Genomic DNA, 72089 nt, shown 5'->3' on the forward strand with positions numbered 1-72089 from the left:
TTTCACAAAATTACTCTACGGAATTAACTCATTTTACGAAAAGCGTTTCACGGCCAAGCCTTTCACGGGGCCAAGAGTTTCATGGCCAAGCATTTCACGGGGCCAAGAGTTTTATGGCCAAGCATTTCACAGCCAAGCCTTTCACGGATTAAGGGTCACACGACCTCATGCCATTTTTATAAAAAAAAAACAAAGCCCTGTTTGGAGGCTCGTATCTCTTAAACTGTATATCCGATAAAGGCACTCTAGGACTCATCGGAAAGTTGACTTTGAGCTCTTTAACTTTGGTTTGGTCGTCCGAAGTCAAAATCGATCGTTTTGGCTTCCAAACAGTACGAAAACGACATCAAACCATAATCAAGTTACTTTTTGAGGGTCTAAACGACAAAATCACGAATGACTCAAGGAAACAAAGTTGTAGTACTCTAAAAATACTGCAACTCTCTCATACATAGTTTTTTAAAATTCCTTTTGGAACACCCTTAAAAACGTATTGATACAGAGAAAATTCCCAAGAAAATTTTTCATCTTGAGACAGTTATGGAAAATAGGTTTTGGGACTTCCTCTTCCATCTGGAAAGTTACTAGCATACACTTTTTCTGAAAAAATATCTCTAAGAGGTCATTCACGTGCATATAGTGCCTAAGCTAATTAGGGCGAACAGACACCCGTTTGACCCAATGAACAAAACGCTAGGCCTCTTGAGGCTGTAACGAGCTGTGAGAAAATATAAAATCAAAAAACAAAACACACATGTGCTTGCTCATTAAGGAGCAATTACGTAATTAGACATGGCAACGATAGAGGGATTTTTAGGGATCACACAAGGACTGAAACCAATGGCTAACATCTTCGAGCCATTGAGATCTATTACGCAGATGCACCTCCAATACCATTGGCCATGCCTATAACAAGAGTGTCATCGGGTTTTACACCCCTTGTCACTTCAATCCCATCGAGCTTTGGTCCCTTACCTAGCATTCCCACCACTAATCTTATAAGTACCAACCCTTTTCAACCCCTAGATACCCACACCTTAGATATACTTACTAATCTAGGAAGGGGGGTTGCCCAAGGACGTAGTGAGTCTCTCCCAACAAGAGCACTCACATATGGCCTCAGTGACTCATATAGAAATACGACCGTACAGATTTCCAAAATTATGGGCAAATACGATGGAACAACAGACCATGTTCAATTCATTCAAATGTTTGAACAGAGATGTGAAGCCTTTGGAAATCCCAACTGTCCCACCAAGGTGCATGTGTTGAACCTATGCTTAGAGGGAAAGGCTAGTTGATGGTTCATCACATTGATGCCGGCAACAATCAAGACCAACTTCAGAACCTTGAAAACCGCCTTTATCCATGGTTTTTCCAAACAAGGTGATCAGTGGAGTGCAGCAAAAGAACTATATTCAATTGAGCGTAAACCAAATGAATCCATTAGAGACTTTATCCTACTACGGATAAAACTCTTGGACTCACGATGTAAGTCATGGGAAAATTTAAACGATTTTCAATTGAAAAGATGTTTCATGAAGGGCTTAAAGAATAACAACTTACACAACTTGATCATTGTATCCAATCCGGAAACATTCGATCAATGTTGGAACGAAGAAATATGTTTAGATGACAACATGCTGGAAGATGATCATGCTACGAGGTGTTCCTCATCTAAACCAAGTGAAGCAATGGCAAAAAAAAGATTGATCTCGGATTTGTCATTTCTTGAATTCTATGCAGCCTTGATTAAAAGCTTTAAATCGATCTCTCTAAGAGAGGATGAGATTCTTCAAAACCAAACATCCTTAATGCCTCTACAAGAGAGGAGCAAAATGCCTTTGTTTTAAGTGCAATCACTACTATGACCATCCCAATCCCCATTGTGCATACAAGGCACATGTTTTTCTATACTGCATATATTGTAAATCCTTTGATCGTGATATTAAAAAGTGTCCCAATTCATCAACAATTGACTCAAAAACTCCATCTCCCATGCACCAAACACAAACAGTCCAAAGAGTAGAAACTGCTCATGAAGCATTTAATCAAACACGTCAGTGTTTCTATTATCGTGGACCTCACAAAGTGGTAGACTACACAGTTTGGAATACTTCCATGCCCATAGTCATTGACACTTTGCAACCCATGTGTGAACGATGTGGCATTGATCACATGTTCCAAGATTGCCCAAGATGAGTTGCTTCAATGCAACTTGTCTCACAAAATACAACTCTTAACATCTTAAGTGTACAAAACGGGCAATTGTCCATGGTACCCTTGAATGCGCTTACACACTTACAAGCCAAGGCACGAGAAATGGTCAAAAAGAATGCAAAAGATAATACCTCAACATGGATAGAAGAACATGCTTTAAAGCAGAACCCAAAAGAGAAAACAAAACCTTCTAAACCCAACAAAAACAAGGGACAACAATAGTATCAAAACCAAGGTTGAATTGAAGGACAATGAAAAGGAGCTTGTGGAGGACATAAACCCAAAAGAGCAAAAAGCTACACATAATACAGAAGCATCCACATCAAAAGCCACCACACAAACCACAAAACCCATATGTGCGACACAAGATACAAAAGCCCAAAAGAGAATTCGATCTCGTCACATGGGCAAACATAAAGAAAACCTGACGATCCAAAGAAAGTTAGAAGATGAAACAAGTTCTAGTACGTCACTTAGTGAGGATGAAACAAGTTCTGATTCGTCACTTAGTGCACCTAATAGACCAATCAAGAAACTAGAACCCACCCAACCACCCCAAATTGAAGATCATGATCACATAACAAGTTCTTATTCGTCACTTAGTGAGGATGAAACAAGTTCTGATTCGTCACTTAGTGCACCTAATAGACCAATCAAGAAACTAGAACCCACCCAACCACCCCAAATTGAAAATCATGATCACATAACATACGCGGAATGCAAAAAGCAAGCTTAGGAGAGCATGCTTAGCTTGGTTAACTGTCTTACAAGATCATCAGTTGTGATTGAACCTAATAATACCAAACCTAAAAAAACAACCAAAATACAAAACCCAGAGGATTACCGTTTCCCCTTTCAAGAGGAAGACATACTCTCTATACAGAAGAGTCATTAGAGACAGATTGCACGAATTACGCAATTGAGAAAGCACATGAGGAATTTTATAATTTTCTTACAAAATTAAAGCAGTATCACAAAACCTCATATGGAGGAATGCTCCTCTCATGGTGAAGCCATCATAACATCAGCACTTGCACCTTTAAGGGCTCAACATGAATTATACCAAAACATAAAGAGCTCCATAGAATAGGAATGTTAGGATTCACAAGTTTCCAAACATACCTCATTTCGAATTGTTAGAGGGCCAAGTGTGCCAGTGTACACATTGGGAACTCTTGAAAAAGCTGAGAGCCAAAAAGAGGATGAAAGTGAGTGGGAATATGAAACATAAATGGGATCTAAAGCTGAAACAAAAATTAAAACATCCATGGTTCCTCTAGAAGATTCTATCATGGTATGGTTAGATTTTCCTACAGGCAATGATATTAAGCATAAATGCGCATTGATTAGCCCTCGAGCTAGTCGTAACAACCTAAACTTATTCCTACAGACAATGGTCTTGCAAGAGGAGCTACTGAACAAAACATTGGAGTTCCAAGAAATTTTAGCTATGCTACGATGGAGATGTGGAATTTACATTCCATGTTACCCTAGATTCCCTTGAGTATGATGTCATCCTTGGTGGAACTTGGATACGTGACTTGTATTCAATTGATGAATCCATGCAAACAGACACCTTGAACACTCTTGCAGGCCATGTACAATTGCTATTACGGGAGGAAGAGACCTTGGAGGAGCTGGAACTTCCAACATATCTTACTGAAAAGATCCCTAGGATTATGGGTGGATTGGAAATTTCAAATAAAATCACCATAGCTCAAGCATAGCTTTATCCAACACGAGAACACAATCTCATGACCCTCGAGCTATGGGATTTGTTAGGTCAACCAACACTCACAGCTCATCCTGAAAAAATTCCCTTTACACAAGACTTGAACATTCCATGTTTGGGGTACTTTGAACATACAATATGTACATTGGAACTAACTCCCTTACAAGTTTTTTTTGGCTACTCTCAAGAATCTTCCAACTCTAAGGACCATTAGCTCTCTCCCACAAAGAAGAAAAGAAGTTCAAAGGTAAAACTGCAGATCAAGATTTATATTCTAAAACAAGGGTTCTTTTTCCAAGGCAAAGAAAAAGATTGTTACTTCAAGAAAAAGTCATCATTAGTAAACTTTAAAAAATGATGAAGATCCAAATTTGGCCTTAAAAAATTTAGGCCAACTTTGTCGAATATGATTGAGCCCTTTAAGGCTTGTGTGGTCCTACCCACCCTCATCACTTCTCCTTATCGTGTTTACTCCTTGTTTGTTAAATGTCTGGAGTATTCCTTGCATGGTCAAGTTGGTGAAACCAAAGTGAAAAATGTGCTTGGTAAATCCAAATAAGTCATTGTATTGGTGATAATTATTTGATGGTAAGTGTGTAAAAATGTCAAATAAGTATCCAAGTTGTGGGGTGTGCCAGGGATCACCTTTTTTGGTCAAGATTTTTATCTCACATGGGAGATTTTGGTTGTAACCTTTTGGTGCCTATATAAAGACAAGTTTTTTAATTGAAATAATGAAAAAGTAATTTTCTCATATTCTCTCTTGTGTCTATCTCAAACTAAGGAGATTATCTATCTCAAACTACACCTAGTATACAACTCCAAGGTCAGGTAAGAATTGAACATCATATTTCCAACCTTTTCTAAGCTTAGAGACAAACGGATTCAGATGCTGTCTGTGCCATCGTCATAGGAGTGTGAAAGATATTATGTTGACCATGGTTCAACATGTCTCTATAATTGCAGAAGCATGGACATTGTTGCCAGAGACAGTATGAGATCACGTATCCATTAAGGATTCATAATCTCAAAAATCAGCTTCAGTGAGAAGATGAATAAAGGTGAAATGGTGGAGGTGTTTCTCACTAAAATCAAAGATCTCTGCGACTAGATGATAATTAGCTCTCCCCGAATCTCACTTGTGAGTCTAAGGGCATTGCCCCCTAAGTATGATAGTTTTGTTATATCTTTGAATGTTGGTGTCAAGCCTACTTCTCTCACATTCGAGGAGTTTAGCTCATTTCTTCAGGATGAGGAGATGAGGATGCAGAGTTCAATGGTGGGGACTAAGCTTTCTACGCTAATACAAAGAAGAAGAGGGTAAGGATTCTAATTCTTCAAATCAAAAGAAAAAGGTCAAATGCTTTTACTATAACAAGAAAGGGCACAATCAAAGAATGTAGGAAAAAGCACGTAGATTCCAAGAATGAAACTCTAAAGACCAAGGAAGAACCTAGTTATGTTCCAAAAATAGAGCTATTTGTTGTTGCCATTGAAGAAGTGTGAAGAAATATGTAGTGAGATAGCTAATGTTGTAGCACATGATAATGATTCTTGGATCATTGCAACAATGGGGTTCCTAGGCACATGACCAATCGAAAGGATTGGTATTCTTCCCTAAAGCCTATGGGAGATCACATCATGGTGGTAGTGGGTAATCATGCAAAGTGCCCAATAAAAGGTTTAGGTACTATTTCACTTATGTCTAAATAAGGTTATATAAAAAGTCTTTTAAATATTCTTTAGGTTCAAGATATTTAGCCTATGGGAGATCACATCATGGTGGTAAAGCCTATGGGAGATCACATCATGGTGGTAGTGGGTAATGATGCAAAGTGCCCAATAAAAGGTTTAGGTACTATTTCACTTATGTCTAAATAAGGTTATATAAAAAGTCTTTTAAATATTCTGTAGGTTCAAGATATTTAGAGAAACCTCCTTTCTATCTCAGCCTTCATGGACTATGACTTGCAGGTTCACTTTGACAAGAATGGTGCAATCATTCTTGATGAAGATGATAAGATCATTGTAAAGGGTAGTTAGAGAAACGACTTATACGAGTCTTCAACGTTTGCAATCTAGACCGACTTGAGCGACAACAAACTTTGGCATGAGAGATATGGGTATCTTAGTATGCAAACTCGTTCAGAGTTATAGAAAGGTAAGCTAGTTAAGCATTTACCACCAATTTCTAATAGTCCAAATGTATGTGAAGCTTGCATGATGAGTAAGCTGCACACTAGAAACCATTTCTCACAAGAGGCCAACTTTAGGCCCAAGGCTCCTCTTTAGCTCATACACGTACTACAATTGCACTTAGTTCTTCCTATTTTTTCAGATTGATAGAGGATTATAGTAGGAAGATTTGGGTGTATTTTCTTAAGAAAAAGTCGTAGGCTTTTGGAATGTTTAAGGAATGGCTTGCATTGGTTGAAATTGAGAAAGGAACAAAATTGAAGCAGTGTAGAACAGACCAAGGAGGAGAATTAATGTCTGATAAATTCTTGGGTTTTTGCAAAGAAAGAGACATAAAGCAATAACTCACTATTGCTAACACTTTGTAATGGTGTTGAAGAGTGCAAGAATCATGCTATTGTTGAGATGGCAAGGAGTATGCTTAATGGAAGAAATCTAGATAATCCTTTCAGACTGAGGTAATTTTAATACGACTGTGCTAAGGTAGTTTTTATACGGCTGTGTATATACTTAACAAGAGTGCAACAACAGCAGTCTAAGGGATGACTCCATTACAGGCCTACTCAGGTAAGAAACCTTCAACTACACACTTGAAAGTTTTTGGGTGTGAATGCCATGTACATGTTCCAGTTGCTCAAGAAACCAAACTAGATGCCAAAAGTTAGAAACACATCTTCTTGGGTTATAGCATGGAGTTAAAGGGATATCTTCATTTAGATAAAAATGGATTAGTAGGTGTGCATAAATATTTTATGCTAAAAGAGGGATTTCCATGATATTTTATTTTGGAAAAATAGAGAAAAGAATGTGAAAATATTCATAGGGGTGCATCGAGAAAACGTAGATAAATTTTTAATCAGAAAGAGGAATTATGGGTATAATTGATTTTGTAAATCCCATGAGATCGTATGCATAAATCTTTTATTTAAAAAAAGAAAAATATTGAGTATATTTTATTTTGGGAGAATTGAGAAAATAATGTGAAAATATTCATAAGAATGCATCAAGAAAACATGGATAAATTTTTAATCAGAAAGAGGAATCACGAACATAATTGACTTTTAGAATGCGTCTAGATTCTTGAAAAGTAGAATCTTGGGTACATTCTGAAAAGAGAGAATTTCCCAGAAAAAGAACAAAAACATGCTTAGTTGGATGACTGTAAATACTTGTGATGATTGACTGACTTATTCAAAGATTCTTGGGGAAAGGAATGTGGAATTCTTGAAAGGATTGAGGATCCAAAAGTGAACGAAAATTTAGACTTAATTGAATTGAGTTGAGAAAAAGTTACCTTTAACTGAGCCAAGTAATTGGCCGAGACTTGGAAAGTTATATCAGTATAAAAAGTAGAGTAATTGTACTTTTAACCTGGTTGATTGTGGAACAAAAATTCTGATAACTAGATCAAGGAAAGTTGATAATCAAACCTGATTTGCTTAAAGCGAAAAGAGACCATCTTGTTTGTGAAAATTGGATTGATGTGTGGAATGATGTGGGTGATGTGTGGAGTAATGTGGAATGTGTGGATTAATATGGTTGATGTGGATTGATGTGGTCGATGTGGATTGATATGGTTGATGTGGATTGATATGGTCGATGTGGATTGATGTGCGGGATGTGTGGAATGATGTGGAGTGATGAGAAGTGATGTGTGGGATGTGTGGAATGATGTGGAGTGATGAGAAGTGATGTGTGGGATGTGTGGATTGATGTGGATTGATGAGATTGATGTGGATTGATGTGTGGAGTGATGTAGATTGATGAGATTGATGTGGTTGATGTGGTTGATGTGAATAAATGTGGAAATGATGTGGGATGATGTGAATGAATGTGGAAATGATGTAGGATGATGTGAATGAATGTGGAAATGATGTAGGATGATGTGATAAATGTGGAATGATGTGGGATGATGTGAATTGATGTGGAATAATGAGAAATGATGTGGAATGGTGAGGAATGATGTGAAATGATGAGAAGTAATGTGGAAAGATGGGAATTTTGTTTGGAAATTGTATTTGTATGTGAAAACAGTTTTTTAAAGATTATTTAACGTCAAGAATGCTGGGGAAGTATTTTTACTATCTTATGGAATGAGGTCGGGGACCTAAGTGAAAAATGTTGCAACAGCTGACAGAGAGTCAAAGAAGGACATCTCATGTGGCAAGATCCTTGACCAGCCTCGGTTAAAATGGTGAGCTTTCGGTGTACAATGGATGAGGGGCCAAGGAAGCCGCCTGTGAGTGAAGCACTAGGTCACCTACAAAGGATCCTAGAGGGTGCTAACCATACAGTGCTCAGGCTCTGGGTTGCCTAGGATACCCACGCGTGCCTCGAGGAAAAAAATGAGTTGGAGTTGTTTTTTGAACACGGGCATGGATTTGGTTGATTGGCCTTGCTCGTCTTCAACGGATGAGTTCATGGCTCTTTAAATGGATCTTATTGGTTGATCTAGCTGATCTTCAACGGAGAGTCCATATGAATTTTATGTGATTATACTCCTATTAAGTACTATGGGCAAGGAACTATTGAAAAGGCCCCTGAGTGAGTAGGTGGTGAGCGTTCTGGTGCCAATGATGCCATAGGTACGCTGAGGAAGGAATGAATGGAATATGGATTTTATGGGAAAAAAATATATTATATTCTTGGGTACTATGGGCTAGGAACTATTGAAAAGGCCCCTGAGTGAAGTACTATAGGTGAGCCTAAAGGGACTGACCAGGTGGTGAGCGTTCTGGTTGCCGCCGCCGCTGATGATGCCAAATTGAATGAATCACCATTAAGGAGTGGAAGAAGGCAAAGAAAGAAGCCAGGGAGGATACTCAACACCCTTAACAAAAAGTGGTGCATGGAATTGGAACCACCACCATAAGTCTCCAAACTGCGCGACCTCAGGTTACCACCAAGCTAGCGTATCCTCCCTAGCGACGAGCGGGTTAGAAAGAGCGAGTCAACTGCTAAATTATGGTACGATAAAGTATGAATCCAGAGGAAAGGCAGGTTGGCCCGCATGATTTGTTAGTTTTAGATGTTTGTCATTTTTCACTAAGTTTAGTTCATTTATCATCATGAATTTCATATTTCATGTATATTATAATTTGTTGCAATAAAGGATAGTATGTTGCCCCCCAATGGCTCGAGAGAATAGGTGCCACAAGCATCACAACAAAACTGAGACTTGGGAGTGGCGCAAATGCGAGGGAGTGGTCAACCGATGTGGATATCCAATGAGCTTAGCAGGGTAACTTAGTGAGTTGTTTAACTTGAGTTTTAATTATCACCCAACTTGTTTTGTTTGTGGCTAACTTTTCTATATTGTATCAATATTTAACGCAAGAAGATGATGTTGAAAGTGGCGATGATGATGAAGGTGGTGCATGTTGTGAAGATGCGGGCGAGGAGAATCTTGATGAAGATGATGCATTAATTTAATTAGTTTTTGATGTCTTCATCTTTATTCATTTTTGGACATAAATTATACCTTATGTAATTTGTAACTATGTAATTTGCAATATAATCCGACATTGTATTACAATTATTTTTTATGTTTTAAGTGATTAAGTGTTTTTTTTTTAAATTGAATTAAGTAGTGTTTAAATAATGTGATTAAAAACAAATTAGGGATAGAATGGGGAAGAGAAGTTGGGACACATGTCCCCCACTTCTCTTCCCCATTCTCTCCGTGTTTTTTTTTGCAAACAGTCTATGGCTATACATGCTAGTGCAAGCACGACTATATACGTGGTTATATGCATGGCTATCGTCTCGCGTCGTGTATAGCCACACTTTTAGCAGCGTAAAGCTTTTTTTCCATAAATAGATTCTTTTAAATTTGTGTGGCTCTAAACACGACTGTGCTCTTTGTTTATTGTAGTGTTTTATTTTAAGACTCTTACTTGTAAAATCTTATTACATTTCTATACGTTGACAATGAGTCGAAATGTGTTTGATTTCTAGGCACACGTGATGAAGATAGAATATGTGCATTGCATGTTCTCTAGAGCAGGTCATAATGAAAATAAATACAACAGAAATCAATTAAATGATAAGGTATCTACCATCTCTTATCTTATAGCCTTATAGCCTTTATTACATTTCTATAAGTTAATAATGAGCTGAAGTGTGTTTTTAATTTGTAAGCACATGTGATGAAACCGAACATGTGCATTCCATGTTCTCTAGAGGTGCCTCTCACGATGAAACAAGATACAACATAACTCAAATAAATGGTAAGTTACATGACATCATCCCTTATCATTTGGCCCTACATGATATATGCAGAGAGGGGTTGTTTACGGAGGTAGACATTTCAAAGAGAAGGCTTATATGAGATATGCACAGGGGTTGTTTATGGAGGTAGACATTCGAGAGAGAAGGCTTACATGAGATGTGCAAAAGATGGGTTTTTTATGGAGGTAAACATTCCAAAGAGGAGGCTTAGTACATCGCTAGAGTCAACCTTTAATAGTGGCCTTCACAAATTATCATTGGCAAGTACTTTCAAAACTAGTATTTCTACACCACCACCTTAATTTGTACTACTGGTTCAAAAGTTTTGTAGCATTATACACTTGGAAGAGAGTAAGATAATGTTTTACACTACATTTAGAAATGTCTATGTACAATTCTACCAAGATTTCAATTAGCAATCTCATCTGCACATGATTCTCTACCATATGCAAAGAATTTAGAAACTCAGAGTGGAAAGCAACATTATATGGTTTTCTGTTGTCCCACAAACAAACTGCTGGATATATTACATGGTACATTGTGTTGATGCAGAAAATTGCACATCATGAAGAAAATTTGTTGGTGATAGATATATAGGATCATTCATGGGGGAAACACATAAGTTAGTGTGTTTGAAAAAACCAAAATGCTTTCCAAGTGCTCTTTTTGCAAGTCCTACAACAATGCATGAACATAATACTCAAAGTATGCACAACAAAATTCATTTGATGGAACATGTGCTTTTATCAAGTACACGCACCCTTTGACAAGAAACATGAGCATTGACATTTATGCCTTGTTTTTAGAAGAGATCAAGAAATACAAAGGTCTAGTAGACTAGTGGCTCTATTGAAAGGCATAATCATTATAACACAATCGTATGGATGCCCTATGTAAGACCTATGCTGATGTTGGACCAAGGGCATAGGATTGATCCATCTATGTTTCCTCGCATGTGACATGGTCAAGCAGTTTTTCAATTACAAATGAAGACATGGTCTCATCCTTTGCATCTTGTTCCTCAATCCGAGATGTCTGGCGATAATCCCTTGCCCGGTCGTCTACAACCTCTCATACAAACATATGATCGTAGATGCTATGGAAGGTGACTAGGAGCGTCACTTCTGACAAATGTGGAGAGGTTTTTAGCTTTTGGGGTGCTCGTTATTTGATTGCACCATCTATGATTCCTGATGGTGGGTGTTTACACGTGCCATCTCATTCAACGGTCACTCTTATAACATTTTGTGGGCTATCTATTCATGGGGTTCATGGCATCAGCTTGCTCGCTACATCAGGAGTATGATGACATATGGGCAATGTGCTAATGCGGCCTCTCTCATGGAAAGAGGCGTTACACATAATGAGGGAGAGTGACTTTATATTGATGGGGCAGACCCTACACTCAAGGAAATGTATCAGGGGTAATCAACATTAGTAGAGGGAGACATGAAAGAACTAATTATACTTTTTGTGGAGTGTGAGAATGGTCATGAGCCACGGCATATGAATAGAGATGTTCCTAGATACATTGTAGTGAATGCTATTAGACCATTACATGCTGGTGAGGAACTAATAGTTAGTGAATTATGGCTGGCGTAGACGTCTGCCAGCTCCTCATGAGGATGAGATGGATTTTCAGCTGCCGTCGATGGTTTGTCTAGAATTTTGTAAAAGGCCATTGGTCATTGTCATTGTCTAGAATTTTGTCATTGCCATTGGTCATTGTCATTTATATTTTTGGTCACTATGTCTCGTCGCGTTTAAAAATCAAATATATTTGAGTTTATTTGAAATAAGTATTACATATGATGTCATGATTTGATTAGCTTTTATGGCATGCATATTAGATGGTGGAAGCAAAATTTTAATACAAGTTATGCTTTGCATAAGGCTATGGCATGCTTTGTTGTCACTTCTCTTATTACTTTGGTGCTGCTTGTCTTATTCATTTGTATTGTGTGTTTATACTTGTATGATTCCACATGGATCACAGGTTTTAGATTATGTTATTATGGAGGATGTACCCATATATCGTAGGGTCACTCTAGATTGTCAACAATAGAGTGTATGAGGATTCTACAAACTCAAAATCCTAGTACTTTTCAAAGGTTGAGAGAGAAATATGCCTCTTAAATATAGCAACTTGACAATCAGCAACATAATGATGATGGCATGAATGAATTTCTTAACAAGTTATTTAAACATTGTATCCAAGAGGGTGATTCCTTTTTGCATTGTAAACTTTAATCCTCTGCATCTGAAACTACCCTCATTCTTGGCTTCCTTGAAGCTTTGTATGTACTCACTCTAGCTTCTCCACTTTTACACACATGAACTACAATGATCTTGTATATTGAAGATAAGGTCACACTTGACCCATAAAATAACAACACTCTAAGAGAATTTGTGAAGGGATTTTTCATGCACATATACAAAAGGAACTATTGTGCAATAATAGGTATTGATGGTGAAGTTTACACCATAATTAGGTATATAACTTTAGAATTACCATTTAATGCAAGGTCCACCACTTGGGTTGACTGAAACTTGTTGTAGAGGCTAAATCCTTTTAGATCACCTTCAAGGTATCTTCCATGAGTTCTGCACCAATCTTTGTGTTCTCCTTGTAGCTTTCTCAACTGCTCTTCTACTTGGCGAATTATTTACATCAACTTCAATCAATTTGTTTTCTAGCTCCTCTTCTTTTACTTGTTAGCATGCTTAGTAGTATTTGACATCCTATGCTTTGTTTTCCAATGGTGTCCTTCTCCTAGCCTATCTGCTTCTACAATCCATTCTCAAATCTTGTTCTCTACTTCATTCTACCCCTTAAGCTCTTACCTAACTTATGCACCCTGGCACACCATGCTTATCAACGTATACTCACACTTCTCAATATCACTGCTATTTCTCTCCTCCTCGCCCACCATAACTCACTCCTTCTATTACTAGCCAAAAAATCCCCTTATAATGAAGTGAAGCATGTCTTTATAGGCTCTCCCCTCTAACTCATGTCACGGCGGCTACCTCTCTTGACAGTTGGCAAGAAGGGAGCCTGGTTTAATGTTTTTTTTTGTTGGGAGAATTTATTACATGAGGGTCCCACACACCTTTTTACAAACACACGCACACCTATAGGTTTAAGAGTTACAAGAAGGTAGCACCATGCAATGTAGGCAACCATCGATCGAACCCATTACCTCAGGTTACAAGCCATTCACATTAACCAACTGACCTACCAATTGCTATTGGTAGGGAGCCAGGTTTAGCTAAGGGACCTTACAACCTAACCCCCTCTAAACCTTAGACTTTTTCAACCTTTCACCTTCTAAGGGTTACACTCGACTTCATAAAAGAAGTAAAAAGAAACTAGCTATGAGCACATTTTTCCACATGTCCCCTTGAATCCCCACATGTACAACCTTTCACCTTCTAAGGGTTATAGTCGACTTTATAAAAGAAGGAAACTAGCTATGAGCACATTTGTACACATGTCCCCTTGAATCCACACACGTAAATCCAAACCCAACATATCTATAACCATAATTCCACATGTACACCAACTCCTTGCCTTGAACAAGACTACTCCAATAGAAATCCCTCCTGACTTCCTTATCATAAACATGTGAATCCTCGTATACTTTCCACCAAAAATCCTAAACTTGAAAAGAGGATAGAGTTCATAAACCCACTCACATATGAGAAATACTCCAAGCATTACAACCATGTAGCATGACTAGAATTCATTCAAAAGAGTAGCTCCTCTGCATCCAAACCTACACATAAGCAATCTGAACCTAACAAAACCCGAATTCCCTTTGTCAGATCAACCTCAAACAGTGAAATCACACCCCGCTCCCTCCCTCCCCCTCTCTTCTGTGCAAAGAAATTTATAAGCAAGAAAAGATTAATTCCAAAGCCACCATGATACTGCATTCTAGAATCCAAACACTTTGTCCATTACCCTGAGGACACTTCCATCTTGGTTCCTGCTTGAAGAGGCTTACAGTCATTATGATGTGTGCCATTCTTTGCAACACCCCATAAACTTTATGTATCAATCATATTCGACAAAGTTGGCCTAAAATTTTTAAGGCCAAATCTGGATCTTCATCATTTTCAAAGTTTACTAATGATGACTTTTTAAGGCCAAATCTGGATCTTCATCATTTTCAAAGTTTACTAATGATGACTTTTTCTTCAGGTAACAATCTTTTTCTTTGCCTTTTAAAGAACCCTTGTTAGAATAGAAATCTTGATCTTCTGCAGTTTTACCTTTGAACTTCTTTTCTTCTTCTTGGAGAGAGATAATGGTCCTTAGAGTTGGAAGATTCTTGAGAAGAGTAGTGACAAGATTGTCATACTCCTAGGTTTAGTGTAAGTATTGGATTCATTTAAAGTTATGTAAGACTGTTTTTGCATTGTAAACTTTAATCCTCTTTGCATCTGAAACTACCCTCATTGTTGGCTTCCTTGAAGCTTTTGTATGTACTCACTCTCACTTCTCCGCTTTTACACACAAGAAGTACAATGATCTTGTATATTGAAGATAAGGTCACACTTGACCCATAAAATAGCAACACTCTAGGAGAATTTGTGAAGGGATTTTTCATGCACATATACAAAAGGGACAATTGTGCAATAATAGGTATTGATGGTGGCGAAGTTTACACCATAATTAGATATATAGCTTTAGAGTTACCATTTGATGCAACGTCCACCACCACCTGGGTTGACTGCTATTGTTGTAGAGGCTAAATCCTTTTAGATCACCTTCAAGGTATCTTCCATGAGTTCTGCACCAATCTTTGTGTTCTCCTTGTAGCTTTCTCAACTGCTCTTCTACTTGGCGAATTATTTACATCAACTTCAATCAATTTGTTTTCTAGCTCCTCTTCTTTTACTTGTTAGCATGCTTAGTAGTATTTGACATCCTATGCTTTGTTTTCCAATGGTGTCCTTCTCCTAGCCTATCTGCTTCTACAATCCATTCTCAAATCTTGTTTTCTACGTCATTCTACCCCTTAAGCTCTTACCTAACTTATGCACCCTGTGGGCAGACCATGCTTATCAACCTATACTCACACTTCTCAATATCACTGCTATTTCTCTCCTCCTCGCCCACCATAACTCACTCCTTCTATTACTAGCCAAAAAATCCCCTTATAATGAAGTGAAGCATGTCTTTATAGGCTCTCCCCTCTAACTCATGTCATGGCTACCTCTTGTGACAGGTGGCAAGAAGGGAGCCTGGTTTGATGTTTTTTTTTTTTTGTTGGGAGAATTTATTACATGAGGGTCCCACACACCTTTTTACAAACACACGCACACCTATAGGTTCAAGAGTTAACCAATTGACCTACCTATTGCTGGTAGGGAGCCGGGTTTAACTAAGGGACCTTATAACCTAACCCCCTCTAGACCTCACACTTTTCCAAACTTTCGTTTTCTAAGGGTTATACTCAACTTCATAAAAGAAGTAAAAAGAAACTAGCTATGAGCACATTTTTCCACGTCCCCTTGAATCCCCACATGTACAACCTTTCACCTTCTAAGGGTTATAGTCGACTTTATAAAAGAAGGAAACTAGCTATGAGCACATTTGTACACGTCCCCTTGAATCCACACACGTAAACCCAAACCCAACATATCTATAACCATAATGCCACATGTACACCAAGTCCTTGCCTTCAACAAGACTACTCCAATAGAAATCCCTCCTGACTTCCTTATCATAAACATGTGAATCCTCGTATACTTTCCACCAAAAATCCTAAACTTGAAAAGAGGACAAAGTTCATGAACCCACTCACATATGAGAAATACTCCAAGCAATACAACCATGTAGCATGACTAGAATTCATTCACAAAAGAGTAGCTCCTCTACATACAAAACTACACATAAGCAACCTGAACCTAACAAAACCCGAATTCATTTTGTGAGATCAACCTTAAGCAGTGAAATCACACCTCGCTCCCTCCCTCCCCCTCTTTTCTACAAAGAAGTGTATAAGCAAGAAAAGATTAATGCCAAAGCCACCATGATACTACATTCTGGAATACACTCACTTTGTCCATTACCCTGAGAACACTTCCATCTTGGTTCGTGCTTAAAGAGGCTTACTGTCATTTTGATGTGTGCCCTTCCTTGCAACACCCCATAAACTTTATATATCAACAAACCTAGGAAATCAAAATTATTAACATCTACAAAATCACTACAAGCATTTAATACAAATCCCTCGATGGCAACTAGCAAATCCTTTTACCAACTATGAGTTCTGCCTACTAAGCACACAGAGAAAACTCGCTGTGCTTTTTGACCACGATCTAGATTGGTTTTGTAGCTCTATTTCAACTTATAAAGTGGTAGCCAGTTGAGTCAAGTTTGCTTTTTGTACACGAGTATCACTCCAAAAATCAGCTTCACACACCATCTTACACATTATCCAACACTTCCTCTTACTACCTCATTTTTCTCTCCCATGCATGTCTTCCTTTCATAACCCTAGCTTTGCTCACTTCCCATGTATAAGCACCACTCCACTCTGGCATGTAGCTTTAGCCCAAGAAATGCTCACCCACTCAAGGTAAGAATATGGAAGCTTTCAACTCACATAAAACTCTACCTTTAGCTAGGAATTAATTTCTACTTGCAAAAACAAAACGCAAAACCTTTAATAACATACATAACACTCATAAGCACCATGAAACAAGAGAATCTAGAGAGGTTAACACATATCGAGAAGGACTTGAATCACCCACAATAACAAAATTATAATAGAATTTATAGAGTTAAAACATATCATGTAAATGTGTAAATAAAGAAATCAACTTATATACATGTTCATAAGTTATATATATCATGTAAAGGTGTATTGGGTGTAGAGAAATCAACTTATATACATGGCCATAAATTAATTCATAACCATTGCACACGTTTGTCAATATCCATAACCCACTTATAACTTAGTATACACTAACACTCCATTTTCAACCCACTTATAACTTAGTCTACACCATTTCTAATTCCTATACACACGGCAAATTTGTGCACATACAATGAGCAGATGCATCTAATATTGCATATACCCATTACATTTGAGACTCCAAATCAACATTAGCTTTCCTATGATAACATTGGATTCTTGTCTTTGGACATCTTTCTGTAATAACACTGGATTCTATCTTTCGACATCGTGAAACCATTTTTGCTCGATGTTGCAACCCACCTAGAATTGTTATCATTAACCTTATCATTCATACCTCTTGTAATGTGTACCCATATTCATTATAAGGCCCTAATGTGCTTAATCTTTTTGCGAAAGCCTTGCACCTTACACAAATCGATCTCGCAACAACTGCTCCTTGCACCTATGACACCATCGACATCCATTTCTCCTATTGACCTTTGACTTTGTCGAAGTAATGTGTTTTCATAGCCAAGTTATGTATCTATAGGCATGTAGAAAAACACACATTGTCTATGCATGAAAAAATTGGTTGGTTAGGATTTGATAGAGAACGTATTGCTACACGTGTAGGTCCCTCTTTGTGTGTGTGCATGTGTGCACATACACGTGTGATGTGGAGAGAGAAAGAAAGATATATTAAGCGTCTACTAAAGACCCAATGGACCTATGAGACGAAAGTGATACAATAATGTCCATGGCATATCTCATCATGGAATGGAAAATAAAACAGAAAGAAAACATAAATATAGCTATCTCATTGGGGTGATACAAAACTGTCCATGGAAACTCGTCATGGAATACTAAGAACATAAAAACATGGGAGCAACATCAGCTCCGAGTAGATGATATACCACTCTCCAAATGTCAAGCATGGGACTGACCAGTATGGCCAAGAGGTCTCCCTCAGCTATGTCGCGTGGAAAGGTAGCCCGATAGCGGTGGAGCATGTCCTGAGAGAGAGAGAGAGGGAGAGAGAGAGAGAGAGAGAGAGAGAGAGACTATAAAGGCAACAAAACAAATGTCACCTACATAAAATCTCACTTAACAAAATTATACATGATTTTAAAATCTTAAAACTTTTATCATAATGCACAGACTGAGCCAACAAATTCTAGAGAGAGAGGAGTTGCATTAATATAGAACTTGTAGAAACTCTAAGGTTACACTCTCCTGAAACTCTACCCCAAGAAATATATGAGAAAAAAAAAACCTTTTCCGCTGGATTTCAAGATTTCAACATCCTTCATAAATTGAGGCAAACCAAAGTAAAGAATTTTATTTTTAACCGTTTGTTCAACTCTTTGTACTTCCTTACATAATTTTGTGTGGCCCCTGTGGGGAGCAACTAGCATAGGTATGAGATGAGGAATTCAATCTCTCATACTATTTTGGATACTTAAGATCACAATCCTGAATCCGTCTAATAATCTATCATAAGAAATGTAACATCCACACCAAGAGCCTAAAAAGGTGATGCAAGGCCATCACACAAATATCCAAAGCCTGAAATTGTTGATGGTGATGAGATGTGGAGACTGTCAAGCTTGTCCTTGGTGAAGTTAACCCACAAACTTCACTTGAAGAGATTCATACTTCGTCATCTCCGTAAAAACAAAAGATCAAATTCGTAGAACATGCATGGAGCACTGTAGTGGGCATAAACACAGCCTCCAACTAATGCACCAAATGAAAGAATTGGTTCCTCGTAAATACCATGAAATACCCTTGATCACATAGTAGTACATGTGGCTGTAACCTTACTAACCCTGTCTAATCCGTGAGCATGCAGGCGCGCGCGCGCGAGTGTGTGTGTGTGTGTGTGTGTGTGTGAGAGAGAAAGAGAGAGATTATATTAACATCTACAAAAGACCTTAAGGGTCTGTGGGACCAAAAGATGACATATGATCCATGAGTAAACTGTATGATAACAACATTAGTAGAGAGAGAGATAATGCACTGCATAGCTAGTAAGGAAAAGATGGTGCATGTACAGAAGACTAAACATTTGACCCTCTCACTGTCGGGTAAAATCATCTTCTCTGGTTTCTGCGAAGCTTCTCTTCTGTTCCATGTCAAAAGCTCTCAATTATTGTTGAGACCACCGAGTCTTCTCCCAGAACGATTCATATCCTGCTGCACAAAGTGCCACTCCCTAGGCCATGTTAGTTTTATTTTGGTCTTTGCTGCCTGTCCAGCCAGCATGCATTACATTAGTCTTTGGCATGATTCCACATGTCCTGTCAAGACCCTCTTAACTTGGCATTACCCCTGTCTATTCAAATTACATTTCCAGAAAAAAACATGGATCTACACCACATACTTCAGTTTGCTGGATCAACTCTATTGCAACAAAATCCTTAAAAGAATGATTAAATGCCACACATTTCCATCATTTTAATTAAAAAAGTTGTTGGCAGAATTGAACCTCACCTATATTTTGCTGACGTACTTTGTTTCCAAAGATTCACGGTGCCAAACGCTCCATAGACCATGTCTGCTTATCAGTCCCATTACGAGTGAATCGCAGCCTGAAAAAGACAATGTCCAAGTTCTCTTATAAATTAATCAAATCCAAAAGAAACAGCCAAATTCTTATGTTTTTTACTTGCCCCATAATTTTCCAAACCTGTCATGAAGACGGGACTCCCTCCCCTGCCAGAACTCTATAGCCACAGGCTGCAATCTAAACCCGCCCCAAGAGTCAGGCCTTGGAATGTAGCCTCTGCAGATGCCATAATCAAGTTAGTATAGCCCAAAAAAGAGCCTCATATGTAAATCAACAACAAAGCCTCTTGAAATTGATGAAAGAAAAATACAATAATAATGCAGCAGTGAACTTACCCATCCGCATACTTCTCACATATTTCTTTGTACCTATCATCAAGGGCCTGCCTTCCAGGCAGTACCTCACTCTGTTGCGCAGCAGGCATGCCAAAATTGTCAAAGCCGATCTAAACCACAACTTCACTGAAACAAAAGAAAAGGTCCTCAGACTGATTGAGACTTTACCTGAGGACTTACTAAAGCTCCAATCTGACTACCACGTGGCCGACTGTGAAAATATTCATCCGATTCCTCGTCTGAAACCTTCTCCACACGTCCTTCAACCCGGACCTAAACAGCCCAGAAAGTCCTCAAGTCTACCCAGAATCTCAAACAGCCAAAGAAAATCCTTCAAACTGACCCACATGTACCCCTTTGCAACATAAGGTAGGGGATACATAGTGAAAAATCTCCTCAACTATGCAGCATTTGAAAGGATCGATATTAATTACACAGCCCAGGTGACATTCCCTGCATGCCGGTCATGTGGGCATGAACACCGGCATGTACCAGTGGGGTGGATGCCCAAGATGAGACACTCCCTTCACACACAGCTGCCAGACTCATGGACTACAGCCACACAGCATAGGAAATTGATTAAGAACACAAACAGGTGCCACCCAAAGTTCCACCTTAACACCCTGGCTCCCGAGAACAACAAATTCACAGCACTGTGACTGGCTGTTGATAAGGGTGCCCGTCCATGTCTGCCTGGAATTAGCCACACCTTTGTCATTTTTAGTAACGTGACTGCCTGGTCAGAATTCAGCTGGGAGACTGGATTTACAGTGGATGCCCAACCCATTAAATGTTAGGCGCTTATTGGTGGTTGTGCTGAACGGGGGTGATGGGCACCCATCCTGTGTGTAGCCAGCCTTATCCTCAACCTTTTGAGGGGTAGCTCTACTCATAGGAACAATCTCAAGCTTCTTTAGATCACAAAACTTCTAAACCTGGGGATCATCAAAACACTGACCTGTCGATGAAGCCTGTCCCAAAAGAAAACAAGCGAAGCCCAGGGGTTTGAATGCAACTCCACAGACTTCCGACTCCCATAATTTGTATACCTGCATCATAGATGATATCATCGTGCTGGCATTGAGCTGTATGATATTTGTGAGATGAAACATTACATCTGCTCATGCTTCTTTTCTTACCAGACAAAACCACGATCATCGTAACCTTTAAGTAAAACCATCCGTGCAGACCTAGCCAAATGTACAGCTTATAATAAGAAACCATCCCTCACAGGCAAGATTTGCCCATTCTAACTCTTGTAGCTAGTGAAAAGATAGATGATCAAAGGTTAGCACGCATACGGGTGCCCTTTACTATCAGCCGTTGCTAAGGTCATGGCATTTGGTTCTGTAAGGCCTGCAGCAACAGCATCTTCGAACCACTCTTGAAACTGTTGAGGAGCATAAATAAATTAAAAACAGATGATTCAACTACTTCCTTCAGATAATACATTGTTTAAATCTCACGGTTTTTTAATGTTTTGAGTGCAGTACCTGCTTGATTGGATCACTTTTGACTTGCTCTTCAAGGAGAACTGCACCAACATAGTTTTCACGTAATGCTGCCACATCTATTGTGGGTGGTTTGCCGATTCGCACACACACGGATGTGCCTGGATACGGGGGCAGTCGCAAATTGTATTTCTCTGCAATGGCTGATGGCACAAACCGACCACCCAGGTAGTGATGAGAGCCTCTGAACATTTTTACGCATAGCTTGGGTGCAGTCAATGACACCTGAGATAAAAACATCTTCACAATGCTTACAGGAAACTCTCACTAGTGAGCTTGCAACTTAACCATATGCCAATCTCGTAATGAGACATATGTAAGATCCAAAACACACCAGCATGTTCGGTTTCAAACCAGTTCCCTCCTTGTCACCTTCTTCCACATCCCAGCCTGAGGGAATATCTACTGAGATAACTGGAACATCTGCAGCACCATCCACATTTGAGACGGCTAATTGTTGGAGTAGCTTATCAAAAGGCGGACGAGCTTTACCTGCAAACACAGTGTGCCAACTCAGCATCTGGGACTGCAGGATTAGAGTCCCATAGACCTCCCTTGGGAGTTAAAAAACTACGATTCCACTTCTTCTTTTTCAATCTATCCAATTTTTTGCATCACAATGTAACATGCAGCGGAATTATCTGTAATGAAGGATCCTATCACACAGTCCCACACCGCCTTCTTTATCCTGAGTTTCGCAAGTCTTTAGCAATCACTTTATCACTTCAAACTTTGAGGAGAGAGAGAGAGAGAGAGATTTGTACACCTTATTGGGTCCCAAATTACCCACTGAAGGGCCCCCTCCTATTGCTAGGAGTAATTGCTTTATTATCTTTGAAGGACTGACTTGTGACTATAGATAAGCCATACACAAGACCTATGAAAGACCAAAAGTCGGGCTAAACTGTACACAGCTGTAGAAGCACCAATGATGACCAATCTCGATGCCTATGCACTCTTCCAATGGAATGTAGGAAGGCTGCAAATCTGAGGCTGAGAGAAGGGGCTGTGTTTCGGACTGTTCTAGGCTGTGATATGCACTATGAATGAATGTAGATGATGCGTTTTACCTTCACCGAAATGGCTGTAGCAAAACAAGATGATGGATGAATGCTGAAAACGTAAGGTTCTGTAGAGCTTCTTCTGGCTGAATGCTGATGATGCTGAATTTTGATAATGTATGGCTGAATGCTCAAGCGTTGATGCTCCTAGTGCTGAAGGACTGAAATGCTCGACTCCAATGATGATGAGATGAATCGAATGATGCAAGTGATGCTATTTATACAGGCAAGAGGGCTGGTCGGCTGGCTGTAAGCTGGCTGACTGTAGCATTAAAGCTACACGACTTGCTATAATGGGATAAATGCTGAAATATTATGGAAAAATGCCATAATAAATGCTAATAAATGTAGTAAAATGCTGAATAATTTTCTATTGCTTCTGTCATGGTCTATGTGCAAATGGGATGAATGATATGCAAATGCAAACCCTAGGTTTCTACTGACTCTATATGCATGAATGCTTCTCTCCAAGTGGGTTAAGGGACTTGACTGACTGGCAAACTCTCTAAGGCTGAGGAATGACTATGGAGCTCGTACCTGACATATCCTGGACTGAGGATTACAATGGAGCCACAACATACGACAATTTCATATCCTAAAGGGTCCTACTATTGTACAGTGTTGCACTGATGATGAGCTACTTGTCGCCTTCCCCCCCTCCCATCCTACACAAGCCCACCAGCCAGTGCACCTCCCTTCATCTCCCACCCCTTCTCTGCTGTCTTTCTGCCCCCAGCTCGCTCCCTCTAGCCCCCTCCTGTGCACAAGCACACCCCTCCACTACCACACCTCGTCTCCACCTCCCCCAGTTCATGTTTCATCTCGGATTTCAAGATGACAAAATCTAGGACTCTCACAATGGAATCCTTTCAAGATAAACTAAACACAGCACAAGCACAAGATTAATCTATTCATTTCTTGGGTCGAGCACACACCCAGGGTGCTTCAATGCATTAGGCCACAGGTATCAACAAAGGAAGTTTTCAGGCAAGTCTGTTAGGAAGAGTCTTCACAGTTGCAATTTGCACTCAGTGGAGAATCTTTGGCTTCAACGGCAGTCGCTTCAATGTCTCAGGTCATTCACAAGGACTCTTCTCACCTACAATTTGCATTGGGTGGAGTATCTCCCATGTTTGATATCATGGAGGCACCACAGGAGGACATGTCATCAGATTACTCTTCATCCTGGGAGGATAGGCCATTTAGTGTATCTTGGGAGGGTGTTGGCAATAAGGTTGTCGTCAGCTCACGACCCTTGAATGATTAATCCCATATACAAAAAATGACTAAGGTCCTAAAGGGTATGTACACACTAAGGTTCACAAAGGCCCATTATACCCCCACAATTTTTCATGGCTTCCAACAATCTAGGAGGGGGGGGCGGGGGGGGGGGGGGGGTCGTTGTTGTTGCGTGTGCTCTAGCGATGGTGCCTATGTGTACAAGTGTGTGACATCCCTATGAAGATCTACTCCTCCGATTGCAACAAGTTCTTGGCTCGTCCTCCGAGGTTTCGGAGCCGGTGGACCTCCCCTCGGGCTGTGGTTCCTCCCCCCTCTTCTTAGGCCTCCGCCCTCTCCACGTTTGTGTGGTCTCCCACCATACACATGGCAATGGAGCGATGGTCCTCTCTTTTCCCCTCACCATCGCAGCCGACAAGGAGTGGGATTGCGAGTCTGCCTCCTGTGCCATTCATTCCCAAGCAGTCTCCCTAGCTCAGCACCTAGGAGATAGCCATCTAGTCGACATCATCACCCACTTTTTGGCCCTGGCCCGCATGGAATTAACAAGCTCCTACCTCCGATGTCAAAACGGTGACATTGACGCACAAGCTTGGAGATGATATTGATATTGTATGTGTTTCTCCATGTGGCAGGCACTAGTCCCTTGAGGCCCTTCCTCCACTTCCTACATTGCCACGTATGGAGCACAGAGCAGGCGTACCGCAAAGCCAAAGCGGAGTGGAGCTTTATGGAGGACAAGATCAAGGATCACTTGGCCTGCATCTAGCCCCACTCAAACTGTGATCATCCCCCCCTCCAAATCAACCCCGAAGACTCTCTGAGGAGAGGGGATCCTCAGCATGCGCAGGTCCCACTCCCCCCATCCTTAGTCATGCAAATTGTCTCTTGGAATAATCATCAAACCGCGCAGGAGCTTCAGAGAGCCTGTGTTGGAGGCCCAGTTGATCTCTTGTTCCTGGGAGTCCTCTTTCAGCCCTAAACACCTTTGCAGGAACATGTAGATGCAGAACGCATACAGAAGATGGAGAGGAGAGAGAGATAGCTGAGTTTCAGTATATTCAAGATAGTACAAAAAGGTGTACAATCTTGGCAAAGCCAGAGGCTGCCCGCAGCCCCATAAAAGGTTGTCTTGACTCAAGAGAGTCCTGTCTTATTGATCCAATCCCTATAGGAATGAATGAATCCTAATAAACACGACTTGTGCTTATATAATATTCTTTGAGAGCTGGTCAACCAACTACAGCTGTCGGCAGCTAGTTTCATGTCCTCCAAAAATCATCATGGCCATCGTCGCCTTTTACATGTGTGGTAGCCATAGCTGACTCGCTGCCTTGCCAACGGTTGTCCATGCCTTCTAGAAGGCTGCCAACCTGCTGTCCATCCTGAATATTCTTTTTTTTCTGTTGCCCTTCAAGGATTAGCAATGAGATTAGCATGTCCATGTCATCATGCACATGACATCCCCTTCTGTTGAACTTGACGACGGGATTCCAACTTCTGACCCTAGATGACTGTCATCATCCCTTTGTCTCCTCATGGACTCCCGAGCTTGTCATCCTTCCCTTCTTGGCAACCTTTTCACTGAGAACCCTACCCAACTCTCCAATTCTACTCCGAATCTAATGAAGATTTGTGCATCTGTTCCACTTGGTCCCCTTGCCTTCTTGCCCTATCCCTATACACTTTCTTTGGTCTTCTTTTCCTGAGTATTGAGTCTAGCACTCTCACGCCACCCCTTGGAGGATCATCCTCCTTGGAACCGTTGCCTAAAAGCCTTTACTAGTATGCCCCAAGTGGCATCCGACTCACAGGACAGCCATTCTCCTTGGGTCTTGTGAAACACCACCAACCAACCTCCTGGGAGCTTCTTCCATGTCTTATGTTACTCTCCTTGGACTGTGCACCTTCATCTAGGACACCATGAGTGTTTAGCATTGCTAAACCCGAAGCTCTGATACCAATGTCACATACTCTGGGAGTCTTCTTTCAGCCCTAAACACCTTTGCAGGAACATGTAGATGCGAAACGCATACAGAAGATGGAGAGAAGAGAGAGAGAGAGAGCTGAGTTTCAGTATATTCAATATAGTACAAAAAGGTGTAAAATCTTGGCAAGCCACAAGCTCTGTGACGCGCGGGGGATGATCGTAGTTAAACAACCTTAGGCTTAACTAAATTGCACTTAATTATACTTAAAGAGATAGACAATGGTGTTGATGCAATGAAATGCAGCTATATTAAATGCAATGGTTACAATGAAGATCTATAAATAGATCTATGCATGTCCTAGATAAATATCCTTCTCGGGATGAGAGAGAGATGCTAAATGAAGATGACGACTGAATGTTGATGATGACTGAATGTTCCTTTCTCCAATGTTGAGGTCCACCCTTGGAATGTTGGTTTTTCTCTCTGTAGGAAAAGGAGATGAACTGATTACCGAATGCTTAACTGTATGCTGAATGCTGAATACGCTGATGATCCCTCTTGCTCCATAGGTTGGAAACGCTGAAGAGTAGGAAGCTATGGATTGAATGATGCAATTGCCTATTTATATGAGATTATACTGCTGGTCGGCCAGTAGACTACTGTCGGCCAGCTATCTATGTCTTCACGACTTCATTAAATGCTTAAGATGTCATCGGTTGCCTGATACAAACCTGTCGGCTGGTTTCACAGTCCACGACCTGATGTGCTACATGCCCTAAATGCCTTGAATGCCTTATGTACCTTCGGTAGGTGCTGTAACAGCCCCTTACACTGATGCTCAGGCTGTGATCTATGCTTGGGTACATGTGTTAACTACTCTAAATGCCTAGATAATGCTTGAATGCCTTTGCTTAATGCCAAGAATGCTCTGCTAAATGTTTATGAATGCCTAGAATGCCATGTCACTTGTACACCAACTGAGTATGCATGTGACATTCCCCTCTTGCTAAACTATTGCTAGGTGGTACACTTGACAACCCTTCCACTCCTCTGTTGATCCTCCTCCACATAAACCAATGCCCCACTTTGTCTTCTTCTGTCAGGACTAAGGTCGACCGTAGGAGTTGAATCCTTTGAGCCAAAGACTTCTCCACTGCAAAAACTACATGGCAAATGCTGATAAATCTGCTTGGAAATACCTGAATCACCGTTGACCTGTCTGTGGAATCCTTTCACACACCATCTCCGTCGTTTCTGAACCTCCTGAGGCGATGTTGGAGCCACTTCCGTCTTCTTATGTGGAAGAGAACCCCCTGCTGCTACCACTTGAAGCCCAAAACTCCATTTACTCCCTTGATGATGGATGTCATTCTTCCCCAAAAAAACTCATGGGTAAATCATGTATGCCTTACAGACGCAAGATGCTAGACTGATTGCTAGGATGACTACTATGCTGATGCAAGCCATGTGCAACCCTATATGCTATGCAAGAATGCAAATGGATGGGTTACTAATGCATGCCTAAGGGGAAAACCCTGGGGATGGCCTGCAAGATCTTGAGAATTGGATTTAACCAAGCGGAAGCGACTAACATGTTGACTTACTGAATGACTTTTGGAATGAACATAAACTAAGGCTGGTTACCCTGTAGTAAAGTGACATGCGGGGGATGATCGTAGTAAAACCTTAGGCTTAACTAAACTCCACTTAATTATACTTAAGAGATAGACAATGGTGTCAATGCAATGCAATGCAATGCAATGCAGCTATATTATGCAATGGTTACAAGGAAGATCTATAAATAGATCTATGCCTGTCCTAGATAAATATCCTTCTCGGATGAGAGAGAGATGCTGAATGAAGATGATGACTGAATGTTGATGAAGGCTGAACGTTGATGATGACTAAATGTTCCTTCCTCCAATGTTGAGGTCCACCCTTGGAATGCTGGTTTTCCTCTCTGTAGGCAAAGGAGATAAACCGATTGCTGAATGCTTAACTGTATGCTGAATGCTGAATATGGCGATGATCCCTCTTGCTCCATAGGCTGGAAATGCTGAGTAGGAAGCTATGGACTGAATGATGCGATTGCCTATTTATATGAGATTATACTGCTGGTCAGCCAGTATACTTCTGTCAGCCAGCTGTCTGTCTTCACGACTTCATTAAATGCTTAAGATGCTGCCGGCTGGTTCCACAGTCCACGACCTGATGTGCTACATGCCCTAAATGCCTTGAATGCCTTATGTACCTGCTGTAGGTGCTGTAACAGCCCCTTACACTGATGCTCAGGCTGTGATCTATGCTTGGGTACATGTGTTAACTGCTGTAAATGCCTGGATAATGCTTGAATGCCTTTGCTTAATGCCAAGAATGATCTGCTAAATGTTTATGAATGCCTAGAGGCTAGAATGCTATGTCACCTGTACACCAACTGGGTGTGCACGTGACAAACTGCCCCATAAAAGGTTGTCTTGACTCAAGAGGGTCCTATCCTACTGATCCAATCCCTAGAGGAATGAATGAGTCCTAATAAACACGACTAGTGCTTACATAATATTCTCTGAGAGCTGGTCGGCCAACTACAGCTGTCGGCCAGTTTCATGTCCTCCAAAAATCATCATGGCCATCATCGCCTTTCACATGTGTGGCAGCCATAGCTGACTGGCTGCCTTGCCGACTGTTGTCCATGCCTTCTAGAAGGCTGCTGACCTGCTGTCCATCCTGAATATTCTTGTTTTTCTGCTGTGCAAAAGGTGGGGGTAAAGCTGGAAATGTACCGCCAAAGGATAACCCCCATAAAAAGCCTTAATTCGGTTTAACCCCAGAGCAAAGAGAGCAATATGCAAAGGAAGGTGAATGCTTCTCTTGTGGCAGCAAGGATCACATGTTTAGGGAATGCCCGCAACATAGGAAGAAGGAAAATGCGAAGCAACCAAAGGTAAATGTGCATGCCATTCCGACATACAAGGGAACACAAAGCCTCAACAAGCGAGAGTGGTATGTAAAGCATGGGAACAACTCAAAGATCAACTCACTCTCTTTATGTTTGATGATTGTGCCACAAATAATTTCATTTATGTGGAAGATTTATGCTCATATTACAAGCATTTTATCAAGCACTATGCATGGATTGCTTCACCATTGCATAAGCTCACTAAGAAGAAGGCAGTCTTCAAATGGATAGTTGATGAGAAAGAGGCTTCATTCGCCTCAAGGATGCCATTATGAGTGGACATGTGTTAGTCATTCCAGATTTCTAGAAACCATTTTGTGTGGGGTGTGATGCATCCGGAAGTTTCATTGGGACTGTCCTAAATCAAGGAGGACATACCGTAACTTATGAAAGCTGTCATTTGCAAGATGCAGAGCTTTCTTTGGGCATCTATGAAAACGAGTTGTTGGATGTGATTCGTGTCTTGAATATTTGGAAACGCTACCTTCTTGGGGCTGATTTTATGGTCAAGACTGATCATCAAAGCCTAAGGTACTTCTTGACACAAACTAAGCTTTCGAAGAAGCATATGAGGATGGCAAACTTATTGTCTATGTCTCATTTTCAGATTATGCACACACCAGGGAAGAAGAATGTGGTGGCAGATGCATTGTCCACATATGTGGCTGCAATGTTAGTTGCCTCACATGGGGACTTGTCTACCATACGTGAATTGTACCATACGGACGCTGATTTTGGGCATTTATGGACTGATTTAGTGGGGCTGGACATGCACAGCGTCTTACGTGACCAAAGAGGGGTGTCTCATGAAGGATAACTACCTATGTGTTGTGTCAAACATGAGGCAAAAGGTCATTGATGAGTGCCATGCTCCTCCGTATGCACGACATAGAAGTATTTTGCCTACTACATGCATTATTGAGCATTACTTCTTTTAGGCAGGTATGCGCAAAGATATAGCGGCATATGTACATGCATGTATCACTTGCCAAAAAGTCAAGTTTGACAGGCAAAAGGCTCCTGGTTTGCTTCAGCCATTGCCTATTCCCTCATAACCATGGGTATTGCAATGGATTTTATCATGGATTTGCCTCGTACTCAACCAGGCAATGATGCTATTCAACCATTGTTGACAGATTTAGCAAGTAAGCACCTCCCATCAATATGGCTCATGTGCCCACAGGGTTGGTTGCCCGGCACACTAAGTGGTGGGCTCTTCTAAGGTGATCACGCAGATCATAGGAGAGTGGTGGCCAAGCTACTTTGACTCATTCGCCGAGTCCGGCATCGACGGTCTACTCCGACATGCTTTTGTTTGGGTAACTTGTCTTCATGCTTCCATTGCATTGGATTATCTGGCAAGCAAGCCCTTGGAACTTTGTACAAATTAAAATACTCCAATAATATACTCGGGGGGGGGGGGGGGGGGCGTTCGTAGCCCCAATGGTGGTGTCATTGTGCAGTTCTACTTTCAGTTTTGTTATTTACTTTGATGCAGTGTCCATTACTTAAGTGTTGACGTGCTATCTATTTCACAAGGTAGTATCCAAGAACGTTCACACCTAGCCTGGTGTAGTTACAACGAACAAGAAGTAAAACAGCAAGTAAACAGTGGACAACTAATGCCATATGTGTTAGAAGTCATCTCCTGTCCAGTTTTATACACCAGGCCTTTGTTGTGGGTGTGTCCGCCCTTATGAGGTGTTTTCCCATTTTTCCCCACTCTCCGTATTTTTCCCCTATTTTTTTCCATTTTTCTGAGGCTTGGGAGGGCTGCCAGGTGATGCCAGGAGCACCCTATTGCTGGCCGACTGGATCTACATCAGTCGTGGGCTTCAGGGCTGCTGGCCGACTGGATTTGATCAGTCGTGGGCACCTGTTTTGCTGGCCGACTGCATTTATGCAGTCGTGGGTCTTTTTTATCAGTCGTGAGCACTCCTGATGCTGGCCGACTGCCCTCTAGGGGGGTATATATAGGACCCCAGCCCCCATGCCTTATTTGTATCATTCCTCGGGATCTTCTTGTGTATATAGAGCAGAGTTACACGCCTACATCTCTCTCTCTCTTGTGCTGTTTTTCTGCCTGCGTTTTTGCTTTTGCTCTTGTGTTCCCAGATTTGGTCATCATCTCCGCTGCATATTCTGACATGGTATCAGAGCCCTAGGCTCTTGATAGGTCTTGGGATTTGTGTGAGCAAGAGGGGGACTGTTTTGTGGCTGATTGGTGGACTGTTTCGGGCTGATCGGGAAGAGGAGAAGCAAGAGGAAGGCGGGCTGATTTGCTGGACAGCCACTTGCAGGTTTTATTTCTTCTTTGTTCCCACCGACCCACCCTTTTCAGAGTACATCCCCGCTATGGCAGATTTGTTTGAGATGGCCGAGAGACATGTGAAGATCCCGACACTCCCCACGTTCTCGGTGGACCGTCAGTTGGACGGGAGCAACTACGGCATATGGAAGGTGATGATGGAATCCGTTCTGGAGTCCTACGATCTCGCCGATTTCGTCGTTGTTGGTATTCCACGGCCGGAAGTAGAGGAAGGGGAGTTACCGTCAACCCGAAAGGACCGGGAGGCCCAGACACAGATGTGGGATCGTGTCAACGCCAAGGTCCGTTCGTTTATTTTCCTCAACTGCACACCGCACGTAATCAATCATGTAAAGAACATGACGCTGGCCAGAGGTATATGGCAGCATTTGGCCTCACTTTACAACAGGGTATCGCCCATGAAGAGGATTTCCTTGGAAGTACAGATGCGGGTTATGAGCCCTGCAAAGTCGTCGACGATGCGGGAGCATATTAACAAGCTGCAGGCTCTTCAGCAGGAAGTTCTTCAGGCTGGGAAGGAGATATCGTCAGAGGACATGGCCATAACGTTGCTGTCACATTTGCCCTCTTCGTACTCAGCATTTTACTCGTCGTTGATTACCAGTGGCAGGCTCAGCACCATCGCGTGGGAGGAGCTTGTGCCCATGGTCCTGGACCAGGAGGAACGATTCACGAACCCTCCTCAGGGTGGAGGTTCGGAGGCCTTTACTGGCCAACGGTCGAAAGGCCGTAACTCGGGCAAAGGGAAGGCTTCATCGGAGAAGTCTTCTGAGAAGAAGTCCGACGCTGACCGCGAGAAACTGAAGGCAGAGAGGACCTGTAATGATTGTGGCGAGAAAGGCCACTACTGGAGGCAGTGTCCCAAGCGGAAGACCGAGAAGGGTGAAGACTCCTCAGCAATCATGAAGACTCCGGCTTTTGTGCACCTGGAGGTGATGGACACCAATGCTTCATTTTCTTCAGGCAGGGAGGAGATTGGAGGACTCTCCGCAACGGATACTCGGGAATGGATTCTCGATAGTGGTGCTTCCAGGCACATGACTCCTTCCCGTTCCGGTTTACAGGATCTCTGCAGGCTTTCTGGTCATATTCTTACTGGGGATACGTCCACTATCCCAGTTCACAGTGAGGGCAGGATGGAGATAGTTCCCGATGGCAGAGGGGGGAAGCATTCCTCCCAGGTGTTGTATGTTCCGGCACTTGGTTTTCATCTGTTGTCAGTGCATCAGGTTTGCAAGACTGGCGTACGGGTGGAGTTTGATGAGCATTTTGTTGCTCTCCGGGACAAAGCAACAGGCCAAGTGGTTTGGGAAGGTGGAGTGGAGAATGGAGTCTACAGGCTTTCAGCACTCTCTCTCCCAGGTCCTCAGGATTGTGATGAGTGGCAGTGTGGTAATGGCTACTCAGGTGTGGATACGCTGCAGGTACGAGCTTTCCGAGACCATGTGGTGGATAGCTTGCCAGTAGACGGCAGCAGTTGGCAGGAACTTTCCAGTACTGAGGTTGGTAGTTCTTGTGTTCGTGAGTCAGAGGAAGCTGAACAGGTCACTTATGCTCTGATGTCTCGTAGTGTTCGGGACATAGAACCTCCAGTAGATGAGGATGTTCTTTCCACGGGGACCTTTCGGAAAGCCAGGCAGGTGGCAGGTGCTTACTTGCAGAAGGAGGTGGTTTCTCCAGGCTTTGTGGTTCCGGATTCAGAGGGGGTGGTTGACAGGTTTCATCAGGTTTCCAGGACTTGCGTGTGCACCGTAACAGGTGTTGATCCTTGTGAGCAGTGTGATGTCTCTGTGACTCAGAAGCTGTATGGTTCATTGATCTGGTTGATTGACACCAGATTGGACGGGGGCTTCCTGATGAGGCAGTTGAGCTCTTGGTTGCAGATGTCTCTTTGGGAGGCAGGATTGCATTTCTTGTGGTTTCTGCAGCATGCGAAGGATCATGGACTCTTGTACACAGGAGGGGGATTGTTGGATGGAGTTCGATTCCGCGGTTGGAGTGACTCGGTTTGGGGAGGAGATCCGGACACGAGGAGATCTACTTATGGCCCAGGAGCAGTTTTACGGAACAGGAGGAGGTTACATTGCAGGTTTGGGCTTCCACTGGAGGAACCCATGGTCATCCCGAGGCACTTTGTTCGTGAACAGATCGTTGCTGATGACATCTTGCTGGAGTTCTGTTCAACGGAGGACAGTACAGTGGACCTCTTCACGAAGTCGCTCTCTCAGGATTTGCTCAGGTGGCACCCCAGCTCCCAGTGGTTGGTTACACAGCCAGGAGCTGAGAGGGGGTGTTAGAAGTCATCTCCTGTCCAGTTTTATACACCAGGGCCTTTGTTGTGGGTGTGCCCGCCCTTATGAGGTGTTTTCCCATTTTTCCCCACTCTCCGTATTTTTCCCCTATTTTTTCCCATTTTTCTGAGGCTTGGGAGGGCTGCCAGGTGATGCCAGGAGCACCCTATTGCTGGCCGACTGGATCTACATCAGTCGTGGGCTTCAGGGCTGCTGGCCGACTGGATTTGATCAGTCGTGGGCACCTGTTTTGCTGGCCGACTGCATTTATGCAGTCGTGGGTCTTTTTTATCAGTCGTGGGCACTCCTGATGCTGGCCGACTGCCCTCTAGGGGGGTATATATAGGACCCCAGCCCCCATGCCTTATTTGTATCATTCCTCGGGATCTTCTTGTGTATATAGAGCAGAGTTACACGCCTACATCTCTCTCTCTCTTGTGCTGTTTTTCTGCCTGCGTTTTTGCTTTTGCTCTTGTGTTCCCAGATTTGGTCATCATCTCCGCTGCATATTCTGACAATATGTGACTTCAGTACAGAATATACAAAAATGTGATGAACTCAAAAGCCAAAAATCATCTTGAATATCATAGATGTACTGAAGTAAAGGTTTGCAAAGTTAAAGATAGAAATAGAAACTTGAAGGCTATTATTTTCCAATCCAAGATTTAAAAATGGTCACAAGCCAAAAAGAAACAAATCCATAACCAATCGTCTTTTCTTGAATTCTACTTATGCATACCTGCCCAGTTTTCAAAGTATTTATTTCATGTTCAGCTGTGCACATAAAATATTAAAGATGTAAAGAACATACCACGAAAGGAGAAACCAAAAATGGCATCTACAATTATGTCAAAATCTTTTGAAAAATCTGATGATAACTCTTCATCTGTCAAAAATGGGATTGAGAGATTTTCTAGCTGCAAAAACACAAGGTATATTTAGCATCACTTTCTGACATCCAGTCTACACATGTAAAATCTTAAAGGTCTCATAGACCCTTCGAGTCTTTAGTAGACATTAATAAAATCTCTCTCTCTCTCTCTCTCTCTCTCTCTCTCTCTCTCTCAAAATGGGCTGTATGATGACGAATGCAGAAACACGCAGCTCCAACTCTTGCAAGATAGAGAGCACGGGCTGATTTCTGTGCATGAGATGCAAGGGATTTTTCTCTCAGCTTACGCATGGTGCATTCTTGAGGGGAAAAGGACGCCAATACCCATCCAAGACCCACACCTTTGGGAAGCCTATGCACAACGGCTTTATGATGTGCCGGATCAGCCCATATGCCAGATGTGCACATTCCACATCCCACTGCATCATTCTTTTTTAATGCTGTCAATGTTACTAGGGCTGTTAAAAATCTGCATAATGGGAGAGCAGAAGATCATGAAGATCTACGTGTGGAAGACTTTGCTTACAGGCATCACGTACTAGCTCCGATTCTTGCAGAACCCCTTAGTAGAGCCCTTTGTGAAGGCTTCCCTTCCTCTTCGACCACAGACACTATTGTTCCCATCCATAAAGTAGGAAAACCCACGGACCCAAATAATTACAAGACCATCATGATTGGTCATACGATGGCCAAGGTACAGGATAGTACTAGAGTCAGAGTAGCTCTATGGCAGAGAGGCTGGAACACAAAGCATCAGGCCAGGTTCAAACGGAACTACTCCACTCTAGATCATATTTTTACCCTACAGGCCATCATAGAGGAGGCGAGGTCACTAAAACAGCATGCATACTGTCACTTTGTCGATTTCCGCAAAGCTTTTGACTCTGTCCCTCAGTCCCATTTAGTGGGACACCTACAAGAGCTTCAGTTCCCACATGATCCCAGGCTCCTAATTTTGTCCTTTGTGCCAACTGGCAGAGCCCACAGTAACTGGTTTTTTTTTGGAGGTGGTCGGATATTTTTTCCAGGTTACACACTCTTGCATACATACACCACCCTTAAGTGCACATTATACACTTACACTTGGAATTTTTTTCTATGTGAGGGTATTGTGTGTGAAGGGGACCCCCATGTGCGATTTGGATTTGGAACCCAAGACCTAGGTTACACATAGTCTTGCTCTAACAGTTGCACCACAACCTCACTGATGTCAAGCAAGCATTTTCAATTGTAGTGCACTTCTCTCAGCGCACCCTGAACCGCAGGCTCCTTAGTGATTTGATAGGCGGATAGCAGGAATCGAACCCACGTCATCTCCTTGCCTGCTGGCACTGCAGGGCCCTCGCTACACAACAGCTCCCCAAGCTAATGAAAAGAAAGGAAGGGGGTGTGTGTGCACGCAGGCGAGTTATCCTTGTGCAACTGGCGCACCAGGAGAGCTTTCCGGGGATATATGCAGCACTATTGGGGTCAAACAAGGCTGTCCACTCTCTCCCACACTCTTTGGTTTGTACGTTGATGTGATATCAGGTTTCACTGACAGATTTGGAGGACAGAAGCTCACCATGGGCTCAAGTGGTAGTGCCCCTCCAGATAATATCAGTTTCAGCCGAGGGGTTTCAGAGACATCTAGAGGCACTTGAGAGTTTTGTGACGAGAGAGACCTCACAGTCGATCTCAGCAAAACCAAGCTCATGCTCACATCACGGCAATCCTTCCTTTATAGAGGATTGTTAAGTTGTATGTGTACCTCGGGTTACATTTACGGGACCACGCTTTTGAAAGACAATGGCCATTGAGGCCCGATTGGCAAGGGGCTATGTATCCGTAGCACGCTTGGAGAGTCTGTATTTTCAAACCCACTTCTAAGTGCCCCATACCAAGTGTTGTCTCTCTCGCACTCCGGTACACAAACGCACCCGCGGGGGTAAGTATTAGTGAAAGTGTTCGATCTATACTGCAAGCAAGTCGTCCCTAGCCCCAAGCATCACGATCCTCTGCTCACCAGACGTAGATCCAGGGTGCTCTCCAACGCCTTGCCAAACTCCCATTAGAGGGACCAAACATCCTTTCAGCCACCAGATGGTATTTGCGAGGCTCCCTCTCACACAATGCCATGCACTTATACCCACAGGCATTAGCAGCAGTTAATTTTTCTTTCAGTTATTTCCTTTTCATGGCTTAGTATTTCCATGGCAGTATTGTATCACCTTTTGGTCTCATTGACCCTTTCGGTCTTTCGTAGACGTTGATATCTCTGAGAGGGGCTTATGGCTGAGCGCCTCCCTATGCAAGCGACACCCTAGCACCCCTCTAACCCATATGTTTAATAGGGCCCTCTCAAAGGGCTTTCCCCCCACCTGGTCATCACACACTATTGCGCCTATCCATAAGGTGGGAAACCCCATGGATCCTAATAACTACAGCACCATCATAATCGTCCATATCTTGGCCAAGCTCTATGAATCTAAACTTGAGTCTGAGCTCAGCACAGTGGCAGATTCCCGATACATTAGGCTTACACAAGAGTATAGGAACCGGGTGATCCAATACGATCTACTCAGGCTATACACATGTAACACATGGATCACACCGGTAGCCCCATTGCCTACCAAGATGCAATACTACATAGATTATTTCTTGAGATTCACAGCAAACGGTTTCATACAAAGACCAAGTTATGTTGATGTTGTCATAGCCATTGGCCAGCTTAGGGTATCATCCCATAGATTGAGGATAGAGACTGACAGAGCTGAGCAGATACCCAAAGAGGACAGGATATGTAGACTCTGTCACACGGTGAGTTGGGGGAGCACTATGTTTGTCAATGCCCAATCTACTATGAGTCTTGAGATCAGAGGGAGACTTCAATCTATTTAGAGAGGACTTTGGAGCCTTAACCTAGATCATGGATGCTTGATATTTTGGACAGTGGTATACCATCTACTCAGAGCTAATGCTGCTTTCATGTTTCTATGTTCTTAGTATTTCCATGATGAGTTTCCATGGATAGTTTTGTATCACCCAAGTGAGATAGCTATGTTTATGTTTTCTTTCTGTTTTATTTTCCATTCCATGATGAGATATGCCATGGACATTATTGTATCACTTTGCTCTCATAGGCCCATTGGGTCTTTAGTAGACGCTTAATCTCTCTCTCTCTCTCTCTCTCTCTCTCTCTCTCTCTCTCTCTCTTCAGAGAGGGTGCGGAGCGACTGGCTCGCTTCAAAGCAGACCCAGGCATGTTCTTCAAGTCTTTCATACATTGAGACAGGGCAGGAGTCAACTGACATTCACTCTCGCACGACACCAGGTGGAGGTGGTGACATCATACGTGTACCTAGGGGTTACCTTCTCTGCAGCAGCAGCCACGCGCTTCACTGACACGGGGATATGCAACATTGGCTATGCTAGAGAGACAGTGCCACCAGGCGCATTTTCAGGAGCCCCGGACGAAGGGGTGGCTATTTGACACATTAGTCACACCGGCACTCATGTATGGAGCAACGGTATGAGCGCCAGGCCTTGCTACCCATTGGTGGACACAAATAGAGAGACCACAGGCCCTCCTGATGGCACGCATGATACGCAGCAAACCGTCAATACCTCATGACATTATCCGAGCAGAGTTTGTTGCGCCTCCTATGATGGTAGAGGCCATATTCCATACTATATGCCTGCTAGACAGATTCAGAGAGATGCCACAGAACAGATTGTCATACAGAGCTTTTGAGGCATCTAGACAACTGGCTGAGGCAGGAGACAGAGGATCATGGTATGCACAGGTCACACATTGGTTCTCACAGCATGGCCTAGACATGGATCATCTACCACCATTCTAGTATGACAGGGATGCACCACATATCCGTCTCTCTCATAGTGAGAGGAACAGAGTATTGAGACAGGACCTATGGCAGCTCTATACACGAGAGACATGGATATCGCCTACACAGCCTCTTCCACCAAAGATGCTGTACTACAAAGATCACTTCATGAGTATCACTGATGATGGATTAGTTCAACATCCAGTTGCTGGCCATTGCCATTGTAAAGCTTTACTGCTGTTATAAAAGGTGATCTTGTCCAACTCTCTCATTCTCCTTTGCACTCTCTCATATGTTTACTGTTTATGCTTCCGCCTCTGCTATCCCCTTCATGGTATCATACGCTTAGGTCCACGCTGCTCCAAACTCTACAAATCTGCCCACCTTTCCTTTTTTTTGCTGTGCGTTTTTCTCCACATCTCTCCCGGCTGCAGATCTGTGACAACAAGTGGCTGCGTTTCCCAACAGTGCTGCGTTTTCAGGTCCAGCCAACCGGCTGTTTGCTGCTGGCCAGTTTTGGTGGCTGTGTTTTCTCCTACAGAGGCAATCAAGCCAGTTCACTTGGCTGCATTTTCTTCTACAAAGGCAAAAGGTGGAGTTGTGGCTGTGTTTTCTTCTGCACCGGCATCTATTTTTTGGTGAGTTCTTTGCATTTGGTGCTGCCAGACAAGTGGCCCTACATTGTCTTCTTCCTCCACGAGTCCCTGCCCTTCTAGTAGGCGGTTCCCGGTGGATCTTGGACTATTTTGTTGTTGTCCCGCCTCTTTCTCTCTACGGTTTGAGAGGGGGCTGATTGTTCCTCGTGCCTCGCTTCGTTGGAAAGCACTTGAGAGAAGTGTTTTAGAGCTGAGATTTGTTCTTTGCTGTTGTGGATATGGCTCCCCCCTGTATGAACAAAGATGACAAGTTGAAAGGACCCAACTACGCTCAATGGAAGCTTCAAATGCGGGTCTGGTTCATCCACAAGGGTTTGTGGGACATTCTTCAGGGCACTGAAAGGAAGCCTGAGCGTCCTCAAAACTCTAGGAGGTGGACTCAGGATCAGGAGGATGAATTTGTTGTGGAATTACAAGACTAGGAGAATCGGGACTCTAAGACGCATTCTGTGCTTGTGCGAACCATCACAAAGGAGGTCTCACCAGCACTGCAAACTCTCACCAGTGCTCATCAGGTATGGTCAAATAGAAGGATCTCTTTACACGAGATTCATCGATGAGGGCAATTACCTTGCAGGGGCAGCTCTATGGCTTGTTATTTCCTTAAGGCAATTCCATGCAATCTTTTCTCATGAAGGCCAAGGTTATCCATGACCAGTTACTGGTTATGGGTGTTGCTTTGTCCTCTTCTCAACTGGCTGCTCTTATCCTCACCAAGCTTCCTCTGGACTATGATGTGATTTCTCGATCTTTGCGGTGCCAGGTCACATCCACCAGTTGGATTTTGATGATCTCAGCTCCCTACTTTTGGAGCAGGAGTCCGTTCTCGTTTCATAGGGTAAGTTAAAGGTGTCAATCAACAGATCTGACCAAGAACTTTCCTCAGTTCAGAAGAAAGGTCGGAGTAGCTGCTTCTCTTGCGGGAAAAGAGGAAATCTATCCAAGGATTGTTTGTCCAAGAAGAAAGACAAGACCAAGGGCAAGGCTTCTGTCACAAAATTCCTTACAACTTCTATTTTTCTATTGTTCATGTGTGGCATGTGGAGCCTGACATGACATACATATATATGGCTAGGGTAAGCTGACATGGTGTGTCTGTGTGGCATATGGAGCCTAACATGACAGTACATGTATGGCTGGTGTAGCCTGACATGATAGTACATGTGTGGCTTGTGGGGCCTCACATGATGTATATGTATGGCCCATGGAGCCTGACATGATGAAATTCTCTGGGACTAGCTATCTTGGAGATCTTTTGTATTTATGTTCTGGGAAGGTTCCGGAAGGATCATGAACCCTGGACATTTTATCGGATACAACTGAGCAGATGGCTGTTTCTTCCAATATAATTGCACTCATGTGTGTGCATGACCTTGATTTTATCTTTGGATGACTTGTCTTGTTTGCCTGGACAATGCCTCAGATTTCTGCCTGTGTTGTCCATGGGATCGGGGACGCCTGGGCACCCTGTGGACGTGTATGTGCACACTTGTTTGGGACTGACAGGTGGTCTACATGTGTTTTGCACATGCTAAGTATTCCCAAAAACTCAATTTACAGCTTTATGAGTTCACATGCTAATAATTATTGATGCAGGTTCACACTCACTTATAAGTGGCCGGACAACTTATAAGTGAGTACACATTGAGCAGGACTTATTTAATACACGTGGTGGCCAAAAACTAGACACTGGACATTATTTGGACCTCCTTCATGTAGGCGGCCCCTTTCTGCACCAGAAAAACACACGTGTGGGCTATTTTCAGCAGGGAAGCCCTACTATGGGAGGAAACTCCAGTTTGGAGGTAGGCGCCTGTTTTTCCAGGTGTATGGGGGCTGGTCGGCTGCTTCTCCAAGCTGTTTACAGCCTTCTATCGCGACGACGAATACCTAACAAGTGCATGGGAGGTGCTGGCCGACTCCTTCTGCATGTTCTCCACTACTGGCTGGCTGATTTACAGCTTGAACAGAGGCTAAAAACAGAGAGGAAGAGCTGGTCGTGGGCATCTAGGCAATTTTCCTTCCGACCGGGGGTTTGCAGGCTTGTGTACAACTGCTGGTCGCTTTCTTCTAAGGCTACTGAGGGCTGGTTGACTGCTGAAAACAGCCTTTGAGGGTTGGTTGACTTGCTCTATGAGCCAGACAGGAAGAAGATGATGATGTTGAGTTGTCCCGGGCTGATGTGGGAGTGCTATGGGCTAGTTGTCCTGCATGTGCTTGATGCCGGGAATGCTCACTTGTGCTGAGAATTGTAAGGAAATTCGGTTTATGTGATGTTTTCTTGTTTTCATATTGTATTGGAAGAAACAGGTGCACAGCCAGTGGTGAACCCTGGGCACCCGCAAAGTTGTATTGGAAGCAGACTTCTTTTTGGTAATCTAACCATAAAGGGGGGGGGGGGGGGGGGGGGTCAGCCCATCTTCTGGCCCCTAGTGTGGTGTCTGTGCAGATTTGTCATCTTGTTTTATCTGGCATGTTTATGTGTATTTTCAGATTTCATGATTGATTAGATTTTCCATGTTCAGTTGCCCTTCCGTTTTCATTGGTATCACAACCTAGCTTTCTACATAGTTGTGCCTAATATGATGCTGGGTATGGCTGTAAGGAGTCATTATCCGTGAGAGAAGGTTGGGATTCTGAGGTAGCCCTCGTCTTATTGTGGCGCCTTGAAAGAGGTTACCTTTGGCTTAAGCGACAATGAGCGTGTGGAAAGACTTTGTGGCCCTCTTGTCTGTGTAGGGGCACTGTTGCACCCTTGCAATCTATTCGGTATCATACTTGGGAAACTGGCAGAGAGCGATTCCGGGGCACGGAAAATTCTTTTCTTTCTGAAAAGCTGAAAGATACATTATGGTCAGCCAATCAGATCATTATGTGGAGGACTCTATCACTCGTACTCGTCGCATGCGGGAAGAAGATAGAGACATGGATCATGTTGAGGCTCTAGCGGATAACGATCCAGTGTTGTCTGCTAGGGCCGAGGATCAACAAGATACTGATGCCTTGATGAATGAGCTTGAAGAGCTCCATGCTTTGCAAAGAGATCTTGATGTACAGAGGGTCATAGAATCAAGGTCTCATGTCAAGGCTGATGTGGTCACTTTTGATGCAATTGCCCAACAAATAGGAATCGACAAACCTCGAGAGTTGGCTGTTGCTTATTTAAAAATCCGTGGTGAAGTTGTTTCCAATGATGAGAGCAAGTGGGTCTTCACACGGTGGCTATCCCGTGAAGGGAACTTCGATGATGTTGTGAGAGGGCATGCAGCCCGCACTAGTGATGTGAGAGGGCATGCAAACCGCACCAGTGATGTAAGAGGGCATGCAGCCCAAGCAAGTGATGTAAGTGGGCATGCAGCCCGACAAGTGTTTTGAGGGGGCTTGCAGCCCATGCAACAAATATGAGGGGGCATGCAGCCCGAGGAGATGATGTGCATCGACATGCAGCTCGTGGGGATGATGAGGGGTTTTCACCCATTTGAGAGATGCTGTAAAGTGTTGCAAGATGCTACACTATGTGCATGAAGAGAGGGGCTATGAGAGACTTTTTATGTTTTTTATTGAAGGGCGTCTAAATGCATAGATGAGAGATCTTCTGCAAATAAGGTAACCAATAGAATGCAATTTACACGCAGACATTGCCATTGACAGGATTGCAAACATGTTCTAAGAGAGTAGACATGAGAAGCATAGCCCTCTGCTCTGAGAATCACGATGAGAGCTATAGTTGCGTACATGCATAATCCTCTGAAAAAAGCTTCCTCCATTTTTTTCATTTTCTTAAATTCAGCCATCCATCTCTCTTGTGTCTTGCTCTCTCTTGTGTGTGTGTGTGTGTGTGTTTGCTTGCAGGGAACTCAAGCTCTCTCTCTCTCTCTCTCTCTCTCTCTCTCTCTCTCTCTCCCACATTCCCTTTAGTTACATTGCAGATCTTACAAGACCTCCAACATTTCCACAAGCTTCTCCAATGCCAACACGTAAAAAATTACCCATCTGGCATACAACCTCAACGTATCTTCATCAACATATTCCGAGGAAGAAATCTACATCAAGGAGGGGGTATGTTAACCCTTGCTGGAGACTTTCTTGGCATCGATGTTGGACACACTAAACAACTTCTGCCTCATATTGACCCCACCACAACGCTTGGAAGCCTAGTTAGAGAGTTATATCCCACAAAGACAAGCTTTTGGGACTTTGAGTCAAGCTTCCCCCTCTGCTTCTTCGGAATGTGAACATATGCATCGCTCCCAAACACACGAAAATGGGAGACATCAGGTTTCCTGCCAAAATATGCCTCAAAGGGAGTCATATTCGGTACTGCAGTCGTCGAAGAACGGTTGAGCATATGGACAACCATAGCCACAGCCTCTCCCCAAAGTGGACGAGGAAGATCACGATGCTCCAACATCGTCCTCGCCATCTCCACCACAGTCCTGTTCTTACGCTCAACTACTCCATTCTCCGACGGCGAACCTATATTGGCCAGCTCCCGCTTGATGCCATGTTCCACACAAAACCGCACGAAAGCATTGGAAGAAAATTCTCCTCCTTTGTCAACCCTAAGAGTCTTAATCTACAAGCCAGACTCTTTCTCCACCATCACATGCCACTCCCTGAACCGAGCAAAACCTTGGTCCTTCTGTGAAAGGAAATAAACCCATGTGAATCTACTACAATCATCAAGCAACAACATAAAATACAAAGAACCTCCCAAGGATACTGTCTGCATAGGTAGCGTGTACCAACTCCAAAGGTTTCGAAGCCCGCCTAGAAGCCTACTTCGGAAAAGATTCCCTGTGCTGCTTACCACAAATGCAAGAACTACAGCGTCCTTGCCTACTGCCAACATCTGGCAAGCCAACCACCATCTGGTCCCGGAAAGCTCGCCGTAGCGCATCCACATTCAAGTGGCCAAACCGAAAGTACCACAAATCACCAATCTGAGAATCTGTCAAAGAGGAGAGTGCAGAGAGTTTGTATACACCATTCTCCACGTCGCCTTCCCAAACAACCTGGCCAGTCTTGCGGTCGAGCAACAGAATGCTCCTCAAACTCCACCCGGAAGCCAGTCTTGCACACCTCATGCACTAACAACAGATGAAAACCAAGTGCATGGACGTAAAGAACATGAGAGGAATGACTCCCCCCTCTGCCATCGGGAATGATCTCCATCCGGCCCTCACTGTGTATCGGTATGGTGGAATTGTCCCCAATGAAAATGCGACCTGACTGCAGTTTCAAATCCTGAAAGAAGTCACGGGAAGGAGTCATGTGCGTGGAAGCACCACTATCAAGAATCCATTCCCAAGTATCCTTGGCGGTGAAGCCAACTGCCTCCTCGCTCGAAGAAGATGAAGCATCGGTGTCCAACATCTCCAAGTGCACAAAGGCGGGAGTCTTTGCAGCTGAAGCTGAAGAATCAGCACTCTTCCCAGTCCGCTTGGGACACTTCCTCCAATAGTGGCCTTTCTCACCACAATCATTACAGGTTCTCTCGGCCTTCAATTTCTCTTGGTCTGAATCGGGCTTCTTCTCAGAAGACTTCTCCGATGAAGCCTTCCCTTTGCCCTTGTTGTTGTTGTTACGGCCTTTTGACCGTTGGCCAATCAAGGCCTCAGAATCTCCGCCCTGTGGAGGGTTCGTGAATCGCTCTTCCTGGTCCAAGACCATGGGCACAAGCTTCTCCCATGTGATGGTGCTGAGCCTGCCACCGGTGATCAATGAGTAAAAGGCTGAGTACTGAGAGGACAAATGTGACAACAACGTTATGGCTATATCCTCTGACGATATCTCTTTCCCGGCCTGGAGAACTTCCTGCGCTAAAGAGCCTGTAGCTTGTTGATGTGCTCCCACATCGTCGACGACTTTGCAGGATTCATCACCTGCATCTAAACTTCCAAGGAGATTCTCTTCATGGGTGATACCCTTTGTAGAGAGAAGCCAAATGCTGCCAAATCCCTCTGGCCAGTGTCATATGCTTTATGTGATTGATCACCTGTGGTGTGCAATTGAGGAAGATGAAAGAACGGACTCGGACATTAACACGATCAAAAAAATCTCCAATCAGCACCTCAATTAGCAAACCCTTGACATCCCACTGTCTCCAAGCTTCAAGCCACCTGGAGCTCTGATACCATGTCAAAATGCACAGCAGAAATGAAGACAACTGCTGTAGAGAGCAATACACAGATGAAAGAGAGAGAGAAGCTAGTGTAACTCTGCTATATACACCAATAAAATCCCAGAATACACAATGGAGAGTGTGGGGGAGCAAGGGGCCATTTTATATGGCCCCAGGCTGCTGGTCGGCCAGCACAAAAACAGCCAACAACAGCCCACGACCAGTACAAGCCCAGTCAACCAGCAGAAGGGCAGTCGGCCAGCACACCCAGAAAAATGGGAAAAAATACATAGAAGTGAGGAAAAATGGGGACACAAAAACTAGGCGGGCACACCCACAATAGAGACCCTGACATAGTGTACAGACAGGAGATGACTACTAACAAGCCCATGGAGCATGTCACATCATACGTATACCTTGGGATTACTTTTTCTAGACCCAAGTTCTCTATGAGGAAGGCAGTTGAAGCCAGATTGACTCGTGGCTATGCAACCTTGGGCTCACTAGAGAGGCAGTGCTCACAGATGCAGTTCCAAGAGCCAAGAACGAAACTATGGCTATTTGACATGCTAGTCACACCTACACTATTGTATGGAGCTCCCATTTGGGGGCCCAGCCTATACCACAGGAGGAGATGTAGGGGGGAGCCAACTGAGATACATACGGAGGATGCATATGATGGATGGAAGCTGATGGAGAGGCCCTTGGTGAGGATGATCTCGTGCATGATTAGGAGTAAGCCATCGGTGCCACACGAGATTGTGCGGGCGGAGATGGAGGCTGCACCGATAGTGACAAAGGCTCTACTCCAGATAGTGACATACTGGCACAGGTTATGGAAGCTCCCACAAGACAAATATCCCTAGCTTGCCATGGAGTCCTCGAGACACTTGGCACTAGATTGGAGACACAGTGTGCTGGTATGTGCAAGTGAGCACTTGGTTCAGTATACATGGCATGCAAATGGAAGCACTCCCCCCTTTTCAGTACACCATAGAGGCAACCTCCTTTGATCTCAGCTGCACATAGCTGAACAGGGTCATTAGGAAGGACATTTTTAGATAGGATACTCAGAGGACCTGGCACTCACCCACTCAATCCTTGGGGACAAAGATGGCCTTCTACAAAGATAACCTTCTTCACTTGACAAAGGATAGCTTTATCACACGCCCACGCTCAATGAACACACATATGTCATTTGGAGTGAGATGTGCGATTGGCCAGATCCCGCACCTCATCCCACCACTTGGACAGCAAGATATGTGGCCAAGGACGGGGTGCACCAGAGGATAGGAATCAGGATGTGTCACCTTGCCATGCAGAGGCCGAGACAAAGGAGCACTACATATGCCGATGTCCGGTATACTATGAGATCGAGGGGAGGTTCCACTACCTCTTCCGAGACGGGTTTGGACCACTCTCAAGATCATGGACTTCCCGCATCAGAGCATCAGAGATGCCTAGGGCTCTTCCTTCTGGAGCTTCGCAGACACAAGGAGTCACTATTGCGGCCCATAGCAGCAGCACCTACCCAAGGACCAGTGCAAAGAGCTCTCACTGATTTCTTCCAGACCCGAGCTCCAAGGGCAGACCCACCCACCCTACGTGTGTTGAGATATCGAGCTCGTCTAGTGAGGCGGTGGCCACTGATGACCCGCCTGGGGGCTAGGCCCCACACTTACACCACTGGCATGGTTGGTGAGATCATGGGAGATATGCGGCCAGTGGGATGACAGGCTGTGTGACAGCCACTCTAGAGACTGGCATAGTTATAGCGCCAGCTCATTTAGTCGGGTTCACACTATAGAGAACCCGTGTATGTATTGGTTGAGTACCTTCCATATTATTGCGTACTCTTATTCTTGTATATGGTGTGTTGAGTGTTGAGTAGAGAAGAAGAAGATTTTCAGCCTCTCACCTTGTGTGTTCTCTATTAGGGCTTTGTGAGTGTGTGTGTGTGCTTGCAAGAGCTCAAGCTCTCTTCCCCCCTGCATCTTTTCATGGTATCAGAGCCTGGTTTGTGCTAAGGGCTGAGCTGCAAGCAAGAGAACCACAGGAAGCGGTACGAGGGTAAGAGCTTCAACGGTTTAACCCTGATGGATGTTATGTTGAAGATTTTAAAGACAAGTGCAGGTTGGTTGCAAAAGGCAACAGAGTGGACAAAATGTTTACGTTGGATGTAGACATGCCTGAAATGAGTGCTGCAATGTTTGCAAATGGTTCAGGAGTTGTTGCAGACACAGACATATGGCATAAAAGGATTGGTCATGTGAATGTGCAGAGATTGAAGTCTATGCAGACAAAAGGAATTGTGACAGGGCTGCCAAAATTTAAAGTGGAAGGTATGCAGAAAATATGTGAAGCATGCCAATTTGGGAAGCAAACAAAGCATGTGTTTCCACGTAACAGATATGTGAGCAGAAATGCACTAGATGTTGTGCATTCAGATGTATGGGGTCCTACGAAGACCATATCTATGGGAGGCTGCAGGTACTATGTGACTTTCATTGATGACCACACAAGGAAAGTGTGGGTATATTTCATGAAGGAGAAGAGTGAGGTGTTCACTCACTTTCAGAATTTCAGAGTTTTGGTTGAAAAGCAAACAGGGAAATATGTAAAGTGCCTAAGGTCAGATGGAGGGGGAGAGTACTTCTCCAATGAGTTCTCTGAATATTTGAAGAAAAATGGTATTCGGAGACAGTATACATGCAGATACACTCCGCAGCAAAATGGAGTTGCTGAGCGGAAAAACAGGCACATTGCTGAGATTGCGCGAGCATTGATGGAAGAGAAGAATATGCCGCATTGCTATTGGGCTGAGGCTGTTTCTACAGCAGTATACATCATGAACAGAACTCCAACTGCAGCCATACATGATGTAACTCCAGAGGAGAGGTTTACTGGCAGAAAACCAGATTTGTCTCATCTGAAAGTCTTTGGATGCATTGCATATGTGCATGTGCCAGATGAGCTGAGAACTAAGCTGGACCCGAAAGCTGAAAAATGTGTGTTTATTGGATACTCCCTTGAGCAAAAGGGATACAGGTGTTATAACCCTACTACACGTGAGTTAAGGGTAAGCAGGGATGTTGTCTTTGATGAGATGAGCAGCTGGTATGCTGCTAAAAAAGAAGCTGTTGGGGCTGATGTGAGTGGAAGTGTGGTTGCACAGAATGCAGGTCAGCAATCACAGTCTTTGAGTGGACCAGGAGAGTCCTCATCTAGTGGGTCTGTTGATAGACCATGGAGTGGCAGGCTGCGTCATAATACCAGCCCTGCAAATGTGATTAGTACTTCACGTAAAGGAAAAGAGAAAGTGGTTGAGCCCCTTGGTATGCCTGACATTTCTGCAGGGCATTCTCATGTTGATGGAGAGTCTAGTGGCTCAGATATGAGCCTTGATGAGGAGCTTGGGATCCCAGCTATGAGAACATCTGGTGTAAAGAAGGCTATGGAAGCCATGAATGAAAAGCTGCGAAGATCAGGGAGAGTGAAGAACCCTGTGCAGAGATTTACATATGATGGTTATGTGGCACATCACTATGCATATATGGCAAAGGTTGTGCAGGTTGTTGAGCCCACATGCATTGATGAGGCTGTTGGAAATGTGTGTTGGGAGAAAGCTATGGATGAGGAGATGAATGCACTATATGGAAATGAGACTTGGGATTTAGTGCAATTGCCTGAAGGCAAGAAAGCCATTGGATGCAAGTGGGTGTACAACGTTAAACATAACAGTGATGGGAGCATAAACAGGTACAAGGCTAGATTGGTAGCCAAAGGATATGCGCAGACATATGGGATTGATTATGAGGAAACTTTCAGTCCAGTTGCCAAGATGGCAACGGTGAGAGTTGTGATCGCAGTGGCTGCGTCAAAGCAATGGTCTTTACATCAGATGGATGTAAAGAATGCATTCTTGCATGGGGATTTGCAAGAAGAGGTGTATATGTTGCAGCCACCTGGTTATGAGGATGTGGGTCACCCCGAGCATGTTCGCAGGTTGAAGAAAGCCTTGTATGGCTTAAAGCAAGCACCAAGAGCATGGTCTGACAAGATTTCTGAATATCTTGTCACTATTGGCTTTCATGTAGCCAATGCAGATTTCTCATTGTATGTGAAACATGGTGATAGAGGGGTTGTGCTTGTTGTCATCTATGTAAATGACTTGATCATTACGGGGGACCATGATGCAGAGATCTTTGATGTAAAGGTCTTGCTTAGACAGAAGTTTGAGATGAAGGATCTGGGGGAGCTCAGATATTTCTTGGGCATTGAGGTGATTAGGTCACCACATGGTATTGGATTACTGCAGAGACAGTATGGCTTGGACATGTTGTCCAAGTATGGTATGACAGGCTGTAAGCCTATTTCTGTGCCATTGGATCAGAATGGCAAGTTGAGTGCAGATTCAGGAGAGATCTTGGAGGACCCTACTATGTACAGACGCATAGTAGGAAGTTTGATCTACATGACGATCACCAGACCAGATTTGAGCTATGCTGTTGGGTTGGTGAGTCAGTTTATGCAGGTTCCACGGAAACCGCATTTGGATGCAGTGAGACGCATACTGAGGTATGTGAAGTCTACTTTGCATTGTGGACTATTCTATGAGACTGGGACAGAGATATGTGTACATGGGTACACAGATGCTGATTGGGCTGGTAGTATCTCAGACAGAAGATCTACCAGTGGATTCATGTTTTCTTTGGGGAGTGCTGCTGTGACTTGGAGCAGCAAGAAGCAGCCTACAGTTGCTCTATCGAGTACGGAGGCCGAGTACAGAGGAGCTGCTATGGCAGCATGTGAGGTAGCTTGGTTGAGAAAGCTACTTGCAGATTTGGGTCTATCAGTGGATAGACAGGTTGTCATTTTCTGTGACAACATTAGCTGTATACAGTTGGCCAAGAACCCAGTCTTTCATGCTCGTACGAAGCACATAGAGGTCCATTACCACTTCGTCAGAGAGAAAGTCTTGGCAGGAGACCTTGACCTTGTTTATGTCAGCACAGAGGATCAGGTAGCTGACATCTTCACCAAAGCATTGGGTACAGAGAAGCTCCGCAGATTCAGGGCTTCGCTTGGTGTGCATGAGATGGAGTTGAGCTCGAGGGGGAGTGTTGAGATATCGAGCTCGTCTAGTGAGGCGGTGGCCACTGATGACCCGCCTGGGGGATAGGCCCCACACTTACACCACTGGCATGGTTGGTGAGATCATGGGAGATATGCGGCCAGTGGGATGACAGGCTGTGTGACAGCCACTCTAGAGACTGGCATAGTTATAGCGCCAGCTCATTTAGTCGGGTTCACACTATAGAGAACCCGTGTATGTATTGGTTGAGTACCTTCCATATTATTACGTACTCTTATTCTTGTATATGGTGTGTTGAGTGTTGAGTAGAGAAGAAGAAGATTTTCAGCCTCTCACCTTGTGTGTTCTCTATTAGGGCTTTGTGAGTGTGTGTGTGTGCTTGCAAGAGCTCAAGCTCTCTTCCCCCCTGCATCTTTTCAACGTGGACCCTAGGCTGATGTAGGACCCCAATCCAAAGGAGTGACACTGGACAAAGCCACCGAGCTATGTAGAGGTCAACGACCTCGAGCTAGAGGCCCCTACCCACACTCGTGCCACCATAGGAGGATCAATTTTACCACTCTCAGTGCCATGTTGCGATGCCCCATGCGGGATATCTTAGAATGATATGTGAGCCTTATGCTCTTTGTACATGGATCAGCCCTAGCGTCTCAGCTGTAGCATTTTAGCTTTGTCATTTTCTTTCATTTTAGTACCCATGATGATGTATTCCATGGACATGATGTAATCCTTTTGGTCTCATAGGTCATTTTGGCCTTTTGTAGACGTTAATATAACTCTCTCTCTCTCTCTCTCTCTCTCTCTCTCTCTCTCTCTCAAAATATGATTGCACTGCCTCATTGCATTATTAAGCTCTCTCTACAAAATTACATCAGCTCATAAAAGCGATAACAGGTTAAAGAGACTGCAAACCTGAGTCACTAAACCATTATAAATTGGCTTGTCAGTTCGTTTAGGATAAAAAATTGTAGGTCTGTAGCCAAAGTGAAAGAGATGCCTAGCAGCCACAAGTCCATCGCCGCCATTGTTTCCAGGTCCACATATGACAAGGACACGACTGTACTGCTGCACTCCATAAACCTGTACATGTGCCAGAGACCTTCAATCATAAGCAGACATATCAATACAGTAAAGGTAGAGGATTTCAGACCTCCCTTGTCCAAACAATCTCAGGGTGAAGGAGGTGTGTCCAGAGGAATTACTCCTCGAGGTCGTTCACCTACCAAGACACGCAGGTCTAAAGACCCCAATGTATAACCACATGACATATAAGTCAAGCACATGGCATAAGGGCAAACCCTTACCAACCAAACCGTTTTTATGAAATATCTTCACATGGGGAAACTCTTACTAACACTAGATGATTACCTCTGCAATAGCAGCTGCAACACTCAAACCTGCCAGCTCCTGCACAAGTGATTGAATGTTATAGATGCAGAAAATCCAAAAGAATAAAAAACCTTCATCACTTCAGCTGGGTTTTCAACGCACCATCAACTGGTCAATGCTGAATCCTATGGAGCCCATGAGTTCTTCATCAATGGCAGCCGCTTGAGCTTGAGATAGGTAAGATATGGAGTCTGGGTCATGCAAATGCTGAAGGGAATCTACAGTCTTCATCTTGTCTTGAACTGGGGTAGTGCTCATGCACCTCCAATGGTCAAAGGCTCTCAAACTTGTGAAAGAGTGCTTGTTTTGTACCAAAATTGAGTTTGACAAGGGTCGGCTCCACCTTGACACAGGCAAAAACTGAAGAAAGATCCCATAAACACTACCAGTAAGTAGAGATGGTATGGCAATCGTTCAAATTTAACTAAGTTAAGAAATAACCCGAGGTTAACAAGGCCAGCTAAAACATGATGCAGGATTCCCAAACCTTGTTTGATCTGGCTAGTTCAGGGATGTTATCGCGCGCAAGGCTAACCCCTCTGCACTGAGCAAAGAGGGGGGTAAAGCTTTATACAGGAGCTGCAAAAAGGGGGGGCCACAGAGTGATAGCTGTACCACTTACAGGGCAAGACGCAGATGTGTGCAGAGCCCAGCTCGATTCGCCATAGCTTGGCCCACGCACAAGAGACGAGTGCTTCATTGCCAGGCAAACGTCGAAACCCACGTGGCAATATCTTTGTGGGCTTCAACCTACCTTTCAAAATTGGGTTTCAATTTTTCAAAAAAAAACCCACCACGCCTTGAATTTCAGGCATAACCTAAGGTTTTGGTGCATTTCTTTTTGTGTGCTTTTTTGACTGTGGAAACTTTGCTTAGGTTTTGGACTTCAATTTGCACCTTTGCAATTTTTTTCAACCTTGGTTCCCCAAATTTCAAAATTTCTAGAACCTTTCCTTATTTTTTTCAAGCTCTATCATCCCCGAGGTTTTTAAATATCCCAAACCTATCCAGCTTTATTCAATCTCGTTTCCCAAATTTCAAAACATCACAATCCTATCCAAAACGTACATATGTACCGGTATTGTGTTCAACTTTCCGAGACTCTGCATTTTTTCCAAGCTTGTTAGTTGCCTAAATTTCATCCTATCCAAAAATTTCTACATGCTTGTTGCCCAAATTTTAAAACATCTCAATCATATCCAAAATGCACCTAAGCGTCAATTTGCAACTTTCAAGCTTCATTCAACATTGCTCAAATTTCAAAAGGTCTAGATCTTGTATAAAATTTATTCAAGCTTCTTGCCTAAATTTCAAACCATCTCCATCATGGGACTTGTGTCCACTTAGACATTGGAACTAGTAAGTATATAACCTTACTTTGTTCTATCTTAAATAAGTTTATATGTACGGTCTACACACTACCTAGTACGGTGAAAACATCTTAAATAAGTTTATATGTACGGTCTACACACTACCTAGTACGGTGAAATCATCTTAAATAACCTTACTTTGTTCTATCTTAAATAAGTCTATATGTACGGTCTACACACTACCTAATATGGTCAAAGCATCTCAATCCTGACCAAAATTATCTTAAATGCATCATGGACTTGTGTCCCCTTTGATGTTGGCACTAGTAAGTATATGACCTCATGCGACCGCCCTAGAGAGAGAGAGAGAGAGAGAGAGAGAAAGAAAGAAAGAAAGAAAGAAAGAAAGATATATTAAGCGTCTACTAAAGATCTAATGGGCCTATGAGACCAAAGTGATACAATAATGTCCATGGCATGTCTCATCATGGAATGGAAAATAAAACAGAAAGAAAACATAAACATAGCGATCTCACTTGGGTGATACAAAACTGTCCATGGAAACTCATCATGGAATACTAAGAACGTAGAAACATGAGAGCAACATCAGCTCTGAGTAGATGGTATACCACTCTCCAAAATATCAAGCATGGGGCTAATGAGTATGGCCGAGAGGTCTCCCTCAGCTATGTCATGTGGAAAGGTAGCTGGATGGCGGTGGAGCATGTCTTAGATTTGGAGCTGATGAGGTGATCGTGGCCGATGGCGGTGGAGCATGTCTTGGATTTGGAGCTGATGAGGTGATCGTGGCCGATGGGGGGCCGAGGGCGTCGAGCATGCTGGAGTGCAGAGGCTCGGTCCGATGTAACTCCTCTCGAGCAAGGTAGGTCCAGAGTAGCTCGTGGAGGGTCCACAAGATACACTATGTCGGTGTCCTCCACCTCCTGGGTCCGGAAGAAACTGGTGATGGTTGGCTGGCGAGGGAGGGGGCGGGGTGGCTGAGGCTGAGGCTGAGGCTGAGGCTGAGGCTGAGGCTGAGTCTCTCTCACGAAGGTGTCCCTGTGTCTGCGGAGCTCAAGCAAGAAGAGGCCCAAGCAACGCTGGTCCTGGAAGTCAATGATCCTGGAGAGTGGACCGAATCCCTCACGAAATAGACAGTGAAACCTCCCGCAGATCTCATAGTATACTGGGCAACGGCATATGTAATGCTCCTCCCTCTAAACCTCTATGTGGCATAGTCAGAAGATCCTCTCCTCTAGGTCTCCGTATGAGCTTCTCGGCTCTGAAGATGCGCTCAGCTCTACCTGAATGTTTATTGAGTAATGACTTCACATGAAGGCAAAGTGTTAGATCACCGTAGCACCACTACAAGTGCTACCACCACAGGAGGGGACGACCTCTGGCACACCACCCAGCCACAGAGGAAGAATGAGGATTGCCCCTCATCCCCCAGGCTATATAGTGTGTGGCATGTCGTCCACACTAGCCTGGCCACCCATGACTCTACATGGGCGTCCTCTCCCACACTGAACCCCGGATGGCCACGTCCTCGGCCATCCGGTTTGCCGTCGGTCACAGGCGTTACAGCCTACGTGACATTACTCCCCCCTTAAGAAGAGTTTTCGTCCTCGAAAACAAACTGGGGAAACCTCTTAGAAATTGCACTACGGCGTTCCCAAGTAGCAGCCTCCTCATCCCTGTCAGTCCATTTAACAAGTACCTCCTAGTACACTTTATGTCGGGTTTGTCTGTCACGATACCCTAGAATCTTTTCAAGTTCATGTGGTATCTTTGGTGGCTCTATCAAGTCCACCAAAATCTCTGGAGAAACTGCATTCTCTAACCCGTGAACTGATTTCTTCAGTTTACTGACATGGAAGACAGGATGAACTTGAGAACTCTCCGGTAACTCAAGTTTATATGCTACATCCCCAATCTTCTTAAGGATTTTAAAAGGACCACAATATCTCGGAGAAAGTTTATCACACTTTCCCGTTTTCATGGTTTCTGACTACGCAGGAACCTTGAGGAATACAAATTCACCTTCTGCAAAGGTCACCTTTCTACGTCCTTTATCCGCATAAGTTTTAGCGCGATCCTGAGCGCTACGAATGCTCTCACGTGCGGCTCTGAGCATATCATTCATATCTTCAAAGAAATCCTTGACAGATTAAATCTTCTTCTTTTCTAGGCCTACAGCCATCGGAGATCTCGGTTGGAATCCATACATTAACATGAATGGTGTAAATCTAGTCGCTGAGTGTTTGAAGCTGTTATAGGCAAACTCCAATAAGGGCAAGTACTCTTCCCAATTAGATTGCTTCTTACTAACATAAGAACGCAACGTATCCTCTAGAATTTGGTTAACTCTTTCAGTTTGACCATCAGACTCCGGATGATCTTCCGTACTCATACTCAGAGTAGTATCCAACTTTTTGAAGACTTTCCTCCAAAAATGACTGTTGAACTTTCTATCTCTATCCGAAACTATATCTGCGGGCAGGCCATATAGCTTGTAGAGTTGTTCAATAAAGAGTTTTGCCAACTCTGGCGTTTTAACAGTTTTCTTCGTGGCGATAAACTTTGCAAATTTAGTTAACCTGTCTACTACCACCCACACCGAGTCATTCCCTTGATTTGTCTTGGGTAAACCGGTAATGAAATCCATGAAAATGCTTTCCCATTTCCCCTGAGGAATCTCCAGCGGATGGAGTAGTCCTCCAACCATAAGATGTTCGTGTTTATTGACTTGGCACTTATTGCATTTCAGCACATAAGTCTGGACATCCTTAAATAAACTAGGCCAATAAAACTATCTTTTTACTAGTGCATAGGTCTTCTAAATCCCGGGATGACCCGCACTTGGACTATCATGACTTTCTTTAAGAATTTGGGCCCGAAAGACCAATAGTTGGGAGCCCCTTTTGTTTTTGTTTTTGTTTTTTTTTGGCTCACTTTGTTTTTGGAAATTATCGGCAAGGTTACATGTGATTTTTGTTAGTGGAGACACTAAGAGATGTTAATAAACGGGAGAGAAGAGAGAGAAGGATCTGGAGGAACATAGACTTAATCATCAGAATGAGATGGTGATTCTTAGTTCCTCATTTGATTCATTGAAGTGACATTCACTTACTCTACCCTTGTAGAGTAAGTACCTGTCGTCAATCGAGTAATTAGCATATTTCTCCCCCCGACGAAGTTTATTACCCCCCTTTGAAGCCGTGGCAGTCAAAGGTGATGAAGGGTCTACGTCAGAGCTCTCCGGCTCCAAACTATACCTAGAAGACACGGCTAGTCTCTCTGAACTAACTCTCGCTTCCCTTCCCGTTGCACCTTCGGCCAGTCTCTCCGGACTAGCAATCCATGCCAACGAGGGAGGTGGTCGCGTCTATGAAGAAGTGCTGTGAAGAAGTGCGTACAGCGTGCCAAGCCTCTGTAAAAGATGGATCGTGCTCACATAAACCACGTAGTGACTCCAAGAAATCATTCTTGAAGACTGTGAAACTAAGTTCATTAATCTGTGGCATGCGACTAAGTGCATCTGCCACCACGTTATACTTACCTTTCTGGTACCGTATCTGAAGGTCAAACTTCTGTAGAATCTCCGCCCACTGAGCTTTTCTACCCTTCAGTTCACTTTGACTTTAAAGCCATTTCAGACTTTCATGGTCTATCCGGACCTCAAAAGAAGCACCATATAAATAGTGTCTCCACTATTTCAAAGCATGAACTATCGCTAGTAACTCTCGCTCGTAAGCCGAGTAGTTACGCTACGCACGATCTAACTTGTTACTCTCAAATGCAATTAGGCGTCCCCTTTGCATAAGTATAGCCCCAATGGCCTCATTACTAGCGTTTGTTTCCAAGACAAACAGCTCATTTGGATCGACAATAGTCAAAACAGGTGTGCAGCTGCTACGGTCACCTTGAGCTTATCAAAGCTCTTAATGTTGTCTTCGTCATAACATCTTCTGCTTTAATTCTAACCTGATGATACCCTGATCTTAGGTCTACTTTTGTAAAGTATCTCGATCCATAGAGTTGATCAAACAACTCATCCATGCGTGGCATCGGATACTTGTTCTTAATCGTTATCTGATTAAGAGCCCTATAGTCTATGCTCTTAATCGTTATCTGATTAAGAGCCCTATAGTCTATGCACATCCGCATAGATCCGTCTTTCTTCTTTACCAGAAGAATAGGCGATGCCCACGGACTTGAACTAGGCCGAATAAAGCCTTTGTTCAAATATTCCATCAATTGTTTTTCCACCTTCTGTGCCTCGGAGTGGCTTAATCTATAAGCAAGTTTGCTTATAAGTTTTGATCCTGGCATAACTTCGATGCCATGGTCTACTTCTCTAGATGGTGGTAAGCCATCTGGCAAATCATCAGGAAAAACATCCTGAAATTCCTCTAATAAATTCATCAAAGTATCTATGTACTTTTTCTTTAATGTCTCTTTCACCTTGGATTTTTTCTTGTTTGAATCGCATGCCAAACAGGTTTTTCAAACAGTGGGTCTTGGATTTTTTTCTTGTTTGAAGCGCATGCATGCCAAACAGGTTTTTCAAACAGTGGGTCTCGTCCAAGGCTATTTTCTTTTCCTTGTTTGTCTACGCAAATATCATCTACAGTTTCATCTTCAGAAACATAATTTAAAAGAGGGTAACAAGCATATACCTCTGCTATCTAGCCTCTGCGGACCGCTGTGCACAGCTCCATGGAGGAAATAAGTGGTGTGGCGAGGACAGGACGGTCGCCCTGTAGGGTAATGACTCTACCTCCATGCTCAAAATGTAGCGTATTATGTAGGTAACTCCGAGCTAGACTAGGGCCCAAGCCATACAGCCACTCCATGCCTAGATATACGTCTGCTCTGGCTAAGTGCATGACCTAAAAGTCAAGCGGAGCCTCGTAGTCCTGCATAGATAATGGGACCCCCAATACTATGGTATTCCATACCGTTTTGTCATACCCGTTGGCTAGGCCAACAATATACTCATGATCGCTCTAGGTCTCAGTCAACCCCAACTTCTTGACTAACAATTCTTGACTAACCAATAGTTCAAGAAGTTGTGGCTAGCTCCATCATCGATAAAAACTGTGACTCTATGGCCCCCTATGGTGCCATACATGCACACCATGTCATGCGGACCTAAAGTAGGCTGCCACATCCCTGGTGTCACCGAACAAGCGTGATGCTCATCATAATGACACACTGTCACCTCTCTGAACTCTGCGGAACTGAGAGGGAGTCTCTGCACTGTATGCAACTGCCTAGAGAAATTACCATCTCTTTTGGGCTCGTTGCTGCTCGTGCTAGCTTTAAGCTTTGAACACTTAGCCTTCGTGTGCCCTACATCGTTGCAATTAAAGCAGCAATTTTCCTTTCGCGCTTTAATATACTCCTCTTTTTTTTGGACTTCGCTGTCTCTTTTCTTCCTGGATGGTCGCGATTTTTTAGACCAATGACCACCCTGTCCTCCTTGGTCCATCCTATCCCCCTGCTTATCACTGCAAAACCCTTTTCTTTTAAGGCGGCCTCACCTCCTCTTTTCACTACCCTCGGCCCTGCTTGAACCACCACGCGCACTACAGCGCTTGATGTCATCGAATATCTACGCATACTTAATTGCCTCTGCTAAGTCTTTAGGCTATAAGGTCTCTACGTACTCAAAGTAATCACCTTTGAGGCCTCTTTAAAAGCCTCGCAATGTCTGGAATTCATCGATCCCCTTTAGCTTGAGTACTATCTTCCTATAGTCTGAGATGTACTGAGTCAGGGATTTGTTCTCCATCGAGCACTTGTCCCATAACTCCCAGCTTCTCTCCACCTCACAACAGGCAAAAACTCTTTTCGAAACATCATTTCAAACTCCGTCCAAGTGGCAGGACGAGTTGTCAAACTCATCCACCACTTGTACGCTTTGTCGGTTAATGAGAGGTTAGCCTCTACGGGCTGCACCCGGCTAGGTTGCTGTCGTAGCGCGTGCAAGTCTGACCACTTCGCTAGAAACATGTTGACCGAGTCCTTGTTTCTCTCCTTCTCCTCGCCACCAAAACTAGGTGGCTTCAAGTCTTTCAATAACGACGAAGCTGTCTCTACGGACGGCCCCCCGCAGGTGCCGGCCTGTACTCTTGCAACCACTGGCAAGGCTACGCTCACCCGTGCCGCAGGAGCTCGTCTATCACGAGGAGTCGGAGTACTAGCCGAGGCGGCTATCAGTGCGTCTAACCGTGTGGAGATACTCTGTAGCATCGTGACTAAGTCAGCTTGGACTTTACCCATATTGTTCAGTTTTGCATTAAGATATTTAAAAAGTCCACTAGAGAGCTCCGTCTCTGTCAAGATGTCTGCAGGGTCCAATAGGTCATAATCGTCATCGTCATATTCCAAGAGGTCCTCCTCGGTCCCCTCGGCGACGTTAGTGTTCATGTCATCTAGCTCATCGACCAGAAAGGGGTCATCTGGTACTGCGACCGCTGCGGGCTCGCTGGGTCCTAAGGCAGGGTCAACAGACGAGGAGGGCGCTGGCGGATCACGCGTGATCGACGAGCGCACTCTGGACCGGACAACGATCGGGCGTATACAGCCTAACAATTCGACAAACCTGCGACCGAGGACAAGAGACCTGAAAACCCTAGAGAAGTAGAAGGCGGTGGGCACACACTACGCCTAGCAGACATATTTTAATTCTTGCACAAATAAAAATGCGAGAACTCAGAAATTTAAAAAAAAACGCTAATAAAATGAGCAGTGGAGAGAGAATAGTCACCCCCCTTACGGTCGCCTCTACGACTGTCGTCCTACTGGCCGATTTGTGTTGCGCTATGAGCCTTTACAAGCGTCGTTACTCCAGGATTCTCCGATCCGTGAGAGAGGTGCTTGCAACTTATTAAAAAAAATATTCCCCGCGGGAACCTGTGCTGCCTGAACCACCCTGGATTATCCCTCCACTGCCGGGAGAGAGGTGTTCGTTGGATTTTTAAAAAAAATCGTTTGGCACTGGGCAGGGGCCTGGCTGGCTAGCCGCCGCCGCTGGCGCTGGCGCGCTGGCTGGTCGCCTGGGTTGCACTGGTCGTCTTACTCCAAGCTTGGAGACGACAAGGCAGACACCTCACCCCCTCCGATAAGGTGCCGTGACCTCCACTCCGGGCTTGGAGACGGGTGCACCATAGTGTGTGCGAGCAACCGGTCCTGCACAGCGGTGCCAAGCGTCCAGATTTCCAACCCAAATCCCTCTGGCTGGCCGTCTTCCCCCCCACACACAGTGGGCTATTACACAGTCGACCAGATTCCCACACACAGTCGTCTCGACAGCACCAGACAACCGCCCTTACAAGGTTCCCTCCACACAGTCGACCTCTTCTGTTGTGAATGCACAGTCGACTTCTTCTCTTACAGAGAATTAAACACAAATTGACAAGCTCCAAAGTAAAAAACACAGAAATCGCTTACCTGCAATGGAGAGCTTGAGTGTGTGTGTAAGGGAGAGAGAGAGAGAGAGAGAAAATAGAGGAAACCTTCCTTCCAGCTATGGCCAACCTCTTCTTCTCCACGACTTCTTGCTGTAGAACCTTTGGGATAAGGTTATCCCCCCAAATTTGATTGAGCCAATCATTAAACGGCCGGGCCCGCTTCGCACGCCACTCGCGATCCCAACGCCAAGCTCTGATACTAATGTTAGATCACCGTAGCACCACTACAGGTGCTACCACAGGAGGGGATGGCCTCTAGCTCACCACCTAGCCCCACAGAGGAAGAATGAGGATTGCCCCTCATCCCCCAGGCTATATAGTGTGTGGCCTACCGTCCACACTAGCCTGGCCGCCCATGACTCTGCATGGGCGTCCTCTCCCACTGAACCCCGGATGGCCACGTCCTCGGCCATCCGATCTGCCGTCGGTCATAGGCGTTACAACCTACATGACACAAAGGTACCTTAGACGCAAGTCCAAGGCAGCCTGTGCTTATTTTTTGAGGGTTTAGAGAGCCCATGTTTAGGCTAGTTGATCAAAAGTGGGGTTTGTTTAGAGGGCTCATAGGTTCGTATAAGGTAGAGATGCCCTTTAAAAATACTTTGTGCTTGTTCATTTTGGATTTCTTGAAAACAACGCATATCTAGACTTTCTCTATCCCCCCCCATCATGTTCTTCGCTCTAGCTCTTAACCAACCCATAAGCCCTCCAAGATCGAATATCTACCAAAGACACACCCAAACCAACCCCGCCGCTGAAGGGCAAAGGAGCAGGCATGCCGCCTTCCCACCTTTTTCCTCCCAATGCGGGCGGGAGGCCCTGGATAATTGAGTAGTAGATGAAGTGCTTCGATAGAATTTCCAGTAGACCCAACCTCATTCTCTGCTGGCTTGACCACCATCGATCTCACTAGATAGAGCTCATCAAAGGATGCTGGGCCTTCGACATTCAATATCGGCTTCCACCAACCATTCATTTCCTATGTGCCTTCAATCTTCGATCTCAGGATGGATTTCTCCACTGTGTGGTTGATTTATGATGCATACCCTTTCCTACATCCTGACTAGCTACATTCTTTCTATTTCGAATGGAAATGCAAAATAGTGATTGAAGGAATATGAAATCCACACTTCTCCTGAAACAATGAAAAAACATAGCCATTCATATTACACCAAAGCGATCACGTACGATCGCAGGCTTGGCCTACATTAATGCGAGCCCCCCCTTCACCTCCCCTAATTTGTGCAGCTTCAAAATTTTGAGTGATTTTTCCCTTGCCTTACTTCAAACAAGTAAATCTATTTTTTTGATACATTCAACTCTTATAGTTATGTAGATTAAGGCCATTATCCCACATTTTATCGGCAAAATCTTAAATATCGGTAAGTTTGCCCTCTTACTATATAGCAAATTGGACACACAAATGAGAAGTGATGGTTATTACTAGTTTAGATAGGGAGTACCTCATTCCTCTAGTCAATTGAAAATTCAAAATGAGAAGTGATGGTTATTACTAGTTTAGATAGGGAGTACCTCATTCCTCTAGTCAATTGAAAATTCAAAATGGAAAATTAAGATCTTGTATAAAAGGATTTGATTCAATATTAGTGTATACTTGATAAACATATGGATTTTTTCTTCCATTTAACGGGTATATGAAGTATGAAGAGTAAACATGTATATTTTTTCTCAATAAAGTTCCTTGGATGTTAGTTGTTGTCCATCTAACCTCGTGATATTTTTCTCAAAAAGTTCCTTACATGTTGGTTGTTGTCCATCTAACCTCATTGATAACTCTTTGCTCGCCAAATGAGGGAGGAGTTAATAGCAAAAATTTGTGTATGCATGTGCTCATCGAACTATGTTTATATGTGGTATGATGTAGCCAACCTCAACCTTAGGGTGGACACTAAAAACACATGAGACTTGCGGGCACACTCTTATGTATGTACCCTTGTGCAAATGAACTCATCTCTATGTATACTTGTGCAAATGAGCTCATCTCTACTACACACAAGGTATCCCCCATCCACCCATCCAAATTTATTTAATAACATAGATTTGTAGCATTTCAGTTAGCTTGGATACATTGTTAGTGGATATTTTTTACACATTAGGCATCTTATAAAGTATGGTGTTATACCTTAGTCATAGGCACCTTCAAATTTGCACCTTTTCATAGCACAAACACCCTTCATTCCTCACATGATTGTACGGATCTCAGAATCAATGCAATGAACAGGATTATGATCTCTGTGTTTTTCATGTCATATTCATGTTAAGGGTGCACCCTTAACACACTTGGCAATCTTGTGGGTGTTCTCTGAATTTAAAGACATGGTGATCTCTATGTTTTTCATGTCATATTCATGTTAAGGGTGCACCCTTAACACACTTGGCAATCTTGTGGGTGTTCTCTGAATTTAAAGACATGGTGATCACTCAGCTTTCATCTTCTTATCATAGATTCTTATCAAAAAAATTACATTCGAAGCAATGGGTGTGTTGGTAGAATAGAAGGTGATGGGGATTGAAGGCTGAAGGCTTCAGGGTGGTGGTCACATGAGTTGGCAGCTAGTTGTCTTTTTGATGGTCCTTCTTCATCAATCATGTAGATTCAAGCAGGATGGAGGCTTACATGAAACACACATAACTGGTTGTGTTCTAACGATGTGGTTGACAGTTACACTCAGAGTAGGGAGAAGAGGAAAGAGAGCTCACAAGAATTCTATTGCCAAGGGAATGAATGTTTATTACAATTGGACTCCACTAAGTCGAGTTGGATCCACTTAGGCCAAATAACACTGTTTTGCAAAATAGGTAACTGACGAGGGTTACCTAAAAAGATTCCCTCCCAAAATGTATGAAATCTAAAAAATGGCTTAAAAACATAGTTTTTTGAAAACACATCTAGAATTCCATGTATAAATTAAAAAATACATGAATTTTGCTATTTTTTTCAAAATTGAAAACACGTGTGACCTTCGTAGATTTATAAACTACTGTTCTTTGTGACATAAAAATAAACTTGACTTATAAAATGACACATGAGTCTACATAACTTAAAGAAATATCAATCTTTTTCAAATAAAAAATTATTTTATAAATTTCATGAATATAAGACACTTTTTTTAATGGATTTTCTTGGGACAAATTCTACCACTGTGTATAAATATGCACATTATTTGATAAGCACTCAAAAAGTATTAGAATATATAATAATATAAGCTCTATAATTTATGAAAAAATCTACAAACATCCTTGAGTCTATCTCTAGACCCGAATAGTAAAGCCTTTAGTATATACTTACCTTGACAGTTTGCATGACATAATTATTTGCTATATTATTTAGGGTATGATATGCAACCAATCCTAAGAGTTTAAAGAGGTCAACTTATAGGTATGCAAAGGTAGACTTGTATTCATATATATATGTAGAAGATGGTAACTATGGTGGCTCTGAGAGTAAACCTAAGCATGTTAAAGAGTAACTATGGTGGTAACTATGGTGGCTCTGAGAGTAAACCTAAGCATGTTAAAGAGTATAAAATTGAAATATTTTTTCAGCAGGACAATCTTAGAGGCAGACATCATATAGCCTATGGCTGTAAATTTTGACCCACATAGGCATTTGTTTTCATGAAGGGAATTTTTGTTATACAATATGGATAGGGGTGGCGGAAAGAAATTGTAGCCTATATCATGTACATATGTGGTGGTGGTAAAAATTCAAAGTATGCATATGTTGATGTTTGATCTAGATAGCCATTATCATGAACATAGGTGATGGTATATCTAAGAGTAGTGTAGAAATGAGCTTTAGTTATAATTATTTATAGTACATGTAAAGGATGTTGAAAGATGGTATGTCTAAGGGTAACGTAGAATGAACTCTGGTTATAATTATTTGGAGGACATGCAAAGGATGCTGAGAGATGCAATCTTTGCTCACGACATTGTCTTTGTGTACAAAGAGAAAAGAGAGGAGCTTAGGGCTTCTGGAATGGTGGTAAAGAAGAGCTTAGAGCTTTCACGATGATGGTAAAGAAGAGCTTAGAGCTTTCACGATGATGGTAGATTCAAGGTCCCCTATGCTGGAGAGCATACTAGTGCACATAGGCATGGCAGAGTCTAGACTCACATGCACCCCCCTCCTTGACATAGATTGTCGCACCATGTGTATTTGCTTATAGTTCTTTAGCTTTAAAATTGAATTGTAGAACAAAAATCAAGATTGGTGAATCAATCAACTCGTGGTATTCCAATTCAATGGAGCCTTGCACGTTTGGATTAAAACCAACGGATTAAAGGTCATCATAGATTATCTCATCTAGCTCTTCTATTATCATGAATTTTTGGCATCTACTATGTAGCAATATTATTTATGATACAAATGTTACATGGTTACATAGACAAGTTTTTTTTTTTAATGACCTTCTCTCAAATTTGTAGTCAAAGGTTGCGACCATATGTGTTTTTCACGTCCTTAGTTATATGAAAAGATGCAGGGGATAAGAGAGCTTGAGCTCTTGCAAGCACACACACACTCACAAAACCCTAAAAGAGAACACACAAGGTGAGAGGCTGAAAATCTTCTTCTTCTTCACACATCACTCAACACACCATATACAAAGATAAGAGTACACACAATATGAAAAGGTACTCAACCAAATACATACTAGGGTTCTCTATAGTGTGAACCCAACTAAATGAGCTGGTGCTATAACTATGCCAATCTGTAGAATGGCTGTCACATAGCATGTCATCCCACTGGCTGCATATCGCCCATGATCTCACCAACCATGCCAGTGGTGTAAGTGTGGGGCCTATCCCCCATGCGGGTCATCAGTGTCCACCGCCTCACTAGATGAGCTCGATATCTCAACACTCCCCCTCGAGCTCAACTCCATCTCATGTACACCAAGCGAAGCCCTGAATCTGCGGAGCTTCTCTGTACCCAATGCTTTGGTGAAAATGTCAGTGACCTAATCCTATGTGCTGACATAAACAAGTTCAACGTCTCCTGCCAAAACCTTCTCTCTAACAAAATGGTAGTGGACCTCTGTATGCTTCGTGCGAGCATGAAAAACTAGGTTCCTGGCTAACTGTATACTGCTAATGTTGTCACAGAAAATGACAACTTGTCTGTCCACTGATAGACCCAAATCTGCAAGTAGCTTTCTCAACCAAGCTACCTCACATGCTGCCATAGCAGCACCTCTGTATAGGATAGAGCAACCATAGGCTGCTTCTTGCTACTCCAAGTCATAGCAGCACTCCCCAAAGAAAACATGAAGCCACTAGTAGATCTTCTATCTAAGATACTACCAGCCCAATAAGCATTTGTGTACCCATGTACACATATGTTTCATAAAATAGTCCACAATGCAAAGTAGACCTCACATACCTCAATATGCATCTCAATGCATCCAAATGTGACTTCCGAGAAACCTGCATAAACTGGCTTCCGAGGAACCTGGTGATCGTCATGTAGATCAAGCTTCCTACTATACGCCTATACATAGTAGGATCCTCCAAAATCTCTCCTGAATCTGCACTCAACGTGCCATTCTGATCCAATGGCACTGAGATAGGCTTACAACCTGTCATACCATACTTGGACAACATGTCCAAGCCATAATGTCTCTGCAGTAATCCAATACCATGTGGTGACCTAATCACCTCAATGCCCAAGAAATATCTGAGCTCCCCTAGATCCTTCATCTCAAACTTCTATCTAAGCAAGATCTTTATATCAAAGATCTCTGCATCATGGTCCCCCGTAATGATCAGGTCATCTACATAGATGACAACAAGCACAACCCCTCTATCACTGTGTCTCACATATAGCAAGAAATATGCATTGGCTACATGAAAGCCAATAGTGACAAGATATTCAAAAATCTTGTCAGACCATGCTCTTGGTGCTTGTTTTAAGCCATACAAGGCTTTCTTCAACCTGCAAACATGCTCGGGGTGACTCACATCCTCATAACCCTCATAACCAGGTGGCTGCAACATATACACCTCTTCCTGCAAATCCCCATGCAAGAATGCATTCTTTACATCCATCTGATATAAAGACCATTGCCTTGACGCAGCCACTGCTATCACAACTCTCACTATTGCCATCTTGGCAACTGGGCTGAAAGTTTCCTCATAATCAATGCTATATGTGCGTATATCCTTTGGCTACCAATCTAGCCTTGTACCTGCTTATGCTTCTAACACTGTTATGTTTTACTTTGTACACCCACTTGCATCCAATGGCTTTCTTACCTTCAGGCAATTGCACTAAATCCCAAGTCTCATTTCCATATAGTGCATCCATCTCCTCATCCAAAGCTTTCTCCCAACACACATTTCTAACAGCCTCATCAATGCATGTGGGCTCTACAACCTGCACAACTTTTGCCATGTATGCATAGTGATATGCCACATAACCATCATAGGTAAACCTCTACACAGGATTCTTCACTCTCCCAAATCTTTGCAGCTTTGCATTCATGGCTTCCATAGCCTTCTTTACACTAGGTGTTCTCATAGCTGGTATCCCAAGATCCTTATCAAGGCTCATCTCTGAGCCACTAGACTCTCCATCAACATGAGAATGCCCAGCAAAAATGTCAGACATACTAAGGGGCTCAACCACTTTCTCTTTGCCTTTATGTGATGTACTAATCACATTTGCAAGACTGGTATTATGATGCAGCCTGCCACTCCATGGTCTATAAATTGAACCACTAGATGAGGACTCTCTTGGTCCACTCAAAGACTGTGATTGCTGACTTGTATTTTGTGCAACCACATTTCCACTCACATCAGCCCCAACAGCTTCTTTTTCAGTAGCATACCAGCTGCTCATCTCATAAAAAACAACATCCTTGCTTACCCTCAACTCACGTGTAGCAGGGTTATAACACCTGTATCCCTTTTGCTCAAGGGAATACCCAATAAACACACATTTTTTAGCTTTTAGATCCAGCTTAGTTCTCAGCTTATCTTGCACATGCACATATGCAATGCATCCAGACTTTTAAATGAGACAAATCAAGTTTTCTGCTAGTAAACCTCTCCTCTGGGAGTTACATCATGTATGGCTGTAGTTCATGATGTAAACTACTGTAGAAACAGCAATTTACATCATGAGGCTGTAGAAACAGCCTCAGCCCAATAGCTATGCGGCATATTCCTCTCCCATCAATGCTCGCGCAATCTCAATAATGTGCCTGTTTTTTCGCTCAGCAAATCCATTTTGCTGTGGAGTGTATCTGCATGTAAACTATCTCTGAATACCATTCTTCTGCAAAAATTCAGAGAACTCATTGGAGAAGTACTCTCCCCCTCCATCTGACCTTAGGCACTTTACATGTTTTCCTGTTTGCTTTTCAACCATAACTCTGAAATTCTGAAAAAGAGTGAACACCTCACTCTTCTTCTTTATGAAGTATACCCACACTTTCCTTGTGTGGTCATCCCTAAATGTCACATAATACCTGCAGTCTCCCATAGACATGGTCTTCGTAGTAGGACCCCATACATCTGAATGCACAACATCTAGTGCATTTCTGCTCAGATTTCTGTCACGTGAAAATACATGTTTTGTTTGCTTTCCAAATTGGCATGCTTCACATATTTTCTGCATACCTTCAACTTTAAACTTTGGTAGCTCTGTCATAATTCCATTAGTCTGCATAGACTTCATTCTCTGCACATTCACATGTCCAATTCTTTTATGCCAAATGTCCAATTCTTTTATGCCAAATGTCTGTGTCTGCAGCAATTCCTGAACCATTTGCAAACATCGCAGCACTCACTTCAGGCATGTTTACATTCAATATAAACATTATGCCCACTCTGTTGCCTTTTGCAACTAACCTGCACTTGTCTTTAAAGTCTTCAACATAACAACCATCAGGGTTAAACTGGACCTACAAACCCTGCTCAATCATCTGGCCAACTGAAACTAGATTCTTTGTTATGTTCGGAACATGAAGTACATCTGCAAGGTACTTCACTTTGCTATCCTACATAGACAATGGCACATCTCCAACATGGGCAATTGGATGAGCAGTGTCATCCCCTGTTTCCACAAAACCTAGTCTTTCAAGGTTTTTCATCTCCTTGAACCACTCCCCATGACTTGTCATGTGGTTCGAAGCACCTGAATCAAAGTACCATACATCATCTTTATGTGCTGCTTCAACATTTTCAGACATGGCATTAACGACATGCTGGTTCGAAGCACTTGTCATGTGGTTCGAAGCACTTGAATCAAAGTACCATACATCATCTTTATGTGCTGCTTCAACATTTTTAGACATGGCATAACGACATGCTGCATAACAAACAACCTTTCATTATCCTCATTGTTTCTGCTGGAGGATGCATAGTTGTTTTGCTGCAATTTCCCATTTTGCATGTCAGCCTGCTTCTTATAATAATATGCCTGCACATGTCCAGGCTTACCACAATAAAAGCATCCACGTGTATCATTATACTGCCTTTGCCAATTTCCACGACCTCTTTGACTTTCCCTGCCTCTAAATTGGCCTCTTCCACCTGTGTATTGTTGTTGTTGTGAATTCTGGGACTGTTGTTGTTGTTGCTGCTGGCCATAATTCTGATTACCTGTTCGGCCACCTCCTTGGCCGCATCCACGGCCCCCTCTACCTCGTCCTCTTCCTAAACTTGTGTAGAAAACCTGTTGCTCGGAACTGTTTTTGTTTTGTGAAGACTGTTGTTCTTCACCCAAGCTCTTCTCTTCTATAGTCAACATAGACACCAAATCTGTGAAATTGGGAATGTTTTCCCGAGTCTGAATAGACGTGTTGAACGCCTTGTATTGTGGCCCGAGACCACGTAGACAGACTTCCACCTTATCATCATCATTTACTGAAACGCCAATAGATGCAAGGGATTCCACAATACCCTTGATCTTCAATGCATAGTCATTCACAGATATACTCTTTTTCTCCATAGTATGAAGTTCATTCTTCAACTGTATCTTTCGTGCCTTGGTATTCGTTTCATAGAGATTTACCACACCAAGGTGTCCCACGCCTCCTTGGGGGACTTGGCATCCTGTATGTGCCCAATCATGGTGTCCTGTATACTGATAAAGATCCAATACATAACTTTTCTGGCTCCTTGGTTCCAATCCTTAAACTCTTTCACATCTGTAGAGCAGTCGGATTGATCTCCAGTATCTCCGGTGCCTCTTTATGCTGCTCACCTTCTATGTAGTCCCAGTAATCCTTTCCCATCAGGAAATTTGTAAACCTGCACCTCCAAGCATGGAAGTTGTTCTTGTCAAGCTTCTCAGCAACAATCTGGTTTATGCCATCATTTGACATCTTGCTAGGCACACAAATTTACCAGAAACAGCACTCTGGTTTGTCCTGCACAAACTGCTGTATTTTCTGCAGCGGTACTATACTACACTCAAATGTCACAACCAGTGGGCTCAATGTGCATACAAACACTCAATGTGTATACATACACCCAATGGCAATTGTTTGACCTCCTTGTAGCACACACAATGTCTACACAACCAATCTGTCTTCCTGCAGTTCTTAAAACAGAGTTTTGCATAGAATCGATGACTTACCCGCAGTGCTCGAAATCGTCTGCTTTTCAAAAAACGGAGGTCCTAACGCGCTCGAAACGTGTTTTCGGCCCTAAAAATTATTGTTCGATAGGATAATATAGTTGCCCTATAGCTTTACTCCCACGAAGAAAGCTCCTCAATCAGAGATCGTTTGTCGGTGCCTCCCGTAGAGCTCCCGACAAGGGTATAGTCGCTCGCCAACACAAATAGGGAAGAGTAAAGCTATAGTTGTCCTATAGCTTTACTCCCACGAAGAAAGCTCCTCAATCAGAGATCGTTTGTCGGTGCCTCCCGTAGAGCTCCCGACAAGGGTGTAGTCGCTCGCCAACACAAATAGGGAAGAGTAGATGAAGCTCTTACACTCGTACCGCTGCTTGTGCTTCTCTTGCTTTCAGCCCTTAGCATGAACCAAGCTTTGATACCATGAAAAGATGTAGGGAAGAAGAGAGCTTGAGCTCTTGCAAGCACACACACACTCACAAAACCCTAAAAGAGAACACACAAGGTGAGAGGCTGAAAATCTTCTTCTTCACACAACACTCAACACACCATATACAAAGATAAGAGTACACACAATATGAAAAGGTACTAAACCAAATACATACTAGGGTTCTTTATAGTGTGAACCCAATGAAATGAGTTGGCGCTATAACTATGCCAGTCTCTAGAATGGCTGTCACACAGCCTGTCATCCCATTGGCCGCATATCACCCATGATCTCACCAACCATGCTAGTGGTGTAAGTGTGGGGCCTATCCCCCAGCAGGTGGGTCATCAGTGTCCACCGCCTCACTAGATGAGCTCGATATCTCAACACTGTAAACCTATGTTCTACCTATATCACCTTATCCTAGGTATATTTTTTTCTTTAATTCTATACAAAATATCAAGTTTTATGGAAAAGTTAATGTTTTGCATAAAATCGATGTAAAACATCAACTTTTTTTATAAAACTTGATGTTTTGCATCAAGTTTCAGATGCTCCAGAGAAGAAAGTAAGAGGATCGGAGAAATTTTTTCAAACGTCCTGTTTTAGCGATTCCGTCCATGATGGCATGCTCAGACAACCTATTCCATAAATTTTGAGTACCAACACAACTATGTTTCGATGCGATGTGCAGACGTCACAAAGCGGCTTGTTGGCCCGATCACCATCAAGGCGCGAGGAGGGCAACCCCCGGGGCACTCGGTACCCTCGGAACCTCGCTCACACCCCGGAAGGCCTAACGTGCCTACTCGATGCGTGAGTGCATTTCTAGGTGTGTCGACCTTGGGTCTGTGCTTTGCCTCTCCTTGCACCTCCTCCCTATATAGATGCATATTCTTCGAGGCGTGCTAACATACCTCCAAGGCACCAAGTCCTGTTGGATAGTTTTTCCATGTCACATAGATGCAGCAAGTCGCTTTATGACATCTGCACATCGCATCGAAACATAGTTATGTTGGTACTCAAAATTTGTGGAATAGCATCAGCAAGTTGCTTTGTGACCTCTGTACATCACATCGAAACATAGTTGTGTTGGTACTCAAAATTTGTGGAATAGGTCATCTGAGCATGCCATCGCGGACAAAATCGCTAAAACAGGCTGTTTGTAAAAATTGATCTCCGATCCTCTAACTTTCTTCTCCGAAGCATCTGAAACTTGATGCAAAACATCAAGTTTTGTGGTAGAGTTGATGTTTTGCATCAACTTTGATGCAAAACATTGAGTTGTGTGAAAAAGTCGATGTTTTGCATCAACTTTGATGCAAAACATCGAGTTGTGTGGAAAAGTTGATGTTTTACATCAAATCGATACAAAACATCAACTTTTAACCTATGCAAAACATCGAGTTGTGTGGAAAAACAACACGATGTTTTGCATCAACTTTGATGTAAAACATCAACTTTTCCACACAACTCGATGTTTTGCATCGAGTTGATGCAAAACATAAAGTTTTATGAAAAAGTTGATGTTTTACATTGGTTTTATGGAAAACATCAACTTTTCCATAAAACTTGATGTTTTGCATCAAAGTTAATGTAAAACATCAAGTTTTGTGGGAAGTTGATGTTTTGCATAATGTTGATACAAAACATCAAGTATTGTAAAAAAGTTGATCTTTTGCATAGAGAGAATGTTTTTGCATAATGTTGATACAAAACATCAAGTATTGTAAAAAAGTTGATCTTTTGCATAGAGAGAGAATGTTT

The 72089-nt window shown here is 43.2% G+C and overlaps 1 protein-coding gene across 4 annotated transcripts; it reads right to left on the bottom strand.

Annotated features, from left to right (window-relative positions):
* Positions 1 to 19042: 19042 nt before the first annotated feature.
* Positions 19043 to 52268, bottom strand: LOC147607396 (pyridoxin (pyrodoxamine) 5'-phosphate oxidase). 4 transcript variants are annotated; one of them, XM_086790809.1, is made up of 16 exons: positions 52117 to 52268; positions 51982 to 52038; positions 51597 to 51854; positions 51474 to 51512; positions 51018 to 51185; positions 34326 to 34431; positions 22042 to 22199; positions 21690 to 21932; positions 21498 to 21586; positions 21336 to 21386; positions 21155 to 21245; positions 20365 to 20469; positions 20197 to 20267; positions 19982 to 20077; positions 19786 to 19883; positions 19043 to 19488 (listed from the first exon to the last, which is right to left on the bottom strand). In XM_086790809.1, the coding sequence occupies exons 1-15, from the start codon at positions 52192 to 52194 to the stop codon at positions 19820 to 19822; spliced, it is 1674 nt and encodes a 557-aa protein (XP_086646935.1). In that variant the 5' UTR covers positions 52195 to 52268; the 3' UTR covers positions 19043 to 19488; positions 19786 to 19819. The 4 variants fall into 4 exon arrangements, with proteins under 4 accessions (XP_086646935.1, XP_086646934.1, XP_086646938.1 ...); XM_086790808.1 differs by having other exon boundaries at positions 19043 to 19542; positions 52117 to 52267; XM_086790812.1 differs by having other exon boundaries at positions 19043 to 19542; positions 51982 to 52033; positions 52117 to 52259.
* Between the last annotated feature and the right edge of the window lie 19821 nt (positions 52269 to 72089).

The sequence above is a fragment of the Cibotium barometz genome, chromosome 55 (assembly GCF_041138505.1).
Source record: "Cibotium barometz isolate CiBa-2024 chromosome 55, ASM4113850v1, whole genome shotgun sequence".
Lineage (NCBI taxonomy): Eukaryota > Viridiplantae > Streptophyta > Polypodiopsida > Cyatheales > Cibotiaceae > Cibotium > Cibotium barometz.

What these genes read in the sequence shown, in the direction of transcription:
- LOC147607396 (XM_086790809.1), bottom strand. Translation starts at nt 52,194, where the DNA reads ATGAAGCACTCGTCTCTTGTGCGTGGGCCAAGCTATGGCGAATCGAGC. An exon ending in TTGCAGCTGCTATTGCAGAG is followed by an intron (nt 51,186 to 51,473) that starts GTAATCATCTAG and finishes GCACATGTACAG; the next exon opens with GTTTATGGAGTGCAGCAGTA. An exon ending in GAGCTTTAGTAAGTCCTCAG is followed by an intron (nt 20,268 to 20,364) that starts GTAAAGTCTCAA and finishes GCTGCGCAACAG; the next exon opens with AGTGAGGTACTGCCTGGAAG.